The sequence below is a fragment of the Carassius auratus genome, unplaced genomic scaffold, assembly GCF_003368295.1.
Source record: "Carassius auratus strain Wakin unplaced genomic scaffold, ASM336829v1 scaf_tig00215406, whole genome shotgun sequence".
Taxonomy (NCBI): Eukaryota; Metazoa; Chordata; class Actinopteri; order Cypriniformes; family Cyprinidae; genus Carassius; species Carassius auratus.
Window position 1 is genome coordinate 518,716 of NW_020528072.1, and position 72,089 is coordinate 590,804.

Sequence of the window (72,089 nt, forward strand, 5' to 3'; positions counted from 1 at the left end):
TCTTGACAAGCTGACATCAGATAACAGTGTACAGAGATCATCTGTGTGTGTGCGTGTGTGTGTGTGTAGTGCTCAGGGATTTTTTGTTCTTGTTGTTGTGATCGGTTCCCAGGTTCTGGAGTCCTAAGGAACATGACATTGTAATCTGGGCTATGTTTTATTTATGGACTTTACCGAAGCAGATAACGGCTGTTTTAACAAACAAAGATGATTGCTTCAGGGGCCATTCGCTCATCCTGAGGTAATTAAGACAAAGTAGCTCCCTTGGCCAGGAGGCGGATCCATACAACCAGCTATTATTTCCCTTAAAAAAGTGTGTGAGCAAGAGAAAGAGAGAGAGAAAACACGTTTAAAAGAGAGAGGGGCTGTACTTAGAGTGGGTGAAAAGAGAGCATTTAATTCAAAGGGTCTTTTGTCATGTTTTATCTGTGCTTAAAACTGCTAGCCGTCCTTGTGCTATCAATGAGGCTAATGCAATACAAAACACAACTGTACAGTGGGATGCAAAAGTCTGAGACCATACTGAAAATCTAAGATATAAAATCTAAACTGAAACATGGTGCTCAACAAAGTAATAATTTACAGACGGTCACATGTTCTTATGCGGTGTTCCAGGCAACCAGGCAATGTTTTTTCAACCTTATACTAGTGAAAGTGCACTGGAAGGGCAGTCAAACCCGTGACTACCCACCCGTGAACTCGTCCTGGATCGATGTACTCCGAGTTCCGAGTTATGACGTCACACAGCACGCAAAACAACAATAGCAGCCCCTAATAATATTGCCTACGGATGCAGTGTTTATGCAAGTGGTACAGTTGAAAAAACGATTTTAGGTAACGTTGCAATAAAATGTATAATCTAGCTACAATTCCTTGCACTCGTGCAGGCGTGACTTGCCTGGGAGGGGTACAAAGTCGTTAGTCGTGGTTTGAAATCGTGACTTATGAGCTCAAAAACCTGCCTGGAATGCAGCATTGCTTCCATTGAACCACGATATGCTCTTTTGATGATCTTAAATCATGCAGGAAAACATGCTCAGATTTTTACACAAATTAAAGTGCATGTTAAGACCCCCCCACCCTCTTGCAATACATGCAATACATCTTTGACTATAAGTATTTCCCTTTGTAGGCAGGCAAAAAGCAAAGTTTTGATGTTCATTATGCTTCTTTTGATACAATGAGAGTGAGAAACAGAGATGATCAAGCTCCAAAATTCTGAAGAAATTATATAAACGTTTTCCACACAATTTATGCACTATTGTTAAAAAAGTGTAAAAAGCAGACTAAAATGTCAATATTTATTCACTTGAAAAATATTGTAGTTACCATTCACTTTCACTGAAAAATCATTTTGTAAAGTAATTTTGAAAGTAATTTTTATTGATTATTTTAAATGCATTATTACATCTCAGATTTGTAAGACTTTACTATTTAAGAAACCAAACTTACATATCCAAAGGAGAGAGGTGGCGGGAGTATGTGATAAAAATGATGTGCATGCCATCTAATGTATACACACAAAAGCAGGGAGGAGAGATTTTTGGTTGAATGCGTGCTTTAAAATGGAGTGGTTTTTGGAAACAGGGGCCTGGGCTTTCCCCGCAGCTTGTCAGGCACAATGAATGGGGCTATCTGTTTGTTGTAGGCCTCATCCCTAGCCATGTTTATTTGTAAACTGAGCAGACAATATGAAAAGCTGGGCTGTACAAAGACCCAAGACTGCCAGCTGGCTGACTGAGGGTATTCATGCCTTCCCTCAACCCCTTTCACAATGGCAAAACCCTCAACAGATGCCAGAATGCATACAAACACATGCACGCACATACATACACACAACCTTTCATAATAGCCCTGAGAACATCTTAAGGAAGTGTAGAGTCCTGCTTGTGTCCACTTAAACGAAGCACACATGTACATTAGAGAGCCTTGGGCTCTTGTCTACTGTAAAGCCGTCAACTTGCGATCCCAAGAATGAGGAAGACTGTTTTACCAAGCGTCTGCGGGTGCACACATAAGATTTACGAACTGGCCCCAAACCCCCCAGTGAGAAAACAAATTGGTCTCTTTTCCTGTTCACATCAATTGATGTTCTATTAAGACCAGATGGCCCTGATGGGCCTGAACCTGTCTTGCAGAACATACAAAAATGTTGATGCCTATTAATTTTCTGTCTGCTCTGTGAATATTTAGCCCTTGGCATGGTAGTGAGGAGTAAAACAGCACTTTTGACATCCATAAGGGATGTTTCAGACTCCCTCAACCTTCAGCTCACGCTCTTGTGGTTGAACTTATATTGATACAAAAGATAAGTCTGTCAATAGTAGCATGCTGAAAAATAGACAAACACTCTCGAGCAATAAATATATTATAACACGGCTCTGTGGAAAAGTTGATTCTGATTGGTCAGTCGTGACATTCCAAGGTATGTTATTTGTACGCTGTAATGGATTATAAGAGAACTAACAAACTGGTAAGATTTTAAAACATTTTTGGCTTAATTCTTTTATTGCTTTGTCGTGGCGTCTCACAGGGATAAGAATCACACAGGGAGACGGCAGTCTAAGTAAGGGATAACGTACATCCAGCCGATTGTTCTTGCAGACTAAACCCAGACAGGGTGATCAACCCAGACAAGGCAATAATTATTTCATTGCCTTATATTGGGAAGTTGTGGCCTATTGGTTAGAGAGTTTGACTCCTAACTCTAGGGTTGTGGGTTTGAGTCTCGGACTGGCAATACCACGACTGAAGTGCCCTTGAGCAAGGCACCGAATCCCCAACTGCTCCCTGGGAGCCGCAACACAAATGGCTGCCCACTGCTCTGGGCATGTGTGCACTTTGGATGGGTTAAATGCAGAGCACGAATTCTGAATAGTCACCGTACTTGGCTGTATGTCATGTCACTTTCACTTTTTTTTTTTTTGGTGAAATGTTATGTAATAAATGGTTTGACTAAACCGTTTCCCTTAAATGTATGTCTAGTTTGAACTTGCTGCTTGCTAGCAACTGCTGTCTTCACGGAAGCTTTGCTTTCAAATATTTCAACTCAAATCAATATTTTGCATCTAATTATTTACTTATGTGGCAAGTAGCTGTTTAATAAGTGGGATAATGTACATCCAGCCAGTTGTTCTCGCAGAATAATCCCTTACTTAGACTGCCGTCTAACTGTGTGATTCTGGTAAGATTCATGCACAGTTTGAGATGGCTATTTCTACATTATCTCCACTTTGAGTCTTGACATCTCTGTGTCACACACTTGGCTTTCTGTTGTGGATGGTGTGAATAGAAGCACATAACCTCTCTTCTACCACCATGAACCATTCAGGAAAAACATCTCATGAACTATTTTCAGTGCACTGCTGGCTGAAAGGTGTTTTATAAGGCATGGTATTATATATTGCACATGGAAGCACTGATTTAAGAACCACTCACCTCTTATAAACTCTAACCTTGAGTTTTTTAAAGAAACTGAAGAAAACCTACAATATCAGTTCCTGATAAACAGCTTACAGGCAGTATACAACATGTTTGAGGCTTCTTATAGAAAGACAAGCTATTTTTTATTCATTGTTTTGACCTCACACTCATCATCCCAATTAGATTATCTTACAGTGTGGCACAGCCACATGCTCAAAGTTCGAGCGAGCCAATACATGTCCCTGAGCAGCAATAACGCTTTTATTGACTTTTGTTCTAAATTGTCGGGTGATGACTTACTGACTGAAACCAAATATCGTTATTGATACCGTTCTCACCGCAATAAAAAACTCACTCTGAATCTGTGTGTGGCTCAGTTGTGATATACGCTCACGTTTTGTGTTTCATCAGATAGCGGACTTATGTCCACGTATGGAAAATGTAATTCCATGTTCTGTAGTTCCTGCAGCATGTTCTGATTAGTTCAGCTCTAATTTGTGGATGATTTAGTATTTGAAAACAAAATAATAATAATAAAAAAAAATCACTTAGAAAATTAGCTTTTATCACTCAAAAAAAAAAAAAAAATACCAGTAAGTTTTATAAGATAACTTATACAAAACTAAAATATAATTATTAAAATCATTTAAAGTTCAACTGAACAAAAACATTTGCAACAATTGTAATGTAAAACAGATTCCCTTTACGCCACACTTCAAGAATGTGAATAACAAAATATGTGTTGTTTAAACTGTGAGACAATATATATATATATATATATATATATATATATATATATATATATATATATATATATATATATATATATATATATATATAATAAAACTTTTGACTGAATTTTCTAGCTCCCAACTGCTCAGCATAGGATTAGACTGGGAAAGAAATGATGAAGTAAGGAGTTATTTTATGTTACTTTAGGCAATATACTGTATATATATATATATATATATATATATATATATATATATATATATATATATATATATATATATATATATTTTTTTTTTTTTTTTTTTTTTTTTTTTTTTGGGAGGCATTTCCTCCTCAAAATTCAGATATAAAATGTACTGTAAGTTGCTTGCTGAAAATATTTCACTCTTAAGGGCCGTTCACACCAAGCATGATAACTATAAAGATACCGATAAAGATATAGTTCTAAAAATCTTCTCGATATTAAATAATAGTAGAGTCCACACTACAACTTTAACGATAAAGACATAGAGAAACGGTATCATTGGTATCATTTTCAGAATGATTTTTTTCCAGCTGATGAATGATACAAACATTCACATCCAATCAGAATCCATCCTGCTATAACGAGCTTGAGGATTTAAAGCGGCAGACGCACGTGTGCTCAGAATAAACAGACGATATCGTTCGCTGGTGTGGACGCTAATATCGTTATCTTTATAGTTATCTTTATATTTATCATTTTTGGTGTGAATGGGGCTTAAGTCTTTATAATCTCTGTATTAATTTTATTGTCATATTATGCAATTATCCTGACAGTCCTTTAGGGGAGAAATGCTCAGATCTATCAATTGCCCTAACATGATAGACGATGAGACAGAGAGCCAGAGAAAGTGTCTTCTCTTGGCTCAGCTTTGCTTCAAAGTGTTCAGGCAGCTTTTAACAATGAATCCACAGTAAAGTCTTGTTAAAAATGAAGTCCTGTACATATAAAAACCACTGCTATCCTGTTCCACACTACAGCAGGCAGTCCGTGCACATCTTCCTCTGTAGTTTTGTATGTATCTGTTTTTCATTTATTTATTTATTTTTCTGTTGAACTGCCAAGGCCCGATTGGCTCTGTTCTCAATAACAAGTTACTAAACATTGTTTTTGTGGCCAGTCTATAATCAAAAGGCCACGAAATGAGAGATCTGGCAGCAGAAGCTAAAGAGCTGTGATAACTAAGCGCCCGTCCAAAACAGTGAGGGAGGAGGGGAGGAAATGAAAGAAAAAGAGAGAAATCAATCCAGGTACAGTTAAAGGCTGGGTTAACTCATGGAAACTGCTGCTACATAGTGTACAGCTCACAAAAAAAAAAAAAAAAAAAAAAAAAAAAAGAGAGAAACTATACATTACAAAAAAAAAATATGTATATGATGTGATTCTCTCCAAGGCTCCCTTTTGACAATACTGAAAGGCCCTTATCAAGGCTTTGTGTAATGAGATATGCATCTCTGTTACTTTTTTTGTAATACAAATAAATGTCACAATGCAGACATTCTTTAATTGTTCATTCTCTTTATGCAAAATGCAATTTCTGTTTCATTTACTCAGTTTTCTTCCCTGCCAACTTCAAGGTCAAGTGTCAAATGAGTCGCTTTCCACTTGGTTGCCAGTTCTTCACCTTTAAGGCCCATCAAGGACATCTAAGAGTCTCAGGGTGAGACAGTGAGGGGTTAAGAAACCACTCTGTGTCTGACTGCCCTGACCTGTTCCCATGGTTTACATACCTCTCAATAGCTGCCTGCTAGCCCTCAAGCCAGAGAAGGAGTGAAACCCTAGATCCAGCCCCTCCTCCTGTTTGAACTGAAAAAAGAGGAGTACTTTTTTCTCCTTAAATATTACGGTGGCTTCTATGAGGAGAGATGAGATGAAAGCTCTTTTTTAAAAACAAAGTGACCTGGCTTACTGTCTACATAGGCACCCTAAACTTCATATGTGAAAAATTTGGAACACTCTGCATAGACCAGGAGACATCTCACATAAATATCACTTTGTGTGATTCAATTTTAATTGATTAAAGTCACAATAAAACAGAAGTAGAGACAGATATTTTCTTCTGTATTGTGACATTCATCCCAGTGTAACAAATTATTGAAAGAACTGGGAATAAGTTCTTTGACATGAATCTAGAAAATAGATGAGTGGAAATTAAAAATTCACCCTAATAAGGATAAAACATAATTTTTATTTAACATAACATAATTTATAAAGTATATTTATAATCACCATTCGCTGAACACATCACATTGCATTCTGGGACTGCAGTTTCCATAAATGATACATGTGATGCTTTCTTCGAATTTTGTCTAAATTTAGTATTTAAGAAGGCAGCATAATTCAAAAATATAGTTTGTGGTACAGCCTGTGATGCCTTAACATAATACCTACATAGGCCGCTCATTAGGTTTTAGCACATAGCGAGAGAGAAGTGTACAAGTGTGTGTACAGGAAAGTGTGTACACCTCACTTCTTAACCTTTGCTGAGTTCACTTTAATAGTGTAAGGCTTTTCACCTGGGTTTTGCAAAACAGTTCTCTTTCGCCCTGTCCAATCCAAAGTCTCTCCTTCCTTGTATATATTTTATTTAATGATACAATCTTTTTATGTCTCTCGTTTTCATTGTCTGAGCAGTGAATTATCATTAAAAAAAAAATTTCACCCTCCAGTGCATGGATATATGCGTCTGAAAGATAAGTTGACCTTTCCGAAATCGCGGTCCAGCATCAGATTGAGCGGTTATTGCAATATTCCAATGTAGCGAGATTAAAAGAAAAAGGCCAGTTTTTGAATGCTCTGTGGTATTTGTACGTACTGTACATGCTATTGAACACAGAATCTCGCTGTGGTTCGCCCCCCAACATGCCGCATATCATTTTCTCTGGTTGCGACGGCATTCCTAGCGAACAAGACCAGGCAGTGGAGCTGTGATTTAACAGTCTTGTGTTCCTTAAGGGAGAAAATATTTTGTTGACAGGCTGGAGACTTTTCACATGTTGGTGTGTGCGAGGAAGCACCTCATAGCCAATGAGATGGGAAACTTTACACCAGTGAAAATGTTGATAATACACACCCACCGCATTGTTACGGAAAGCGTGAAATGTAAAGCTGTTTTGCTGGAAACAAACTTTGGCCTTTTAGCTCAAAAGAGAACTGGGAGTTGCGCTTACTCCTTCTATAAAGGGTCTTTATGAAAGGACGTAACACGCTTGGAGGCTGCAGGGTTAACGTTGAAATTGCCTTGCACGATATTGAGTTCTGAGAGGATGACCTGACCAGATCTTGGTATTATATTCAGAGCAGGACAGGAAGGGTCAAACAAGATGAGATATTGCAATGAGGGTTTGCTCAAGTGGACCATTAGTCTTTGTAATAAAATGCATCCTACGTCTGCAACCGCCAGGCCTATTAATATTCACTTTAGCTGTGCATTGCTGGTCCATTTTCCCTTAGTCAGACAGTCGGTGGGCAGCACAGCCCCAGACCTGCCTCAGATAATTAGAATGATAAATCGACATGCAGGGCCTCTTTTACTTGAAGGTTGAAAGCTTCCTCTGGATCAGTACCATGGACTTGAACAGAACCCTATTCATCTTTGTCCAGTGTTTCAGCAGTTATGTCATATAAAAATATACAATTAACACAACCAAGAGTATGCTCATGTCAGGTGTGGACATGTAAAACTCCTTTTCACTCTGTTTTCTGCAACCTCACTGCATCTTTGGCTGTCTTGGAGTGTGCAGAGTGATGATCGATATCCCACACATACAGATCTGATAGCACTGCACAGCACACAGCATTACTACTGGGGTACTGAATAATTTGCACTTAATATACACGTCAACACCACACTGAAAAAAGTCTAACATTGCTGTTATTCGTTTAATGTGTATTTTGTCATTGAAACAGGTTAAAATTATTGTTTTTTTCATTTAAACTAAACGTTTTAATTTATATTTATGGTTGAATCCATTTTTTTTACATGGATACAATTTGATTTGCAGCGGGACATTAAACTGAATTTATTCATTTGATTAAAGCAATTTTATTAAATTAAGCATGGTTTGCACATGCGCATTGCTGAGTTGGAGTTCCCGCTCTCTGACCACCTGACCTGTTTATTTAAAGAATTTAAAAAAAAAAACGTCCGTTACAGAACTGTGTGTTAAGTCAGTGGCGGCCGCGGTAACTTACACTTCAACAGACCCCTCCAGGCTGGCTGAAAGACACAGAAGAACTAGAGTACCACTGATACTAAGAAGGTAAAACAATCATCTTTGTATATACCCTTAATTTTTTTTTCTTTTTTTTCAATAGTTATACCTGATTGGCCTTGACTCTGGCCGTGATTTCAGCATTCACGCTTGATAGCATGTAACTATCACTAGGATATCACTAGTAGCGTTAACATTAACATTCTTCATTCAAACTATAACATCTGGTAGTGGGTGAGTAATGCTACCACAGGTTGCTAGCTAACTGGCCATTAAATGCAAGCTATTATTTCTAAATGCATAATTATTCTAGACTTTTTTTTTCCGCTGAATTTCTGACACTTGAAATGCAGTAGTAAATCCCCAGATTCAAGCTTCAAACTTCATGGATGCAAAGAGCGCGCTTTTCGACACCTCCCGCTTTTTTCGCGTCAGTCTGCATGACTTGTGTGAATCGTGCAGGTCTGAGAGGGTCTGATTATAATTTCACAAAGTCATCTGAAGTCATTCCATAGCTTAATCTGAGGGACAGAATTATATTTACATCATTAAATTAACAGTTTACGGAAACTCGTCTTCCCTCCTCTGCTGCTGTCAATCATTCTCCATTTTATATTCAAACCACGCGCGCGCCTCGTCCGTTACAGCAGGATCGAGCAGGATACACGGTAAAACTCACTCCAATATGATTTAACGTATTCACATTATGATGCTTGATATGTAGATAAAGGGCTGTGGATTTGCATAAAATGATTATTTTGTTGGAGTTTTTTGCTGTTTTTAAACGACTCGCTACCGTGTGTCTGTTAGATCACACATTACAAGAACTCTGAATTGGCATCAAACCAACGATAAATGGAATTTAAAACCGTGAAGAAACAAATGATCGATAAACTGTTGGAAAGATATGTTACACGAGGATTTCCTCGATTTGTGCCGTGAACGAATCGTTCGATTTAACCGGTTCTTCTTAGTGAACCATTTGAACTAACGTTAGTTCACCAAATTGAACTGAATCGTTTGAAACGGTTCACGTCTCCAATAAGCATTAATCCACAAATGACTTAAAATGTTAACTTTTTTAATGTGGCTGACACTCCCTCTGATTTCAAACACACCAATATCCTGGAGTAATTCATTTACTCAAACAGTACACTGACTGAACTGCTGTGAAGAGAGAACTGAAGATGAACACTGAGCAGAGTATAATAAACGTATACGCCCACTGCTGGAGCGGTTCTCTTTCTCGAGTCAAGAACCGGTTGCATCAGTTTTCCGATCAGCAGTACACTGAACCGAGAATCGTTTCTGTCGGACACGTCCGATTTGATAACCGATGAGCTGATGATACTGCATGCCTGATTCAGCATGAAGCAGACCGACACACAAAGCGTCTGAACCGAACTGGTTCTTTTGTTATTCATTCTGACCTGGCGAAATGTAAGTTTATTTAATAACAAATACATTGCAATGGATTATGTTTAGTAAGTGGATTATGATTTCTGCGCTGATGACACCTAATTGATTTACTTTATATCTTCAAGACTTAAATCCTCATGCACATTATTGCTGTTACTGTATTCTGTGTGTTGTTGCAAAACTTAATTGTAAACTTTTCATGATTATGAGGTTTTTAACTGACTAAAGATATGATTACGGACTTTATATATTTGAATGTTTGATAGACTTCTCCAATGACGTCATTACGTTGAGCGTATAAGAACAGATGGACTGTTTTTTTTTTTTTTTTACTTGGGTCTCTGCAGAGCAGAACACCTTGTGAGTGTTTTCAAACTTCTGGGTGATTCTAATTCATGCAATTAAAATGATCCCCCTTACCCAACCCCACCCCTAAACCTAACATCACTATGACATCAGACAATCAGGTATCATGGTGTAAAAACACCCTGATTTGGTAACTCCCATAACATTCCTGCAGAGACCTATACTGTTTTTTTTTTTTAACCGGTTTATTGAATCGAACTGCCCAAAAGAACAGGTTCGCAGGAAAGAACTGAAATTCCCATCACTAGTGCCATGGCGTGAACTTTTAACTGTTGACTCGGACTCCGTGTTGCTTTAAGCTTAGATTTATTAGAAACCTATTTTCTTTATACCTAGCCTGCACAATACATTTAAAATATGCATACTTGGATTGTATATTATTTCTGTGTAGTGTAGGCTATACAAATATATACATTTAGGAATTTTTGAAATGTATAAATATAAAATTGTGAAATGTAATGCCTGATTAATTTTTATAAGAGTACTAATAGTAATTTGTTTTTACTAACATTTATAGATTTTATAAAATTACTGTGCAGATTTTTTCAATAATTTCTTTTTGCTGCTGATTTATACACTCACTAAGTTTAAATTTTTGTAATATTTAAAGGTGTTAACTGTAATCCTACACTGCAAAATGATAACTTACAAAGGTTTAAATCCATCATAATTATATAAGTATCTGGATATTTGCCGCGGGACGAGGGCTTCGATAACCTCTTTTTTTTTTACTACATTTTACATGTGTTTGCATCCCTGAAACTTGACTAATGGTTACTTATGCTATCAATACCTAAAGGTCCTTTTTTTACACTCTTAATTATCTTGTGTTCAGTATTTATCAGCCATAATATTAAAGGGCGCAGCTATTTCTATCTGGTAATGTTAGTTTGCTACACTATTAACAGCATTTACATGTGGTAGAAATTTACCAAAATGTTAGCCAGCTTTCCTAAAATCATAAAATAAAGTATATATCTATTAATGTTAAATGTTGGGTATTCTTAATTTGTGTATGATGTTAGTAGTTAACACACTTTAATGGCTAAAACTTAATCATGTTTTCTCTTTCAGCTTCAGGGAAGCTAGTCAGTTGTTCCTGCTGTGCAAATTATTTGGAAGCTCCTGCCAGTGATCATTGCTCGTGGTAAGTTATTTCCAATGTCATGAGGGCATTTGTGATAATTAGGCGTCCTAAAGTGTAACATTTTCTCTCATCTGGGAAGTTTTCTACCAGATCTACTAAGTAAAACTAGATGTGGTCTGCTCAGTAGCCTAAAGGTATATTTGTATCTCATGTTTCTTCAGTTATCTGTACATGTGGAAATGTAAAGACTGTGACCATTCATATTCAAGAAGATCTGAACTTTTGAAACACTATAAACTTGATCATCGGCATTATGGACGGGGCCGAGCTTACCCCTGTACTTACAAGAATTGCCCATGCACATGCAAGACATGGAAAGCTCTGCTGACCCATCTAAGCAAATACCATCCTGCACAACAATCCTCACAGAAAGATAGCTTTTCACAATTCTTCAAGTGCCACATTTGCGACAACAATCTACTTTCTACTGAGACGGACTATTTTCGACACATTGGGAAACATTTGAAAAATCATGAATCTGTCAGTTGTATGTTTGCTGATTGCTCATACAAAACCAATCTATATGGAGCTTTCAATACTCACAAATGGAGAAAACACACCCCCCATACAATTAATGATTTAAAGCCTGGAATTGTTGATGGACCTGTTGATAGTCCTGCTGTTGTAGAATCATTTGCAATAAGCAGTACAGAGTTGTCAGATGCTGATTTACTATCTGAAGAACTTCCTGATGAAGAATCAACAGATTTGACAAATGTTATTGAATTAAAATTAGCCTCAGTCTTACTTAAGTTAGAAAATGCTTTTCTGGTGCCAAGTGCAGCTGTGAATGAACTACTTGAAGAGTTGCAATATTTAATTGGTAATGTCTCTGTGCCGGTCACCCAAAAGACTATAATCCACTTCTTAAAGGATCACAATTGCCAGATTGATGAATCAGTTGTGAAAGAGTTGGCCACTGTACTTTGCACTTCAAATCCCATTCAAGCTGCAATTGGAAACCATGGTCCCCTGTCAACCACTTGGAAACGGAAGACATACTATAGAAAAAACTTCAGTGTTGTGAAACCAGTTGAATATGTATTAGACCGAAAGAATGGAAAGTCTTTTCAGTATGTCCCTATACTAAAATCTTTGCAGCAACTTCTAAATTGTGAACCTATACTAAATAAGGCTACAAATTTGAAAGAAAAACATCAACCAGGGGATGGTGATAGACAGGTATACACATCATTTTGGGATGGACTTTTCTTTAAAAGAAATGCTATTCTCTCAAAAGAGTGTGCAATTTCATTGATTTTGTACGTTGACGATTTTGAAATATGCAATCCCCTTGGTACATCACGTAAAAAACACAAAATATGTGCCTTGTATTGGATTTTAGGCAATCTGCCACCTGGTTTTCAGTCATTGTTGTCCTCTATCCATTTGGCTGCATTGATAAATAGCAATGATGTCAAGGTTTATGGTTATGACAAAGTTTTAGAGCCTTTAACTAGTGATCTCATAACATTAGAACAAAATGGGATTTTTGTGAGTAAGTTGGGGAAAACTTTGAAGGGCACAGTGCAGTGTGTGGTTGCCGATAACCTTGGAGCACACAGTATTGCTGGTTTTGTAGAAAGTTTTTCTGGCAGATATGTTTGCAGATTTTGTACTGCAGACAGGTTCGATTTTCAGACCAAGGACGTTGGAGCTGGAGGTTTCTCGCCGAGAACTGAAGAAATTCACACAAGTCATCTTAAAACCCTTGAGGAAAATTCTTTGTCCAACTGTTATGGTGTTACGAGGAAATGTGTTTTGTCAGAAAAACTTTCCCATTTCAATGTTACTACTGGTTTTCCTCCAGACATTGCCCATGATTTATTTGAGGGAATAGTTCCCGTTGAAATATCTCTTTGTCTGACTGTATTCATTTCCAAAAACTATTTTACTTTGGCCACTCTGAACAAGGCAATAGAAGATTTTCCCTTTAAATGGACTGATAAAACAAATCGCCCACATCCTGTTCCTCTGACCTATTCATCCAGGAGAACAATTGGTGGAAACGCACACGAAAACTGGAGTTTAATAAGATTTCTTCCACTACTACTTGGACAGAAAGTTCCCACTGATGAACCAGCCTGGCATCTCCTTGCTGATTTAAAAGACATTGTGGAGCTTGTTGTTTCTCCAGTTCAAACTAAAGAATCAATTGGATATTTGAACTTTAAGATTTCTGAGCACAGAGTTAGATTTAAAGAGCTTTTCCCAGAGACAAATCTTCTGCCTAAACACCATTTCCTGGAGCATTATCCTCAGTTAATCTGTGAGTTTGGACCGTTAGTTGCACTATGGACCATGCGTTTCGAAGCGAAGCACAGCTTCTTCAAAAGAGTTGTGCGCCATACAACGTGCTTCAAAAATGTGCTCATGTCCTTAGCAGAAAGACATCAGTTTCTCATGGCACATCACCTTTACATGTGCAACTTTCCTAAATCCCCCCTGGAAGTAGCAAATGTTTCAACTCTTCCCATAGACGTTTTGAAAGACGACATTGCATTTGCTATTAAACGGAGGCACCCAGACTTGGATTGTGTGTGCTTGGCTAAAAATGCAACGTATAGTGGCCTTAACTACAGGAATGGAATGATACTTGCACATGGCTCATTGGCAGGGATGCCGGAATTTACTGAAATAATCCAGATGATTGTTGTCAAGGATAAGCTGCTTTTTATTGTCAGAAAGCTGAGTGCGTGGTACAGGGAACATTACAGAGCATATGAACTGAAAATGTGTCCTACGAAGGAGGTGGAACTTCTTGACCGAAACGAACTGACAGATCCATATCCATTGGCTGACTACACAGTTGGGGGGATGCGGCTGATTACTCTCAAAAGATACATACATGTTTAAGGTCAGAATTTAGTGAGTGGTTGTATGACTTTTGCATGTAATAGTCCTAACCCTTGTGTCTAACCAGTGATTTTTTTTCTTCTTTAATATTTAAATATTAAGTTATATAGTGATATATCACTTATATATAGTTATTATCAAGTGTAAAGCTGCATCACTCATTCCTTTTTACCATGTCTCTGTCTCTCTTACTCAGGGCACCATGGCAGATATTGCAACTGTTCGATTGCTGATCATCTTGAACGAAGACAACAGTGTAAGAATGGAGCTACGCAATGGGATTCCCAACTCAGTGGAGGAACTTATCGAAGAGGTCAAGAATGCATGTGGATTAGGAGGACACATAAGGCTACAGTACAAGGACACTGATTTTGGGAACTTATTTGTGAATCTGACCTCTACAACTGTAATTAAGGATCTCTCAGTTATCAAAGTTGTCCAATTAGACCCTGATACCACAACTATTGTCTTGTACCCAGTTGATCCCACAATAAGTAGCATCCCTTCAGGTGGACAGGACAGCGAAGATTCCTCCCCAGGATCTGCACATATAGATGACACCATAATTCTTAGCAGCTGTTCCTCAGAATCATTAAGAACACAGCAGTGGCCAAAAGTGTTCCCAATTCCACTCTTCTCCTATGACACAGAATGTCAACTACAGAGGGGAAATGAGGAGTACACAAGAAGCAAATCTAGGTTGACACCTTGCTCAAAAATGCTGTCTGACATACTGGAGAAAGTGGCTGAAAAAGTCTACACATACAAAGCATACCCTACAGATGCTGACTTCAGCGATGTTGCTGAGGCACTGACAAGGAAACACCCCTGCCTGAGAGAATCAGGGTCTTTCAATGAGAGCTATGGATGGAAACAAAGGCTCAAGGTAAAAATGTCCAACTACCGGACTCTACTTAGGGCACATGGAACAGCTGCAGAGCTCACTGTGAATTCTTTGAAATCCAAGTCTCCAGGGGAGGCCTACCCAGCTAAGAATTTGAAGAGACCTAGACGGGCTGAGGTCAACCATTTTCCACCCTTGCCAAGTGGTGAGACTCCAGAAAGCCTTGAACAAGAAAGGATTTCCCTTCTGGCAGAACTACAACAAAGAAACAACAGACAAGCAATAAAAGAAAAGATGGCAAAGACGTTTGGTTACCGGAGACAAGAAATTGTGCATAAGAAGCCGAGCATTGAAGACGTCTTTGAGAGATGGCCTGCACTTTTTCAGATGGAAGAGGTAGGTTTTTAGATGCAAAGCACCTCAGATGCATTATTCACCCATTTATTTACTAACTTAATTGTTTCCCTGTAATGGAGTTTCACAGGCATGACACTTTGTCTAAGACCAGTTAAATCCATGTGAGCAAATGTCTTATGAATTACAGTTGAACATTTTTAGACCTAACTGTTGAGTCACTTATGAGTTGTTGTTCTTGTTGTAGGCGATAATTTACTAAGGTTGTGCTGGTGATGCTGTTTTGTGTTCACCATCATAAAAACTTCTAAACTTATTTCTGTTTCCTTTTTAGATCAATGCAGAGTTCATACGAATCACTACAGTTCCCTTGGAGACAAAGTTCTTGGCGCAGTTGGATAAGCACTCCACCAAATTGTTGGAGGTCATCAGGAGCAAGGGAGGAGTTGTTAAAGAGAAGACCTCCAGGACCTTGCAAGTTTTAGATGAGGTATCTATAAATAAGTTGTGTGTCAGTGGGATCCATGGCTGAATAGTGTTGTTGTTGTTGTTATTGTAAATGTTTCATTTTAATTCATAGTAACTGTTCTTACTTAGCCTGTGGACATCAGCATCAGAAGAGAATGCATCCTCAAATCTCTGATGATCTACCTTGGTGAACCTGTTGAGCACCTTTTCAAAGAATACCAGGTAAGGGCATCTCTCTCACTTGCTCACACAGTTAACACCTACAGACTAACATGGTCCTAGTCTAGGTTTTCCTAGCCATATTTAACAAATAGGGGTGTGATGAGAAACTAAGCTCACAAGACAAGATTTTAACACTTTATAAGAAATCTTTGATGCTGATTGTTGAGCAGTAAACACTTAGATCACATCCAGACGTACCAAAACCATCTTATTTTTTTTTATTTTTTTCTGTCTTCCCTGGAAGTGTTAAAAAAAAGTGTGTCCAAACGAATCCATTTGCAAATGCAGACCTGCCAACATGTACGCATTTTTCGTACTCTGCATGCATTTTGACCCATAAGTACGCTTGTACGATTCGCTGCTCTCTGGGTACGCATTTTGTTGCGTCTCGCATTTCGCCGATTTCATTTTCCATGCAATCTATGATTCTGCCGCTGATCCACAGCGTGTGAATGGAGTGAAAAACTTTCGGCCAATCAGAGCGCTGCATGTTAACCCACCGCCCACCTGCCCCTCCTATCCACAAGCTTAGTTTGCAGTTAGAATTAGAAAAGTGGTGGAATGGCTTGAAATCTAGAAGGTTTGAGACAGGCCAGGTGCTGATTAACGTAAGATAAAGGTAACAGTTAGGCTATGTTTAGCATAATTGAATTTATGAACATTAAAAGTGTCCTTGACATCATAACAAGCAGTCCAGCTGTGACGAGCTCAGTTCAGTTCACGCGTTCATGTAGGCTAACATGTAAGTGGCGCTGCCAATAACGCACCTAAAAGCTGTCACAAAGAACCGGCAAAAGTAATGATTATGGATATTTGAATAATATAATTATTAATAAACAAGTGTTTTCTGTATCAATGTCGTGTCAACTGCAAAGATAAAGTTGACGATGCTGTCTCGCAATCTTCGCAGTAGTGAACGCGCCAGAGAAATGCACATTTCATACGGATTAACGTTACATAAGCAGAGAGCAGTCTGTTTTCTTTCGTTTTGAATTGTTCTGTTCAACCCTCTGGAGTCTATTGACGCGTATACGCGTTATGAGTCATTTTCTCCTGATAACTCCTAAAATAACTTAAATTACACTTTCAGTTTTGATCGTACAGATAAGAGCAAAATTTAATCTGTAAAGGCTCTACTTTTATTTGTATACAGACATAATAACAACAAAACTTTGTGCACTTATAAAATAAAGATAACAAACATGGTGCGTGTCTGCAGCCTGTCTGCGCTGATCTTCATTTACAAACACGTCATTAAAATGAACTGTAACTCCATGAATACTCAACGAAGAGACATGAGAGAGATATCTATAGAAAGCTTGACGTGTCTACTTTTAAACTAAACAAGTGCTGCCGAAAACAGATATTCTGTGATAAAGTAATCCATATCAAAACAATGCCGTTTTTCACATCTCCCTTCATTATATTCGACCACGCCCCCGCGCTGAACGCTCTATTTAGATTCTAATGTTAAATAAAGTTTTTATTTTTATTTTACTGTTTGCTTCGCGATGAGAGGAATAAGATATAATTCACCCCCAAATGTGATTTGAGTATTTGAGATTTGGATTTCCTCAGAAAAAAGAATGAAGCACTTTATTCAGCAGAGATCATAAACATGAGTAAGTCTCTTTTTATTTATTTATATACCTGTACTAGTTTTCACATAACGTGTAAACATTTTACTAGTTAGACTTTTTCCAAAGACTTTCTCCAAACTATAATTCCTGACTAAATGTATAATATAAGTGAAACATTATGAAGTTTCAATAACAATATGCAATACTATACCATTCAAAAGCTTGATGTAAATAATATAAATGTAACTGTAACAAATGTAACAAACAATGCTGTTCTTTCAATTTATTCCCCTGAAAAAAAACGGAAAAAGAAAAATTCTCCGCTCTTTTCAATATTATTAATAATCTATTAATATGAGCACAGACATGTTTAGTTCTCTGGTGACAAGAAAAGTCATGATTGCCTCCAAAGGCAGCATTTGTTACAAAGAGATGCACTACTTAAAAAAAGCCAAATCTGCAATCTTTAACAAGTTAAACAATGCAAAAGTTTAAACACTATACATGGAATATTATAATAAAAAAAATTGTAGTTTGTTTTTTAGCAAACTGATTTGATATTGATAACTGCTGGTTTTGCACATTTATTTAATGTTTTGATTTATTTATTTAGAAAGAATGTCTTCAGTTTACTTGTCAGGTGGAAGAAGTTTCCTTGGCTGTGCATCCTGTACAAAATGTTCGGAGTGATTGCAGTAATTGTATAACATTTATGGTCTACTTGTATATGTTATGGAGTAACTAATAAATCTAAAATGGTGAAAGGATATTATGTGTATAATATGTATTATAGTGTTAGGTATCTCATAGGTTTCACACAGGTGTGAGTGCAACGGTGGAGCATACATTGGCGGTGGGCTGCGTGCGCACGGAGGGGGGGGGTTGTAGTACTCATAAAATTTCTTCAAGGTTGGCAGGTATGCAAATGACTTAAGACCTATATGTCCTTGCTACTTCATATTCCAGGCCTATATGTGGCATTCTTTCTGCTACAGAAATTAACCAAAAATGGAGAAGAGCACAGTCTTCAGTCACTTTCACTTCTGTTGATAACATGACTAGACTTATCACCACTGCTCATTTTATAAAGGCCGCCACAAAAAACAAGTTTTTGTTTACATTGTTTAGTTTGCTTGTTGGATTGTTTTTATTTTGCAATTCTGTCTGCCATAGGACATGATTGCAGCGCAGTATACTAGCGTGCTAACGTTAACTCTGCTAGCTAACATCAGCAGTCAAAATAACATTAATGATCCAATGTCTTTTTGAAAATCTAGTTAGCTATATGTTTTTCTTGCGGTAGCGTTTTTACAATAAGCCATGTAAAAATGTACTATAATCCATTCAAGGAGTTGATAAGCAGACAGATTAGCTATCTAGTTAAGTTGTCTACTTCCACTTTATAAACCGCTAACATTAACTCTAGTCCAGGGTAAGCATTCGGGTAAGAGGATGAGGGGTGTCGCAATGAAATCAGCGATACACACAAATGTGGCTTCGCCGTCCAAACCACCCTGGCAGTGTCATGCACAGGGGCAGGGGCAAATTGGCATTACGAGGGCACAATGGTCTTTGGGTGGGATTTGGTTTGTTCGGGTGAGCGATATGGCAAAAATTTTAATTTTCCTTTTTTAGAAATACCATGATTTTATCATGAAAACTGTTGGTTTTTCTATTTTGCAAGCTGTTTGAGCATTACAGCCAAACTAATATCACTATAATAAAGACAAAGCTTGTTACATTAAGGTAACAAAATATGAAAAAGTATGGATATTTAGGCCACTAGCTATTTACCCACTCAAAAGTTGTTTTAAACCTGAATGAGTTTTCTTCTTCCACTAAACATAAACTCTTTTTTGGAAAGAAGGTGGAAAACCAAACAGTTGCTGGTTCACAGTAGGTGTTTCTCAATGTCAAGGATACTTCCTTGGTAGGACTGGTCCTTCCAAGTCACTTCCTTCAGAGGCTAGGCGAGACTACTCTTTAGCATTCGAACACAAAAAATGGAACATGCAAGCAAGTGCACGTAATTGCGTCATTACATCAGTGAATAGGTCCGTTTGAATAACGCTATGAATGGTATCGTTAAATTACTTTGGACAACTTAACTAGTTATAAAAGAAATGCCGGTGATGCAACCAAGCTAACACTTGTTAAATGACAGGTCCGGTTCAGTTAACCATTTGTATTTGTATAATTTACAATATCAATATGGTAGTAATTTGTACTGGCATTTAAATGTTAAACTTTACTTATATTTACTACAGTTATAACAAATGTTTGGTAATGTAAATAAAAACCGTTAACGCTCCGACTCCACTAACGTTCGACATTTTTGCATTTTTTAACAATATAGCAAAGCTGCACGCATAGGATTGTGGGTGATTTGAGAGCGCGAAGGCTACACATATGCATCCTTCCTCGACATTAGAGGTAGCATCCTCGAAATTCTGGCTTCCGAGGATCCTTCCTTGACATTGAGAAACGCCTAGTGACTTCCAGAGTATTTACCCCCCTACTAACAAAGTCATTGTGGACCGGCAACTGTTGGGTTATCCAGATTCTTCAATCTTCAAGAAATAAATTAATGTATTGTAAGTTTGGGACAACATGTGAGTGAATCAACAATGACAGAAATAACATTTTAGGATGAACTATCCATTACTGCACACATCTAATATACAGACATGCATCTGTTTCTTTCATTTAAGACATAACCAACTACAATACTGTAGCAATACAGTATTTTTGACAGTTTTAACACACAACCTAATTTAGTTCAGTAATCGGGAATTTTGGAAATGACACAAAATAAATTTTACTTCAATAAAAATAAGGATCAGTTTTAAAAGGTGGCTGTTTTTTTCGCTTAGGTCTGATTTTATTACCATAAAAATATTATCTGAATAGGTCTACTTTGTTAATTATTATTTGAAGTATTTTGAAGCATCAAAGCCATGGATAATTTGTAGTTAGTATTGCTTCAAGAACCATGTTTTTTTTTTAGTTTTTTTTTTTTTTTAGTAAAATTATGGTTCATTTTCGGAAGGGAACGTAAAAACTCAGAGAATATTAAGGCAGATGCGGTGGTCATATTATCACCGACATTATAACACGTTATTGACTTAATGTTATCAAAATCCCAAAAAGTTAAACCGTATTAAGAAAGTACCTAAAAGTGATGCCACAGGCCTCATCTGCCCCCCAACATTTGTCTTCATGCACTGTGTTTACAGAATTTACAGGTGTTTACAGTGTTCTCTGACATGTCAAGAAAAAAGTTAGAATATAACGAGGATAATCTCATCAGTGTTGGGCATGTTACTCAGAAATCGTAATAAATTACTAGTCACTTATTACTTCTTAAAAAAATCTCATCGCTTTTAATCTAGTCATACCCCTTGCAATGAACATTTGATTATTTTGATTTGTTAATCAAATGTTTTGTTTTGAAAGTTTAGATTGTATAAGAGCTTGGCACATTATGATCTAACATGAAATCGGGAGATTTTCTCAAATTTATAGCATATTTTCTTTCTTTTTTTGTGCAGGATAATGAGGTTGAAGAACTGGAGCAGACAACCATGGCCATCTTTATCACTGGGAAAGAGGATCCTCTCCATCCACCTAAAGACATTAAAATTGTTGTAGAAGGAAAAGAGGTCCTCAACGAGTTGCCATCGGTTGCAACCGCTTTTGCCATGGTTTTTGGGCTCATATATACACTAAACCTAAAATATCCAAAAAGGCTACAGTTCACCTTTGAATTTGTACAAAAGGTCCTGATGGAGCTTGACGGAAAAAAGATGACCCCAAAAGTCACTAGACTGACCACCCAGCTGTACAAGAATTAATTGTATAATTGCATAATTGTTAAATTTTATTGTGTTTTTACAGCCAAGACTTTAGAACCTTTTAATAAAAAGGTTGCACTAACAAGGCTGCATTTTCACTGCAGCATTTACAAATGTGGCTGCCCAAGTTCGATGGCTACCAGGTACAAAGGTTAAAGTAGGCCAAGTGTTACAAGTATTTCTGCTGTCAATCTTCATACATTTGAAGCAAATGTTCAATGTTGTGAGTTTATAGAACAATAAATGTGTTCTAATGGAAAAGTGTTCTGAGTAGTCATTGATCAAAATGTATTGAAATCATTTTTTTTTATTATTGATTGATTATAGATCTCAAATAATGCCAACACTATATTTTTTTAATTTGAGACAATCTAAAATAATTAATTTTATTCAGACCTATAAATATTAGTTTGTTCCAAACTAAAATAATTAATTTAATTTAACCTATACATATTAGTTTAGTTGGTTTGTTCTAATTTAAAATAATTAGTTTGTTCGAACCTAAAATAATTAATTTAATTTAACCTATACATATTAGTTTAGTTTGTTTGTTCTAATTTAAAATAATTAGTTTGATCCAACCTAAAATAATTAAATTGATCAACCTTTAAAAAGTGGTTTGCATGGATTTAAAATTTTCAAGTTAAACTAAATTAAATTATTTACATTGAGTCAATGTCAAAAGTTTCGTGTGATTGATTACTTCAATTTTTTAAGTTGATCCAAGGTTTTTATTTTTTCAGTGCACTGGAGAGACGTACGGTCCAGACTTAAAGAAGTAGTTCAGCTAAAAATGAAAATTCTGTCATTGCTGAAATACCTATGTCATTCCAAACCTATTAGATATTATTATTATTTTTTTTTTAATGCAATTTATGCAACATGAATCTTTAAAGCTTTTCGAAAGCTAGATACAAGTGCCAGTGAAGTACTACCCCAACTTTTCAATGCTGTGTAAAAGCATTATGCACCTCATTAAAGAAGATAAAGATAGTTTGGATTTATTTAACAATTTGGGTATCTTAATAATTGCAACCTTCAGTCCTATTTCAGTTCATTCATTATTTTGGAATAAATTTTACTTTTAGATTTTCTTTAAGTTCAGCGTCAGTTCAGTTTGGTAATTTATTTATAATTAATTCATTTTCATCAATTATTCATATAATTCACCATTAGATATGATGTTAGTTATTTTAGTATGTCAAGTTAAAAAGATGAAAATAATCACTCAGAAATTGCTATTAAATCTCACAAATAATTACAAAGTAATGGAAAATAACACATTAAATTAAAAATTACAGTTTGAAGAAGAAAGACTGAAATAGTGCTTTCTTGTAAAACTCACTCCAATAATCTTTGTTTTATTTACAATTGTAAAAAAAATAAATAAAATACAGTGTAGTTGATATTTAATAGTTTTGATGAAGAGCTATAGACTATAGAATATTACTCTACAATTTGCAAAAGTTGGACATTTTTAAATAGTGGTATATTTCTAAATTAAAACTACAATGTGAAAATGTGCCAGCAGATTCGTTCGTCATCTTGAGTGACAGAACATCATCACTACATGACAATAACAGACAGTGTTTTTTTAAATATAAACATCCTTGATTAGCTAATTGACCCATGTTCTTTCAGCCTCTCATGCTACTGTTATATTGGCATTAGTTTGAATATCCATGAACTCTTTGGACATATGTAAATATGTCACTTTTACTAGGTGAAAACCAGTATAAACAAATGTAGTTCAAAGAGAAAACCTAGAACTTAAAGGCTTAAAATTTACTGCATCTAATAATAGTATCTTATTACATCTAATTGCTGAGTTCTATTTAAATAGTAAACTGCCAGAGCTGTTGTGGCTGCTAAGAAATTGCAAATTTGTATTTAGATCCCGTTTGATAAGTGTAATGGCTGTAGACATTTGAATGGGCACATGGCCAATGAAACGACAAAAAGCAGGTCAATTGAATATCACTGATTCTGCCTGACGGCATACTGTCATGGGTTTTAATGGCTTAAGTAAATATACTGCGTGGAGAACTTGGATTAATTCAGTGCAACAACAATCATTCCCCAGACATTCTGCCGCACTGTTCACAGTCATTACAGTATTTAATGATCACGTACACTTAGCTTCAAATGTATAATCTCTTCACGATTGTATGTGGCTACCCCCCCTCATGTTCACAATTTTGTAATACTGTTGGTCTTAATTAAGAGCATGTTAATAATGTTGGTTTTGTTGGAAAGGTTAATTATCTCTCACCTATGTGAGGTGTCTCTAAACTTCTGCCAAGGGAAAGTCATGTTGCTCAAGGTAAAGTTATTGTACCATTGTGCAAAATGAAGAAAAGAGAAATAGTTGTTGAGATAGCAACCTTTCATCCAACCTTCATTAAAGCAGGCATTGAAACACTGAATGTAAAATGAAGAATGGCCAATCAGAGAAGCATTCAGTGCTTCATTAATAAACACTGGATTTCTTGCTTGCATGTATAGGATTTTTATTTTTTTAGATTATATTCTGTCCACTGCACCTGCCTACAAACATCCAGCTGTACAGATATATGTTCTTATGAATAAATACTCCTTTGCAACTACAGTTTGGCCGAATACATCAAATGTACAATAATCAACATTTGAATTGGATCAAAAAAGTTAATCATAGTTGTCCTGAGACAAGAAACTTTTTGGTTTTAGGTTTTAGGACAACTTTGATGAAAGGTTTTGATCCACTTCAAATGTCAACTACTGTATAGAGTAAATTCCGTTATTTTTATAAAATACCACAGTCAAAACTCATGATGTGTATCTTTAACAATACTACTTTGGTTCAGTTCCATCCAGTGCACGTGTAAAAACTGTTAATAGAACATCATGAAAATCATAATTTGTTCTCTTTATAAAACTTTTTTTATAAATTATTTTTTTTCTGTGATTCTATATAACATTTATTTACTTATGTATAATTTTTTTTATTGTTTTGTATTGTGTTTTGTATTTTTTTCATTTTTGTGTAAATTGTCTTTAAATTAAATTATGTCTTGTCTATGACTTTTTGAAATCTTTTTCAATTAAAAGTTATTATAAATTCTAAGAGATGTTAATAATCATGAACATAATCATTGCATGGATATAATCATTCTTGAATATATTTAATATAGTCAAGTAGTAGCGTATCCAGGTATTCTGTACATAGAGAAATTTAACATTCTGTGGAAAACACTACTGTATGTTTCTTAAAGGAAAGGCATTGAGAGGCTTTGCCCATAAGGATCCCCATATGGGCCTGTGAGGATAGACCTCCTTCATCATCCTTTCACCTGTGCTCTGACAGATGGACGGAGAGGGGACCACTCGGCCGTTAATTGCCCTTTTCCCTGCTTTTGTAGTGGCGTGGTTCTCAGGTTCACTGGGACCTCTCTAATTAAAGAGCTTTGAGAGTGGGAGCGAGGCATCTGGTCACTGCCATTTCCATTCCTACTCACTAAACAGAGCCAGCCAGACAATGATAGCCAATTATCTCGTTTATTAAAAAAGAGGAGGCCTTGGCGGTTAATGATTAGTGCAGATAGGGGTGCGTCAGCCTGGTCTCATGCACATCAAGGGTGGCTTGCTGGAATTTGGAGGCTGAGATCCAGCTGAGGCATTTTGTGGGAAACAGCTGAGCAGTTCATTATACATTCAAGTGTGTCAATCAAGACAGAGAGTGTTGACCTCTTAAAAGATGGTTAGTAATTTGCAAAATAAAGAGGAAAAAGGAACTTATTTCAGTAATCATCATGACAAGATAAGGGTATCTTTGGGGAAGACAGAAACTCTCGCATGTGACTCGTATAATTGGCTGAAATCAACATCTTTATGAATCCTGAGACCTCACATTTCTTTTTGCAAAACTATTTTCATTGCATACTTCCAATAGTATGAAAAATTACGTTTATAAATATTGCAGGCCGCATCAGAGTTTACACAATTGGTAGGAAATCATTTAAAGTAATATTAAATCAGCCATAAATCAGTCTAGTTATCATCTATACATAATAATAAAGTTTATTTTATTTTATATATATTTTCTTTATTCAATATTTCTGTATTTATAGTCAATTACTTTTTTGTTACTTGAATAAAAAAACAAAAACAAACAAACAACAACATCAACAACAAAAAACATTAACTTAAATGCCATGGGCCAAGACAACATTTTTAATTTTAATTTACTTTAACTTGATGTCATTTTCTAAAATAACAATAATAATAATAATAATAATAAAAAAATACAGTATAGTTCTAGTTTTTATATGGACATATAAAAAAAAAATACAAAAGCACACAACTAAATTACTAGAACTTTAGTGGAAATATAAAATTATTTAAAATATTACAAAAATATTTAAAAATAAAAAGTGATAATACTTAAGACTATGTCGTTTTCCAGCATCAACCTAAAAATGCTGTGGCTGTAGATCTAGGTTTGTATTTGTTCTGATAATCTTCAAGGCCTTTGTGTACCTAATATACAAGCAATGTAAATCTGATTTAGAAATGCCCTCTCCTCTGTCCTGGTTTGGATAACAGCATTAAAGTAGACGCTGTTGTGGGTTTAGATACACCACACACATTAACATACATTTACACACACCCACACATGTTCACACACAAAAAATTACACAGTCTTTGCTGTATATTTTTGTCTTAGCATGGGCATATAGGCTTAGTTAGCATTAAAAGAAAAAGAGAGGCATTTCAAGTAGTTTACACACAATTGTCCTCATTAAATATACGGTATGGTACAGTATTGTAGGCTTACTTTTTTTTACTCCCATAAATGTGTCTTGAAGGCCTTTTGCAAATGCCCCTGACCTCTGGTGTAGTTTGACTAGCCACTAACTAACTAAATATCACAGTTTACTTTTGCAATTTAATCTCCCCAGCATCCAAAACCACTTTTTGGTGAAGCTAGGTACAATAACACCTACCTGAATTCTCATTATTTTTCTTCTACTAATGCAAACAAGTATTATACAGCTGCTTTTTGTCTATAGCCAGCATGTGGTCTTAATCTGATTACCTCCAATCTTCCTGCTCTTTTCCTCAGATACACGTAGCCAAAGCAATACTGAATTATACTATTCCCATGCTTTACAAACACATACACAATCAAATAGGAAATCATCCCATGTGCTGCTATGCCAGCATGCCTATACAAACCCTCCACTGTTAAGATTCCGATATTGGTACATTGCTTTTTTTCCCATCCCACTTCCTTCCTGCTGTTCTTAGTGAGAACAAGAGCTACAAGCACTTAATCAATGAATTAGCAGTGCAAGATATGCAGAGTGGGCCGGCGGGTCAAAAGGAGATGAGCAGACCCTTTGAATTATGTGATGAACAATGCACAGAGTGCAATAACTGACCAGCCAGTAATTTGCTTAATAGCCTGTCGAATCCAAACTGCAGAGCTCAAGAATCAGACAACACTTTGAAGAGATGAGAGACAGTGACCTCTCCGTGATGAATTGAATCCCTGTCTGGTGAGTTAGGGAGAGAGGGGGATCTTGGACATGCCAAGTCGCTGGCTAGCAATTGGACTAATGGACACGGGAGGCTGGACTGGTTTCTGTGTTTTGACCCTCCTGCGAGTCAGCTGGGCACAAGGCCAAGGTCATCCGAGTGAGGTGTGGTGTGTGTGGACTTCAAATGCTTGCATGATGTCTGCTTCTCATTTGATAAATTTTTGTAATCTGGTAAATACTTAATGGATTATGTTTTCATCCATTTAAACAACAAAGTCAACAACTGCATTACAAAGATTATTGGTTACTATTGATCAAGGCTTTGACAATCATCTTAAAGGGTTAGTTCACACAAAAATACAAATTCTGTCATTTACTCACCTTCGTAATGTGAGGTGTAGAACAGTGACACACATGGTGATGGTAAAAAAACGAGAGAGAGAAAAAAAATCAAACAAACAAAAAACATGGTGATTGTACAAAAAAGAAATGGGGAAATTATATTAGTTTTGTGAGAAAATTCCACTTTCTGGGAATACAATTATTTTGCCAGAGAACGCAAAAATATTGTAATATAATATTTCTTCCCATCTCATATTTTTTCTCCACCACTCTCACAAACTGATCTGAAACACAAGAGTGTACCACAGGATGACAGAAACTACATGTTGTTGGGACGTGACTTTTGGATATTGAGGATCTAGTTTAGATGGAACTTTCAGGATAGTCAGTGGGTTGTATTTTAGCTACAATTTCATGCAGGCTTTATCTGTTTGCCAATACGTAGGAGATCCACTGGATGTTTTTTATGCAGGATAAAAAAAGAAATCAGCCTGGATTTAAAGTATGCAACATTTAAAATGGATTGCATGGTGTTAATAATTTCATGGTTGCTTAATTTGAGATAATAATACAAGATTTCCCACAGTTGATCTTTTCATACAATTTATTTTATATACAATTTATGCAGGGGTTACAAGTCGATGAAGGGGCTTTTCCACCGCATAACTTAAATTTAGAAGTTATACATTTCTGTTTATATCTTATGATGTATTACAGTTCTTTAATGCTGCAACTGTGTAAAGCACAGAATTAGCTTTTGTTTAGGGATCAGGGATATTTTATAAATGTTAAATTTTTTTAAAAATAAAAATAACTTAATAAATAAATAAATTTGCTAAATTAGGCAACCTGCACACAAGCAATTTGTTGTGCCAGCATTGTTTGATTAGGCAAGGGCATAATCAAAGTGCAGACTGCAATTGTTTAGAATGAATAAACAGATAAATAGTTAAATTATAAAATTATGAATAAATAACACCACAAAAAGCTGATTGATGTCCGTACATCCAGGACTCCCTAATGGAATGGAACTGACAGTGATTGCAAAGGCCCATTTAGCAGTTGATGTGTTATTATGATTGGACACGTCAGTCTTTCTCCACTGATTAAAAAGAAGCAAATACCCCCAAAACCGTTCCTAGTGTTCACAGTTCTTTTTTTTTGCGTCTGCAAAATGATGAGTGCATATTATTCTGTCAATCCTGAGAAACCGGTGGCATTCAAAGTGAAGTCAAAGATGAGAAAGAAAGGCGTTCTCATGAAGAACTTTACCCCCCACCCCCAAAGAAATGAAAATAAAGCAACAAGAAAGGAGAAAAGAATATTTACAGAGATGACAGTCAAAAATCAAAGAAGTGACCACATTTTTCTAGGGCTCGTATAGAATAGTATACTTGAAGCATATTTCTGTGACATTCTCAGGGGCTGACTGACAGCTGATCAGACCCTGCCCACACCTCTTGGGGTCCACTGGTTTGTTAAGAAATACAGACACATGTCTTCGCTGCAGACATGCATTGTCTTGGAACTGAGCTGACGGCAGGAGTCCACTTGTCCTTGTTATCTGGTGTTTTTTGCTCTGACTGCTGAAGTTTCCTGTTATAGTGTGTATATGTGTTTGTGCTGTGCACAGATGCAGTTTTTGGACCCCTGGGCACACTGTTGACAGTAGAGATCTAAAAAGTTTAACAGCTCTGGTTCCAATTCCTGTCCTTCTTAATGATTCTGTTTCCTTAATGGCCAATTAACAATTTTTTGATGAAGAAATATTTGGATAAATTAAATGCTGGTTCATATTGCATATACTGCTCTCAGCAGTCTGTTGCCAAATTATGAGATCATTTTAGATTTCTACAAAAAAAATAAAAAAAATAATAATAGCCTACAGTTCTTGCAAAAGTGTTGCACAAACTTTAAATGACTTTTCACAGACTTTTCAGAGTAAGCAAATGCAGTCCAATGACCTGAAAAATAGCTAAATTAAAAATAGCATAGCCTATAGTTAGGCTTTTATGTTTCATTCAATTAATATTGTTATTAATATGAGCTCTTTTATAAAATACTGCTTATTACAACAGAGCTCATCTTATCATGTATCAGATTCTGCACACATGAGCTTTTTTTTAAAAAAAAAAAAAAATTCATTTGGAGTGGGATCTAGTGAAAATGTTTAATTTGTTGCTCATAATGGTTCGTTTAGGAATAGGACTACACTGGTGCGCTGTATGTTTTGACCATAGACTGTAAAAAAATAGTGTCCGTGACGTCAGCCATAGATTCCTCAATAGCGGTTTTGAAGCCTAAAGTGTGCAGAGCGGGCCGTCGCCATCTTGGCAGCGCGTCACCGCGCGACTCTCCCGCATAATCGAAAATGGGCAGAAAGGCGGGAGCTGATTGTTGAAGCCACGCCCACCTAGCGCGACGGCATTGTCAGCAGCGGCAATCCACCTGTCACTCAAGTGGCCACGCCTTTAATTATGCGGAACTTTAAGGCTTAATACAATTTAAATGGATGAGTTATAAAAAAATTCACCCCCCTCACAGTTGTCATGAAGGGCAAAATTAGCAATATAGACCAAAATAATTTTTTGAACCAGGCTGTAAACGTGTTTTTTTCTGCTGTAAAGTTGGGCATTTTAATATGGGGAGTCTATGGGACTGACTCGCTTAATTCTGCAGCCAGCCTCAAGCGGCCAGTCGATGAATTGCAGCTTTAGTCACTTCCTTATTGGCATCACGAGAAAGAGCGGGAGGTTGCCGCTTGGTTTTGACTCACAAAAAAAGAGAACAGACTCATAAGACTCATTCTTTCAGGAATCCAAATGGCCGCGTTATATGCTTTTCTGAAAATAACCAATTCATATGAGTTATTTGTTCGAAACACACTACATTGTTTCTGATTCACTTAAAAGTAGGCCTACAATCCATATTTATAATTTTTTTTATTTTTTCACTAAAATCGGACTGCGCTGATCGCGGTGCAGATTCAGTAGCGACGTATAGTACAAGTACAGTGTAGCCCGATGAGACTTAAAAGAGGCTAAATTATGGTTTGATTCTAATATGTTTATTTACATTTATAATGTGTATTTTATTTTTATACTGTTTCCTTATAGTGTTTTCATGTATATGCATATAGTTATAAATTTATATATATTTTTATATTATGTTTATTGGTTTATTTTACGTGCTCACGTATCACGTGAGAGGGAGGAAAAGTAGGAAGGACAACGGGGAGCCGAGAGAAATTGCGTATGTAGTTATTCGGAAATAAAAGGACACGATAATCACGATAATCCTGTATATTTAGAGTGAATCCTTCATCAGTGATTTGTATTTTGCTAATAAGAACTTTATTTAGCAAGTATTTGTGACATTTTACCCCCGATTACACTCGCTGATAGCACGTTCATTCCATGTGCTCGTGGCGTTATTAGCACGAGTTGGATTGACATTCAACACCGAGAGTTTCGAAAAAGCCCGGAGTTCCTCTGTTGCTGCGTGGGAGAGCCGGAGCCTACTGAGGCTGTAAAAATCGCAACGTTTCATCATACCGCGGGACCCCTCGCGTTCTTGGAGAAACCTCAGGCCTGCAACGTAGGGTGTGTGAGTGAGTGAGTGAGTGAGATCGTGAATGTGGGCCCACTTAAGTGAGTTTTGTTACTGAATGTAATGATTATTTCAGTGGGTAAATCTTAAAGTGTAAGGCCTGGTTATTGAGTTGAACATAGTACATTTGTACATTTTTCCAAGTTAATTCCCTAAAGTGTGTTTAATACTTTTGAAAATAGAAGTTCATTACACATTGTCACTTATTATGAAGCATTTGATTTGACATTGCAAAAGTTTGTTTACATAGTTTATTTTTTTATTTTTATTTTTTCCCTTTATTGCTTTACCAAATTCATTGGGGTATTTAAATATAAACAAAGCCTCGTAAAACCAGTATTGGATTTTAGAGTCTTTATTGCTGCTGAAACAAACGGAAACAGATTATAATTGACAATGGAAGTTAAATATAGCATTGAAATAAATACTCACCCAGGCCCCAGCTTTAACATAGCAGGTAGTGTTACTGGGGTTACAACAGTATTTGCTTTAGGTGTCCTGACATGTTTCCTACCTGTCAGATTTTCTTACCAGGGTTTACTGCACATGCACACATCAATATTGCGTCTATTTTCTCATTCTAAACAACAATATTTAATGTATCTGCATTACTGTAAGAGTAAGTTTAGGCTTAGGATATGTGTAGACATTAATAAAACACAATCTTAATAGGTAGATTTTTTTTTAGCTGTATCCCTTCTAGCTACGACCAGGAATATAACACATAATTACTGCATTTGCATTACTGTAAAGGTAGGTTTAGGGTTGTGGTAGGTTTACATGTTAACAAACCATAATTTCTTTCATTTTTCGCTGTCGCATTGTACTACCCATTGTTTTAATGCAGACCTAAATTCTACAAAAATGTATTTTGTTTTACACACAAGTTGTAGTGTGACACAGTTTTTGCCCTTATTTGCTGATTTATCGGTGCATCCCTGTAGTTCAAACTAGCAGTTAAAGTACAACATGTCCATCCCAAGCAAAAAAAAATAGTATAAAGTAAAAATGTACAAATAAAAAATAAAAATCTATATACACTCGACCTCACAAACAACTGACTGATCGAATGTTTTGAGCCATCCCTGAATGATATCCTCTTATGTGCCTAAAGAGTAATGCACTCAGCCCATACTGTACACCACACTCCTGTTCTTCTGGTGTACACCCGAGAAACAATGACACATTTGAAATAGAATAAATGACTCAATTATGAAGACAGAGCACAGCAGTACTGCGATGTGGAGGCAGGAGCGGTGTATGCGATCAGAGGCGTTAACTCAGCAGGGTGTTAATGCAAAATGGGCCAAACTCCTCAGCAGGGGCAGCAGCTGAAAGACAACCACCTAACTCTGCTGACGGCCCCGATCAGCCTTGTGCTGTCCAGGCAGGAGGCCACTGACACCACGGGAGTCACACGCAGCTGCCATAGCACCAGGACAGGTATTCAGATCCCTCACACAACAGATTCTCTCCCTCACTCAGTGTCCTGCTGAATAGTGTGAACTGTGAACACAACAAGTACAAAAATCATGACAAAATATTCTCGATCACCAAACACAGGGACAAAAAACTCTACAAAGGTGAAGATGTAGTATAGTAATGTGACAAATATGACTCTAGATATACAACAAGCCACAGCGTTCATGTGAAAAAGTTTGGGTTACACTTTATTTCAATAGTCCACTTTAGACATTCTCCTGACTGTAAGTAACTTTGTAACTACATGTCAACTACATATCAACTAAATCTCAGAAATTTGCAACTACATGCCTACCATCTCTCAGAGTAGACGGTTAGGGTAGGTTTAGGGTTACTGTTAGGGGTAGGTTTGGGCTTAGTATAAGTTGACAATAAGTTTACAAAGAAAGTGTTAGAAGATATTAAGCAGACAGTCTACTAATACTCTGCTAACTGCTAGTTGACATGTAGTTGCACATTTACTTACTGCTAGTAGAGTGTCTAAAGTGGACTATCAAAATAAAGTGTTACCAAAGTTTGATCTGGAATGGAGTCTGAGACAATAGTTGCCTGAATATTTCCTGTCATCTGATTGCTTTCTCGGTCGTTAAAACTGCCAAAAACATTTATTTTAGCAATTTGTCCTTACCAGTGGCTGATGACCAAAATAAAATCTAATTTATCTAATAAATTAAACAATGAATTTAGGCCATGAAAGTAGTCCATGTGACATCAGAGGGTGAGTTAGAAGTTTTTGAAGCATCGAAAATACATTTTGGTCCAAAAATAACAAAAACTATGACTTTATTCAGCATCGTCTTCTCTTCCGGGTCTGTTGTTAGTGCATTCACTGCAGTTTAGTGATATCCAGCTCGCGAACGAATCACTCAATGTAACCAGATCTTCTTTAACCAGTTCACCAAACTCTGAATATACATATTAATTATTTGTTAGGATAAGTGATTTTTTTTTCTATTCTTTTTTTATTTATTTTTTAATGAAATGGTTATACCATTCAACCGTGTCAGAAAATTCAGTGCTTTTTCCTCTCTCTCCATCTCTTTCTTCAGTTTTTCCCATTCCAGGGAACACTTTTTCCTCTGGAGGCAATCACTCACAACCCCTCCTCTGTGTGGTTCTCCACTCGAGACCTGAGCAGCTTTTCAACTTTATCTTGTCAATACAGGGATAAGGAGTCAGCCTGAAAGTTCATTAATTCCTGAGTAACCTATGCTTCAGTTTTGCTAATACCCAGTTCTATTGATGTTTTTTTTTTTTCCCATAGAGTGAGCCAGGTTAACCCCCTACAACCCACCCCAGCTCCCTCCATGAAACAGCCCATTCTCAAGCCCGGCATCACACCACAGAGATGTACAAGGGGCATAAATAGGGCATCATAATGGTACAACCCATTCCAAGAGAATGCTGGGATGGTTGCGTACCCAGACCCACCTTCCCTGAAAGACGCTATGCTCAGCCCCTCACCTTACACAGCAGGATATATAGGCCCTGACCCCTGAGGTCATGTTCCATGTGCAAATTCAAAAGCTTGACATCTGTTGCCTGGCTGTTTGATCACACAGTGAAAGAAAAGTTCAGACTGCTTGTCAGCTAAACACTTGTCCTACATGAAATAATATCCATGCAAGCCACCTAAGCCATAAATAAGGTTTTTTTTTTTGTTTGTTTTTTTTTTGTTTTTTTTTTAGACCAATGAAAAGATAATTGAAAGTAGGATAGGTTTAGTTTTGCTGGGAAATGAGTCCGCTCTTGTTTTAAGGGACAATGTCCAATCGCCAGCGCATATGCATGAATGCCAACCTTGGGTGGCAACCTTACTAACCAATAGAGTGAGCGCACCTCCATTCTCCCCAGTCAGCACTGCTCGAGCCAACTGTGTAAACGGCCACCATAAAAAAAAAAAAATGTAAAGTGGAAAGTGGAAAGTGGAAGAGATAGCCTATAGGGCTAAATACAAGTGTAAATTCAGTCTGCTTTGCTTATTTCACTTGGATGAAATGAAACATTCAGCACATTTTCCACTTGGTCTTAAAATCCCAAATACTTAAAAATGGATAAATCAGACTATGTAACCTAATACTTTGATAATTTACTACAGTAATACAGTTCTTTATTTACACAAAATAAACTAATATTTCCTGTGAAATGTAGTAATTAAGTAATTTCTGTAAAAGTAGTAATACCATTATAACATTGCCTGCTGAAAAAAAAAAAAAAAAAAAAAAAAATAGAGGGCATCTCCCCCTAGAAAATGTAATGGATTTAAGGGTTATAATGGGAATTATATTGACTGTAATGTAAACTATAAAGGTGTCTAGACTCTATACTCACATTTGATGGATTCTATTGGTGGGATGTAATTTGGCAGTAATTTTCCTCAGGCATGATAATGCTTTCAAATCCACAATATCCATTTTACAAGACATCGAACTGTTTCAAACATTAAATTGGTCTGAAACTCTTAAATGTATTTGAATGCCTTTTCACATGAAATGCAGCATATTCAGATGTTAAACAAACGAGTTGCTTTTGAATACTGTTTCTCACATTTTCATTTAAAACCCATCAGAATGTGAGAGAGACCATATGTATGAAAATTTGTTTTGGATCCTAGCTACCTCCCTCTCTTAAAAATAAAATAAAAAAATAAATAATAATAATAATAATAAATTGTCCTGTACGCAGAGGAACTTTCCCAAGGGATGACAGGCTTATCCTGTTTTGGGTGCGATAGACGTGCATTGTGGCTTTTAGAAGGTGCCCATTTTTTTGATGCGGAGCTGTTTAATAGTTTCCTGGCACAGTTGGCATGGTTACCAGTGGAGAAAAGCAGCGACTTAAACCTTGTGACTGAATCTCCCTGAACCTGCGATAATCTTCGGCCAATCTCCGTATTAACACCCAACTTCTACTCGATCTGCCTTCATGCCCCCATCCCAGCCTCCCTGCACACGCTTCCTTCCCAGCGCATCACAAAGACTTTTGTATCGGGATAAATGGTGTAAAAACTGGCGTTCATGAAATCATTTCCCTTCAAAGCCCTTTTAATGCCAGACATGTGGCATTTGTCTTTTTAATTTAAAAAAGAAAATATCATGCAGTCTGTGTTGACTGCCGAGAACATGCCGTGGTTGTTCAGCATGATGCGAATGATGAAAATATAGATGAGGGGTTTAGCGTTCTTCCGCGGCCAGCTTACTGGCCCAGAAACTGTTCGAAGGGTGAGAATGCGAGCCAAAGCCTTTAACATCCCCTGCCATGATTAAAACACTATATTAAAATGACATGGGTGGTGGAAACACATTCTTGCCCTCAGCTCCTGAACCAAAGTCTGCGTTATTTATTACCGTGGCCTCTATTGACCGGGTTACATTAGCCATTTTCATTTCTGTACGTTATATATATACGATGATTGCTTCAGGCTGACAGACAGTTTAAATGATTTCACTTTCAAAGTGCAACAGCTAAGTGTGTTTGGGCATATGCATGGTCACATTTAAAGAGAATGTGCATGATTTATATCGTCTTCAAATAAATCTGGTCATATTCAAAGTAGTTTGTAAGTTGGCACTTAGGTACTCAGTTCTGGTGCTTGCTGTCATTTGGCGGGAGTGTGATAACTCGTAACCCGACGACTCCATCAGCGGTGTCAAGACGAGATAAACAACATTTCCCTTGTGGATAATATAGTGTAGGCTGTTTTTCTTACCGTTTCTGGATTGTGCTTCACTTTCTTCATTTGGTGACAAAGAGCAAAACTAACAATGTCACGCTGTCTGGTCTCTGTTTCCCTGGGTGTCCACTAGTGGTCTCACTTCCCGATAGGCACCTTACCGCAGGCACTACAATTCCCACAAAGCCTTGTCCCTTCATCACGGTAATTGCACACCTGTTAATTGCACTCAGGTGTCTTCACTTTCATAGTCATTATCCTGCCTATTTAAACCGTTCTGTTTCTGTTTTTGTCATGGAGTCCTTACTTTCTGTCACCTAGTTTCCTCGTCTTTGAGTCCTGTCCCTGTCCCTGTCCCTGTCCCTGTCCCTGTCCCTGTCCCTGTCCCTGTCCCTGTCCCTGTCCCTGTCCCTGTCCCTGTCCCTGTCCCTGTCCCTGTTCGGATTGATGTTGGTTACGACCCCGGCTTGTTTTTGACTCTGGTTTGGATTACCCTTAATAAACCACACTGCACTTGGATCTTCCGTCTCCTGTGTTCCCGTACGTGACAAACAATTGTTTCAGATCTGTACGATATTTAGAAAAATGCTGTCAGAATTTGCTACCTCCCATTAACACAATCAAATTTTTTAAAGAATGGTTACTCATAGGGTCAAATGGAACCCATGTTAATGGATATTTCAAGCTAGGGTTGCCAGGTCTACAGTTGTTCTCTTCACCAAACTTGATTTTTTTGTGTGCCTTCCATCCAATGATCGCGAATAAATTTTTGCTTTGAGTTTTTAAAGTTAATCTTAATTTTTTTTTTTTTTTTTACAAAATTAAATGTGATATTTAGCGAATCTCTAAATATCATAAATACATTTTCATACTTTTTTATTTTGTGCGTGATTTTATATATATATATATATATATATATATATATATATATATATATATATATATATATATATATATAAAGAATTTTCACAATTAGTCTCAGGGGCCAAATCAAGGCCAATTGTACAGTGTGCATCAGGCTTAAAAGTACAGTACAGTACAGCAGAGGTGGAGGAAGACTTTTGGTTGGCCTGATGGGGGTTGGGGTGGAGGGGATTGCACATGCCTCAGGGGACATAAGCCTCACACTCCACTATCAGTGCAGCAAGGTGAAAGAGATGTCCAGCTAATTATACAACCAGCGCTGAGGCATTCTGCTTGAGTGGCTTTACCCTGATGAGCTGACAAGGAAAAGCAGAGGATGCCGTTTGAACAAAAGGAAGGAAAAAAAGGCAGGAAAAATTGAGAAAAAAGACAGATGAATGTCTTTGGTCATGAAGTGTAATCCCACGCTTGCTTTTATCAGCCTTTCTCTGCTGCACCTGAAATGTTGCCCGCTGCTCGTGCACTAAGCCTTAGCATGGCAAAGAGTAGACTGCAAAATTTTAGCTTCCGTAGTTTTTTTTCCCCTTTCGCCTGCCTACCTTTGTTGTGTGACTACGATGCAGAATTATTCAAATCCCTGCATTGTTTTCTTTTTTTCTTTTTGTGGTGGTGGGTGCAAATGAAAGCAGCCTTGGCGCGGATGCCCTGGGGACCAGCGGGGCGTGAGAAGAGCGCTGATTCAGACTACATAGTGCCACCTTGAAGCCGTACTGTTTGTCCTATCCTGGAACTAGACTGTTCGCTCAACTCGGGGCGGAAAGCAAAAGATTAGCCCTTTAATATGACCCTGCAAATGTGCTTCTATTTCTGCATATGAAATAAACCTGTGTTCACACATCTTACTTTTAATTCAGTGGCTGAGAAATGCCTAATGTTTGACAGATTATGTTAATGAGAGGTACTGTAATATGAAAATGTTTTCATTTCTCTCTCCCTTAAACATTGAGTGTATCAGTAGGACTTCCATGACGAGCAAAGACCAAACCACAACCAAATATGTAAAGGAATGGTTTATTGTTCAGAATGATTAGTTGGAAGAGAATGAAAAGGTAAAGGGGATAGGATGATTTTCAGCCTGACCTGGACATCTTGAATGAATGGCCCGCAGAGACTCAGGATGAGGGGAATCATCTCGCTTTTATATTTAGATCAGACTATTAGGCCCCCCTCCAATGAAACCTGAAAAGAATAAGGATAGCTGATTTGATTAAAGGGGAGTGAAGGGTTCGAGAGAAAGAGACAAACAGTGACCCGATATATGAAGGACTCGGGTAGTGAGGTGATTGGCCTCGCTTCCGAAACTCAGTTAACTAGTTTACTCCCTTTAATTTAGATTTGTTTACACCTGGTGTTAAAGGAATAGTTCACTTTAAAATTTTGATTCACTTACTCACCTTCCTGTTGTTCCACAGCTATATGGCTTTCTTTTGGTGAGACTCAAAAGAATAATATTATATATATATATATATATATATATATATATATATATATATATATATATATATAAACTTTTGAGCAAAAGTGTATGTTCTTGTGCGTTTTGTAACATTATGAGGGTGAGTAAATGATCACAGAAGTATTTTTTTAAACAATGAACTAAACCTTTAGGCCCCATCTCTTTTGATTAAATCAAAAGAGATAAGCAGAGAACATTACCCGACCGATCGCAAAAGTTTTGGACCACATTCATATCTGAATTTAGCTCTGTCCACATGTGATCAGATCACCCGAAATGGATCTTAATAGCAGGTGTAAATGGGTGTTTGCCGTGCCCTATGAGCCTGATAATCACTTGGGCTTGCTCAGCACGCACTAGCAGTCAGATTGCATCTTGGCCCCTTTGTCTCGCCGTATCAGGAAACAGAGCGTGAACGTGCTTGGACAGCCAGGACCAGATGATCAGGTCAAAAGGGCCCTAGATCACCAGATTGGAAGCTTCTGGGCCAATGTGAACCCTTCGTTCTACGAACACCTTGAACTTCTCCAACCCAGCTGTCATGACAATGACTACTACATCCCACCAGCACCATACTACCTCAGCCAGGCTGAAAAACAATAGGGCTGCCCATTGCCGGAGGCTGGGAGGGGGTTCGATATCTCTAAGGTTATCTCCCAGTCTCATCGGCCCCTCAGTGTAATTATGCATAATTGTCCTGCCACATGGAGTGCAAATGTAGCGGATGTGAAAATGCCCAATGAAAAGATATACACATTTATGGTAAAAGTCTGTGTCTTCTTAAAAGAATCGCCTTTGACTTTGACTTGAGTATGCTCGATGCAGTCATTAAAGGCCAATGACATTTGATGAGGCTTGCCGTGGCAATGGGTCATTAAATGCAAGAGAGTTCTCTCTTGTCAGCCCTCTAGCTACTGGCTGAGCTGCATATGGCCATGTCAGAGACCTTTCTCTGAAGATCTGGCCTGGACAGGGGCCAGTCTTAATGGCCGTGTAAAGGAGCAGCAAATAGCAGGAGTTGACAGTGGAAAGCCTTGGGAGGGGGAACTGAAAGGAAGAAAGAGTGTGAGAAGTGGCCTGAAGTAGAACGTGCGTAATGGCAAAAGACTGTCCTTTCGGCCAGACATAGTGCTCTCCAGTAATTAGACAGGAAGCCGATGTCATCCGCCACCTCTTGTGTGGTGGAGACGAAAGAAGGGGGCCAGGGTTGCTGCTCTTTTCTCTTGTATCAACCGAAGAGGACAAAAGCGACGGCTACCTCATTTACATTTGAGGGCACTGAATACTTCATAAGGCACAGTGTTTCTTCTACAAGCCCTGCTTGTAAGTCAGTCAGTGGCACATATAGGGCCTTATGAAATCTGTTTTATTTTTTCCTAAATTCCCAAATTCATTTGTTTCTGTTTTAATTATTCTGGATTCAGTTTGTTTTTGTTTACATTTTTCCAGACTACTTTTTAATAATTACATTAAATTGTTTTAATCAAAAAGTATGTCTAATTATTTAAAATCATGAAACATACATTTTCACATAAATTTATTAAAAGTTTAACAAAAACTTAATGTTTAAGGACCTATTAAATGAAGGCATAATACATGAATTTAATTTATCTTTTAATTATAAAAAAAATAAGCAATTTTTTTTTTGACAAAGGGGATTTACTATTAAAACTAAAACATGGAAGAAATGTTGTGTGTTTGTTCCTTTAAAAAAATATGTTTCATTGTAGTATTAGTAGTAGTATGCTATTTACATTCTACTGAAAAATAGTAATAGGCACAATGTCTTCAAATCAAACCACTTTTATTTTGACAGGTGCAATGAATACCTTTACAGTTCTATATTTGATATGACACTAGTTTTAGTCAAATGGTCAAATGCTCATGAAGAAACTCTCAGAGCAGTTCTGGCAAGGTTGTTCATGTGTTTACATCCTCATTTTGTGAGACAACAGAGGCTGAAATCATCGCAAGCATCAGGCGTGCTTCAGTGTGTGTATAGCAAATGAAACCGCGCGTCTGCGCCATTCATTAATAGAGACACACAGAACATGAGGGATTCATATTTAAATCAACTTTTGAGGATTAAAGGGGTCACATGATGTGATTTCAAGTTTTCCTTTCTCTTTGTAGCGTTACATGCTATTTGTGAATAGATAAGATCCCTACAGTTGCAAGGACTAAAGTCTCAAACCCAAAGAGATATTCTTTATGAAAATTAAGACTTGTCCACGGCCAAAATGGCTTGTTTAAACACCCCCACATGTCTTAGCCACGATGTGGGAAGATTTCCACAATGCCACTCAAATGTTCATGCAAAGAAAGAAAGCGTAACTTTGATTCTCACTGTTAGCACCGGCGCCATGTTGTAGAGGCGCTGTTTCATTGTGAAAGCGAAAATATTTTTTTTGGTCTTCCAAAAGAGGATACAACTAGTAATCAGCACCAGTTGTTTTTACAACACTGTTCCAGAACAGTTCAACCCAAATATTTAGATGTGTGCAATGCATTTTATGGAGGACTGTTTCCTGATCCTGGGAAGAAGACTACAATGCTGGCTGTTCTGAATCACAGTCTGTAAGTATGTTTACATGTGTAAAGGATTTTCCACTGATGATTCAAATGTCAGTTTAGAGCAGTGTAGAGCAACGGTTCTCAATTCCAGTCCTCACGCCCCCTTGCTCTGCACATTTTGTATGTTACTCTTTTGGCTTCAGACGTTTGTTCTATTCGAACGTAAGTGCTCTGCGAAGTGGACATAACAGGATGTTCCTCCATAATTTCATTTCGTAAGGAACTTATAGATTCAATTCAAAGTGTAAATTGTATTTTTTTACTGAGTTATATGATGACACACTTGCCCGTGTGTAAAGATGTTGCACAGCACAAATCCGAGAATTAATGTTATGAAGTGAGGTGATCTTCAACAGATTTCCCTGCTCAGGGAGTAGGGAGCAATGAACACTTTGTAGGGAGCATTTCAATGGAAACACAGTTCCAGAATGGAGCTCACTTCTAATGAACTGATTATCTGAATCAGGTGTGTTAACAAAGAGAGACATGCAAAATATGCAGAGCTGGGGAGCGCGAGGACTGGAATTGAGAACAACTGGTGCAGAGTAGCGTTTTTTTTGTGTCATTTCTCCGATCACAAATGCAGACATGGTTTTATGTTTCCTTGGCGTGATGCAACACAACACGTAGAAACACAGAATAAGTAAATATAATAAGTAATTAAGTCACAAATTGATGCAACAAATGGCTCGTTTATAATGGGTTTTATTGTTTTTGTCTTGTCTCGCCGGTGTTCTGACTGGGACACGCATCTCAGTCTGACAAGGGGAGTAACATTTCTGGCGCACGCTTGAGGCATTCGGCAAATCAAAAAGCACTATATAGCTGGCCAATCAGAGCACACCTCGCTTTTCAGACCAATGAGATTTGTAAAAAACTACATGTTTCAGAAAGGTGGGGCATAGAGGAGAAACAATAAAGTACCGCATGTGGAAAATAATGAGTTTTTTTTTTTTACCTTAAACTGCATAAACACATTTCATTACACCAAATACACAAAATGATTTTCTTTTTAGCAACATCAAACGACTCCTTTAATATTTACAGATACTAGTCCATATTCGTGATTTGATTTAAGTGTAATGACCTACTTTTGATTAATTCATTAGAAATTTGACAAATTCCGTGACATTCCACGTTAAACTGTGAATTCCATTTTTATGACTGGATTCCGCTATTCCGTCCATGTTTTCCAATTCATGGAAATCATAGGGCCCTACAAAAAAGTGTAATAATGTGTTCATTAATTCATTCTTTCAATGTTAAGGTATCAACAAACACACATAGATACTCACCTTTGTATGCTTTTACTTGAGAAACTATGTGAGATATTTTTTTTTATATTTAATGAAATAAAAGAGATGGTTTCTTAAATGCCTTATCTTCAAGGCTGCATTTATTTGATCAAATATGCAATAAAACAGGTATGTTGTAACTGTTTTCTATTTTAATTTATTTAAAAATGTATTTTTAATTTATTTTTTTTTATTTTTTTTTAGCAGCTATTACTCCAATCCACAGTATATGTATAGAGGTCAACAGTAATTCCGCCCACTTTTCCAGATAGTCTCCCTCCATTGGCTTCTTGGTGCCTATCCTCACCCTGCAAGTTACTGGTCCTCACTGTCACTCTCTTTGCATGTCAGGGGCTTATATCCATTCTCCACTCATGCTCTTACTCTCTCCTCCAGGCCTCTCCGAGACACAATTGCCAGAATTAAGGCGCAATTAATGTCAGCGCTGATGGCAGTGGTTATGTTAAACTGACTTCTGTCTTCAGAATTTAAGCACATTCACTCCATTATTCATTAACTGTAAGGGTTGAAATTACTGTCAGATGAAGAAATCAGTGTCAGGTAGAAATGGTGGGGCTGTCCGGATAGTGACTCAGGCAGTTCTGAATTTCCCAGACTGCCCTTATCGGGTCCTCGCAGTGGCCATTAATGCCTCTTGTGGCACGAATTGTGGGTATTTGAATAAATAACTTGGAACTACAATACAAAATATGAGAAAGCACTTTTTTATACCCTGTGTTTTAAAATGGTTAGCTAGCAACAAAAAAATGAATAATATATAATGCAAAGAAGTTTTAGATTCTTAAAACTTAAATTATAATGCAATTAATGTCAGAATTTTGTACTAAATGTATGTGCGGTGTCATATTATAAGCTTTAAGATTATTTGGGTGTAATGAAATGGACGCTGCGTGGTCTGGGAAAGATTACAAGGCAAGGACGTGCTCTCAAATCCCGGCTCAGAGCTCATTCCGAAACATTCCATTACAAAATGGTTTGGATGTCAGCAGCTCAAAGTCCTTTGGGTATAGTTTGGCTGCAGTTGCGTCCACCATGTGCACAATTATGTGGCCAAATTTTTCAAGTGTTGGTTTTACAGAAAAATGGAAGAAAGGAAAGGGGAAAATGGATTTAATTACTTTCAGATAAAACAAAGCACCAAAACCATTTTGGTTTTTCGTTTTATTCTCTCTTATTTCAATACCCCTTTTTTCCCTCCCTCCCCTCCCTGCCTTTCTTTTTCTGTGGCATGACTGGGGAGAATGTTGGTCTCACACGTTTTTGCGGCTGACCAAGGCCAAGCTGGTAATATAGAGAGTGTGAGGCACGAGCCAACAGTTTCAGGCAAATCATAAAAGCAATACATTAGAAAAAAAAAAAAAAACGAGAAGACTATTGAGTGAAGTGGAGCTGGAAGCCACTCATTAAGGTGAAATGTGCCAAGGTCTGCACTCACAAAGGACTCTAATGCGCCCATCGCCAGATCCTTTTCGTGTGAGCGTGATGTCATTCATTGTGATGCAGAACCCAAAGAGAGCGCCACACACAAGTGACAAGCCCTATATGAGTTTTATATCCTTATAAAAATCGTGCTCCCTCTCTCTCCTGCTCTCTCGCTTTGTCTCTTTGCCTGTCTCTTTGTCTCTATCTCACTCACACAAATTGTACACACACTTTCACACACCCTTCTCACTCCTCTCGATGTAATTCTTCCAGATTACTACAGCAGGGGGCAGTCTGGCATCCGCACGGATCCCTGGCACTGGCACTGGCTCATTGGCTTCCTGAGATGCCTTTCAGTATCCCTGTGTTTGTGTTTTTCTGTTCTCGCTACTGTACAAGTGTTTCTGAGCGAAGGGCAGTGAGACGCCGCCCCAGCCATACTTCCATAATCCATACTTTCACATACTTCACCTACACACCTTTCCAAGAAAACCCTGTAGGTAGTCTAAGTGTTCTTATAAAGTGGGTTTAAATCTGCATATTCAATCTAATGCATTCATTTACTGTAAATCTGTGCAAAATAGTGGAGTGAATAGTGAAAAAGTGAAGGCCTTTCCTACCATTGGAGCAGTTTTAGCTTGAAGTACTGCATTTAGGTTTTTGTGAGTTAGTGTAAGACACCCGATACTATAGTATATGTACTGTAGTGTATTATTATTATTTTATTAACTATTGACATATTATTATTCATTTTAATTTAGCTATTATTTATGTTTATTTGATTATTATATTATATTATATTATATTATATTATATTATATTATATTATATTATATTATATTATATTATATTATATTATATTATATTATATTATATTATATTATATTATCATTAAAACCAAAACTTAAATTCTGCGGGTTAGGTTCCAAGTTTTATCATTTTCTCTTTACATCTCAGTGGATAAGAAAAGGTAATAAATTACAAATCTCATCTTCTGCTGAAACGTCACTTGCTGTATAGTTGTTTTAAATGGTGGGGGTATCTGGCATTCTTTCACCTGTAATAACCTCTTCAACAAAGCTTTTTTTTTCTTGCACTATGACTAATATCATGAGAAGCAATAGATGATGTTAATATACTAATCAGCCGTAGTTCACCTGTCGTGGGTTATATTCAGTGCTGACAGCGGTTTAATGCAGACAACACACACACACACACATATAGATGTAGATCTGGTGGGAGGCAGCGTGTGTGCTCTAAGTAACTGTGTCAGTGGAACTCACAGCAGTCAAAGGCCAGATAAAATACTGTAACCTCATCATTACAAACCATATTCTCTTTAAAAGTCCTCCTTTTTTATATCACATCATGAATATTTCATGCTGTGATATCTGGGCCAATTAGGTGTCATATTCTTTGTCTGAGAGTTCTTTATCTTTTTCTATTTTCTTCTCATCTCTGCCTGCCGGTAGCTGTATTTAAGAGGCAAGTGTCTCACTCAGTATGTAAAACCATAAAATGAGCAGAAAATAACACAAAGTGCTCTGTATAGAGGCTGTTTTAAAGGTGTGATTTTGGGGTGTCATTATGGTAGAAAAATATGAACTGGGAAAAGAGCTCCCACCTAGAAAATTCAAGCTGCTTAAGTGGCATCACAAGGTGGAAGTTGGGTATCAGGTCACAAAAACACATTTATTAATGTTACACAGTAGCATCACGCAGGCTTCCCTCATCCCAGTTCCGCTTCTGCACTCCTTCCCTTCCATTTGCACTTAATTCTATCCTTCTGTCTTTCCCTCTGCACTTCTGCATGCATTTTTATGTATTAATTTTTTTTTTTTTTTTTTTGTTGCTAATATTGTTTTTGCTTATGTTTATATTCTAATACTATATCATGCATTAGCATTTGTTTGCTGCCATTTTCCTTGTTATATAGTAATAGTAAGGCTGGCTTAGGATTTTTTTTGTTTTTTGTTGGCTTTTGTAGAATCTAGATTCAGTGTTGAGTGTATGCTTTATCAAACAAAATAAAACAAGCTCTGATTTGAGACAAAAGATGAATGATGCTGTGAATGAACATTTTTATATAATTTTGAAAGTTTGATATTTCCCAGTGTTTCTTCAAGCTTATGATTTGAAAAGTGCTTTTAAAAGTCAATGTTGTGCTTAAGTTTGTTAACATTATACTAGTGTAATGGTCCTGCATTTAAATATGTGAGACACACTGTGAGAAATGTACACTTTTGTAAGAAAAACACCTATATATATATATATATATATATATATACACGTCTTGACGTGTTTTAAGGAAGAAAGTGCAGAAAATGTAACTGCTGTGGTGTTAATCAGCTTTCTTTACATGCTGTAACAGTAGCTCATTAAGCTGGTAGCATTGATATGTATTAACAGATCAAAACAAATTATTCAGTGTTGCGTCTATGGAAGTTCTTTCCTCTGGTGGGAAATTTAAGCCAGGGAGTCACTTGACATTATTTAGAAGCAATTATTATAGAGAGCTGCATAAATACCTCTAATTTACTGGTTAAGGAGGTGTATTTTTATTGTAAACACACTCCTTATGATCTCTTTTAGATTGTGCCAGTGACAGTCTTTAAACATTTGCAAAGTCTAAAAAGACCGAAACAGCCTTATGACGTAAGGTAAAAGGGCCATAACTCTCAAACTAAGTCAAAGACACAAGTTTTGTTTACAAATGAATGATGAGTGATTTTTGAAAAGAGTCTGTGGTCAGACAAAGCCCTTGGAGACTTTATAATGTATTTCCAGAGTGTAACATTTTTCTTCATGATTGGAATACAGTATACATTAGGGATGTTATGATTCACTCAGCTCACGATTCGATTCCATTTATTATTATTATTGCTCTTTTGTTGGTTTTGATAGCTTCTGTTGTCCTCATTTGTAAGTCACTTTGGATAAAAGCGTCTGCTAAAAAACTACATTTAAATATAATGTATATGTAAATAACAAAACTAAATTGAAATTTTAAAACAAGTCCCAAATCAAATAAATAACACAAATAAAAGAAATCTCTTCACATAAACAAAATAAGGCTTTTTTTCCCCCTGCAAAAGCAGGCAAACACTGCATTTTAATCATGATCCAAACAAAGATGCTGCATACATGCAACATGAGCAGTTTTTAATATAAATTAGAATGTATAACTTCGAAATTTGAAGCCAAATCAGAATAGTTTTGAAACTATTCTTAAATATCTGCATGACAAGAAACAGCAGAGGAGGTGAATGAGACACAGATTCTCTCTCTAACAGCAGGTGGCACTTAAAGCGTTTCCTTGGTTTCCAATGTAAACAAAGCAGCGCTGAACTTATGAACTTTAAAATGCATTATACAGAGGCACGATGAAAATAAAAAATATCATCTTAACTTTTCTAAAAACAGCAAGTTCCTCTTAGAAATACATTAATATAAATTGCAACCCCTAATTGAATCACAAATTGTTTAGCATCTCAACCAATTTGAATTGTCACACTCGCGGTTAATCATTATATCCACATAGATTAAATATGTACACTATATTTATAAATATTTATTTTTACACAGTAATGAAAGTATCATGAAAGTCTAAATGCGTTAAAATATGACTGTAGGGTGTGAAATATTATGCATGCTTTTTAGATATATAGATAGATGATTTACTTCTACACTCATATGCATTTATATCTTAAAAACTGAGCACAGACACACACACACACACATATACAGTGTATATATATATATATATAGCTTTCCGGATGTTAACAGTCATTGACAGAGGTGGTAGATCTGGGTACTAGACTCAGTGCACAGCTCCACAGCGAACGCCCCACCGCCCAGCCACAGTCTGGAAACTGGATCAGGGGAAAGTGTCGCGTTTAATTATGTTCTTTGCTTCAGCTCAGCATGGAACCATCTGCCACTGCGAAATATGACTTTAATAAAGAGAATTTTCCAGTGCATAACTTAGTGGTAATGGCCGGACAGTTATGTTACTGTCATACATTAATGCTTGTGAAATGCACGCTGAGTTGGAGGCAGAGGGGTTTGGAAGGGGTTTTGGTGATGTACTATGACATCTCACAAACACTGAGATTGACTACATCCTTTTGTTTGTGATCAGGCTCCTTGGTTGTGTTACTCACTGCATTTGAGAGTTCTGTGGCAATTTTTGCATGTCTGTTTTTTTACCCACTATTATTGGCAATGAAAAGTGGTCTATTTGATTTATCCAATATTTTGTCTTCTGACACCATACAATAGTTTTGTGCAAGACACAAAAAATGTTCACTTCCATTACAGATTCCAGATCAAATTTGGTGTCATTAACGTCACTTTTGTTGTCACTGATGTCCAGCTGACACCATAGTCACCATATTTGATTTATTTTCAGGAGTTTGTCACACAAGGGCATTCTACACATTTAAAAGGCTTGGAATGTTGCGCACAAGTTATATTGAATATTTTTTGTGTTTCTTTGTGGAGATCACTATGAACCTTGAATAGAGATAAAAAAATAAATAAAAAAATAAACGAAAAAAACTTAAAAACTAAACTAAAACAAGTAAATGTAAAAGCAAGTAAATAATGACCAAATTTTTCTTTTCTGGGTGAATTTTCTGAATTTCCTAAACTGTGCTTTAGAAATGGCATGAGAGGTTATACCTGTTAAAAAAAAAATACAAAAATTAAGACTCAACAATGTGTCTGATTAGAGCTTGTACCTTTTGACAATCTGAAGAGATGAATACATTTAGTTTCTTCAGTCATGTTTTTCATTTATAACAGACAGTTCCTGGACCAAATTTGGTTTATTTAAACCGCACATGAATAGCACTGATTCCTCAATCAGAACCCTTGCTCTCGACGACTTTCTCAATGCTGAAAAAAAAAGAAGCCCAAAAGCCACCCCTGTCTCTGAGCTCCTGTGCCACACCAATGCCTTTACATATTTCATATATCCCTTTTATTGCAAATTATTGAGGTTTTTTATTGCTATTCATAAAAAAGCATATTTCCCTTTATCTGCAATTTACGGTGAAGCTTTTGGCGCAATTTCCGATACTCAAGTTTTATTTCCTGACATTAGCGTCCTATTTTGTAGGAATGAAGGAATTTTTTATTTTTTTTGCTTGCTATTCACTTGACTGCAGGGACCTTTCAGCTGATGTCGGGGGCGGAGGGACACGCACACAAAGACCAACAGCTGCAGCCACTCCGCGCTCCCGGTACCCCCTTGTCAGATTTGGGGCCTCGGAGCATCGGTAGCCCGGCTCGCTGAAAAGCATTTTTTCATGCAGTGCAGTCATTCACAGACGAATAATGCTCCTTATTAGTGCCTCTTCGTCACAGTTCCTCTTCAGGAACTTGAGCTGCGTTGACTGACGCTTTGGGGAACGCCTCCAGTGTGACGTCTCTGAATAACGTGTAATCAGTCCAATGGATGGGCGACACGTCATAGGCGGGTGACGTCAGAGACCAGGAGACATAAAAGCACGAGGGGCGAAGCCAGCAGTCAGCCTTCTGTTTTCAGCAAGCGCTCTGTGTGTGTCAGTCGCTATCTGTTTGTGAGTCTTATTAAGTGTTGTTTGTCCACTGATAAACTCCATTGTCAAAGCTTCAATCAAGAGAAGTTTTTGGCGAGAGCAGGCAGCGTTTAGGCTGTGTGTTTTACCTGCCAAAATGAAAAAAAAAGGTAGGGACATACGCAGCTCGTTTGTTGTCTGCTTGAGAGTGAAGCATGCAGTGTCAGCTCTCGAGGGAGTTGACGGCTGCGATGCGAGCCGTTAAGTGCTCCGCTTTCGCCGGGCACGCTCTGAGGAGTGTGTCCTTGCATGCAATCTTGCTGTTGCGGTCTCGCTGCTGCTGAGGCACAGCGGTGACCACGATAGCGGGAACCGCACATGATCTGGCGCCGCATTACATGGTGCCCATCTCTCCTCAGTGCCCTCAGGAGATCGACCGTAGTCAGTGGGTCCTGTACAATGTAGTGAGGGGCCACAGAATCCAGTTCTGGTGGGCCCCAAGCAGGCTATGGTAATGGAACAGAAGTAGACTCTCTCTGAGGATGGAGGCCATCGAGGTGGTCCCTCCTTGGGTTGCAGAGTCCAGGTCCTACAGCCGGTACTTCACTGTTCCGAGGAAGGATGAGGTGTTGTGTCCTTTTTTAGATCTGTGCTTTCTGAACCACTCAGTCAGGGGACTGAAGTTCAGAACGCTTGCACAGGCCAAGTCCGAGGACTAGTGTGTCACGAATTATCAAAAGATGCACTTATCTCGATTCTTCTTCATCGGAAGTTCCTGAGGTTTGGTTTTGGGGGCAAAAGCCTACCTAAATGGATCTTCCACTTGCCTTGCACTCTCACCCCACACTTTCATGACTCAACCACATTGACGATTGGTTGATATTAGCTCAATCAGAGCAGATGACGAGGTGTCGTTCTTGCTCACATGAAAGAGCTGGGGTTAAGACTTAATGCCAAGAAAAGTGTGCTTTCTCCAGTACAGAGAACCACTTATCTGGGCGTGGTGTGGGATTCAACCACGATGCAGGGGACGTATGTCACCTGCTCGGATCGAGTTGATCCTCACTGCAGTCGCGAGAGTGAGAGAAGGCCGGTCACTCACTGTCAAGCAGTCTCAAAGATTGCTAGGTCTGATGGCAGCTGCGTGAATACTATTGGCCTGCTGTACACGAGACCTCTTACAGTGGTGGCTCAAGACCAAGGGGTTCTTCCTGAGGGGAAACTCACTTTGCATGCTAAAGGTCATGCGGTGGTGCCTACGTGCCTTAGACATGTGGACAAAACCTTGGTTATTGTCTCAGGGCCCAGTGTTGGGAGCTCCTTGTCACTCTGTAATGCTAGCGACAGACGCAGACTCGGGTGGATCTGTTTGCGATGCGAGAGACATCGCACTGTCCTCTCTGGCTTCCTCTGGCTCATCCAGCTCCACTGGGGCTGGACGCCATACAGACCATGGTGCGCTGAGGCTGAGACCTCCGGCCAGAAGAAGCTTATGCTAAGCAGTGATCAGGATGCTATCCTGAGCCTCGAGTCCTCTGAACTCCCCTCTCCTGGGGGTCAAGACTCCTTCTGAAGTTTGGCCATTGGACGGGTTGTCCCCGATTACTGTCAGGCTCCTGTCTCCTTCTCTTGCTTTAGCTGTGCTCTTCCACACTAGGCAGGGATTTGAAAGTCTGGCGGCATGGGCATTCTCATTCCCCAAAGTGTCAGTTGACACAGCTCGAGTTCCTGAAGAGGAATGTAACGTATATAACCCTGGTTCCTCGAAGGAACGAGATGCTGCGTCGCAGTGCCAAACTTCCGGCATCTCTGGCTGGTGCTTGCTTCATCCTTTAAGGCTGACTGCCGGTTTCACCGCTCATGCTTTTATGCTTCCTGGTCTCTGACGTCACCCGCCTATGACGTCTCGCCCATCCATTGGACTGATTACACACATTATTCAGAGACGTCACACTGGAGGTGTTTCCCTAAAGCATCAGTTGACGCAGCGTCTCGTTCCTTCAAGGAACCAGGGTTACATACGTAACCTTAGATGTTTTGCCACCACCATGAGGATGTAGCAAAATTGTTGTTTGTCAGGATTGCGGTTGTGCTTGTCTTGTGTGTTTTCATTGTGAATTTACATATAAATGAAACCATACACTAATGTATGCATGTAGACATGATCTGTGTATAAAAGCATGCTAGCACATACATGGGATCAGGATGTGTCACAAACAGGAAGACAACACATTGTCATTGAAGGTGTAAAAGCATGTGAGAAACAATGTGTCATGTGATCCCATTTTCAGACTTAACAATGTCTCCTTTTGTTTGGGAACACACTTTCGGTGGTTCACACATCAAGTTTCAAAAGCAAAAAACCTTCTTGTAAGGTTTTTAGCGACAAAATCAATCTTGTAAGGTTTCCCAGTTCAAAATGATTTTTACCCCTTCTCAAAAAAAAAAAAAAAAAAAAAGACAACAGTTATATTAATTACTACAGTACTGAAAATAAAGTTATTGTAAGTGAGCTACTCGACAGTATGTTTATTGTACATTTGATATTTTTAGGAGGGGATTTTTCTACTTTTTATTCACAGAGAGAAAAAATGCATCAGTATCTGCAGTTTGATAACATCACAAAGACTGAATGAGGCTCTTTTTACCATTTTGATTTCTAGATAAAACATAAAAAAAACTGCTATGGCAGTGAAATATTTGGGTATTTTGTGAGATTTTCTGTCTGACTGGGGTGGCAGTTCAATAGATAAAGCTGAAAAGCAGTTTGATATGGTTTTGTAGTATCGTTAATCATTCATTCAATATAGTCAATGGTAGATCAATATTCATGATGAATGTTTGACATTATTTTCGTATCGGACTATTTTGACCCATATTGACTGAACACACATTTTCTGAGAAAAAATGCACGGATGCATCCGAACACAAGTGAATAATGTGTTGAACAAATACATTTTGTATAATTACTTGCATTTAAAAAAAATAATAATTATAGCCAATTTTGCGCAATCACACAGGACTCGGTGTCATACTAGTTTATGCTTACATGAAGTGCTTTTAAAATATTATAGGTAATCAAAGATACCATCAGACATTGGTCTTGGTGAACTGTAATTATCAATGCATGCACCTCACCTCATGATATGCCAACAGCTTTCCTTATGATTCACTTTAAGTCACTGATCTACTCTAGCCTGTCCTGTGGGCATGTTCAAACAGGGGTTCTCAAATCTCTATCAATGTGGGGTTGGCTCATTCTCTCCTTGCCCCTCTGCCCTTTAGCCAGCAGCCCTGTAGCATCAGGGAAAATATCACTTTAGCTTAACTGATAAAAGCAGTGCCCCCATCTCATAGCATTAACTTGTTTATCTTTAGCACAAGCCAAAAAAAAAAAAAAAAAAAAAAAACTTTCAAGCTCCATTGCTCATTCTGTGCGAGAGAGATAGACGAAGAGACATGCGAAAACAAAAGAGAGCCACTGAAATTTGCATGGTGCTCAATTATACATTAGCGAACATCACTTGGCAATCTGTTCATATCAATTTAATTGGATTTTAATACTGCCTCTGATCTTGTTTTCTAATTAACAGCAGCGGCTGGCAATAAAGCAGAACCATGCACCCAGCAACACCTTTGATCCTGGCCATATGGAGTTCCTTAGAGCTCAATGGAGAAAAAAAAAAAAAAAAAAAAAAAAAAAAAACATCAGTCACCTAAATATGAGCCCATGACAAGCCCGGTGGAAAGTGGGTGGGGGCTGATCAGGGCAAGAGCGGTTGCATGGGAGTGAGGCGGCATGTATGCTGAAGGCGAGATAAGTGTGACCCCCAGATGGCCAGATATCACTCCTGCTAATGCTTTCATTGATTAATTTTTCTCCTGATTGTTTGTGATTACTGATAAATAAAACATGATCTCAGAATCAGATGCAAATCAGCTCCTGAGCTTTAGGGAAATGTTGATTGCTTTTTCAAATCTGTTTATTTCCACCCTTGTTGCCCTTAACTTTGTATTTGACGTGGGACTTTGAGAGTGTTTTCATCTCTAGCTTTCATGCTGGAAGAGCAGGGATTTAAGGCCTCAAAGACAGCGAAGATAGCGGCAGAAATGTTCAATGTTTTGACCATCAGTTCTGGGGGATATCAAACATTTTGGCCACTAGAGGAATGTCTGCTACATTGTAAACAAGGGCGGCTAATGCTTGATGTTTCATAATGCGCAACAACATGTGCATGAGTTATCAAATCATTTCTGTTGTAACATAATTAATGGTATGAAAAGATTTGGGGTTTTTTCTCATATGTTTGTGTTGTTAATTATTATTTGGTTACTTATTTATGTTTATTCGTCTACTCACGACCGCATTTGATGGCCCTGAAAACTTTTAAATAATGCATAAACTAAACAGATTAAAAACATTTTAAGTCTCTAAAACCGATTTCCTGCTAAAGTGTAATTTACACAGCCAGACAGTATTATTCCAACTTCCATTATAAGCCACACAGCAACTCTGACGATCCCGTGTTCTAATGATACAATTCTTCATTTTAACATGCTATCAGAATTAATTTACTGCATTGCATCCAAAACAATTTGACAGGCATAATCTAGATTTCTGCTGTATTCCGAGCAGCGCCACCTAACGACTGCCAATATTCCCTGATGAAGAGAGACAGGGGGAAACGGTTAGGCTCCACCTCACCATTTAGATTCCTAATTGTTATTAATGCTCCAGAACAAAACACACTGATCCAGCAGTGTGTGTGTGTGTGTGTGTGTGTGTGTGTGTGTGTGATGCAAAAAAGGATGCCAATGTTATGGTCTCATTTTTTCCGCCCTCCTCTCTGAAGGAGACAACTGAGAGGAAAATGACAGAACAAGAAGAAGAAGAAGAAGAAGAAGGTGGAGAGAGAAATCTGCTGTGTGTCAGACAGTCCATGGAGGAATTAGAGAGCATGGCTGATTCACCATCCCCTGGAAGCGGGGGTGTTAATTTGGAAATCTAGGACTGGTATGTGGAGAATGCTAATTTGTAATTAGGAAGATTAACTAAATCTGGGGAATAGAGAAGATTATTGATTTATATAATAAAATCAACAATGCCGCCCTGGTTAAATAATCATCGCCTAAAATCACACGATGCGCTGGGCAGGTTACGCAGTGTGCCAGCATGGGAGCTTTGATCCGTACTATCCAAAAATAACAGCGTTAAGATCACTGGGGATAATATATCCATCAGACCAGGCCTGCTAATATCGCTAAGTAGATAGCTTGTGATTGGAATGTTGTTATAATTATTGGTGTTAAAATCCACTCCTTAGTGTACGACTTGAAATTTCGATCATAACAATGAGATGATGGGTGTCCAACTGTTTAGGCAAATTAATAAACTTGTGCATGTAAAGTAGGAATACTGAAAATGATTGTAAATTGCATGCATAAAAATATAAAAAAAAATTGCATTTTGGTATTGGAACTGGGGGAAAAAAAAGTTCATGCTATATATGACCTGTATAAAGAGCCACTTCTGGCATTTTACGTTTGACCTTTCAGAATATTATGTAGATATAATCATTATTATTGTTATTAAAAATAAAGTTCCATTCACTTGACAAACTGCAGAATAATACATAAAGTATGTAAAATACAATTGAAATGACACAGAAAACATCTTTTGCCAGTTTTGTCCCAACATTCTTAAATGTTTTATTATTAAATTATTTTTATTTTGACTCATGGCTTTGATTCAATTGAATAATAATGTATTGCATATTATTATAGCAGTCTGTTTGACTTTTAATACGTGCATTACATATTTTATTGCTATTATTCTTATTAAAACTAAAATGGTCAATCTAAGATACTGTAATCTTAGGTACCGTAATCAAGATATACAGTATATAGTTCACAGGTTGGTGAATTTTTATGACAATAAGAGGGTTAAGATTTAAACAAAAGATTAAAATCCTAGTTAACAGTTTACAAAAAAATCCTTCAGTTAAGTTTTGACAGGGGAAATATGTTTGTTTGATGAAAGTTTGTTTACACTTTCTCAGTTGCTTCCCTCCAGTGTTCCATTTTAATCATTTTGTAGTTAGAAATCTTACAGACATTGTTTAAAATCAAAATTCCTCCTCAAATAACCTTTATGCAAAGGTGTCTGGCAAATACTGCCTCAGGATAACATGATACATACAGTGAGATCACGATCAGCGCAAACAACTGTGCTGCAACTGGCAGCTCATTTTTAAGTCAATGCATAAATCTGCATTCAAATCTCAAATTCCTCTTCAAATTATTGGACACACAGGTATTGGCGACAGAAGCGAGAAATTGAGTATTTTACATGAGATGAAGAAAAAAATAATCTTTCTTTCTTTCAAAAAAAAAAAAAACACTTGGCAAGTGGGAAGATGATTACTTAATATGAGATGTGTAAACGTGCACAGTAGAAAATATATTCCAGTATGTGTGTTTAAGATGTATGTCTGATGTAGTGTTAAACTTTACATTAAGAAAGCGATGGCTTATTTGTCACAGACTTCTTCCCATTAATAATCTGTGATTTATTCATAAAGAAACAACAAACTGCCAATGTAAAACCATATGCATACATTGGAATTGTCTTGCAACCTGTCAAACACTTAAACACGTCAATTAGAGCCGGAATACATGAAATGAAAGCCAGTTAAATTACAGTCTCTGCTGTATCTGTTTAGCATGTTATTAAAAAGCTTCAGTTTTCATTTATTTTTAATCAGAGCAAGTTTTATTTTTTTTTATTTTTTTTTTCACAAAACTTTAGTGTAATATTATATGGAAAACAGGGTCAGAAAGAACATGATAATAAGCAATAATGTAACAAATGAGCAGGAATTTATGTTTATATTGTAAATTTGAAAATGTTTGATGAAGGAGGACATGTCTGTGTTAGCCAAATACATGCTCAGGTTATTGACAAATGAATTAATGCTGCTTAAGACAACACTACGGACATGAACAATGTCTCCAATAGTGTGACTAGTATTTTTCTACGTGATTGTAATTGTGATTTTTATTTTGCAGACCATTAAATGGATGAAAAAATCCCATAGTCTTCCACTGAAGGAGGAGCCCAAACCATATCAAAGGAAAAAATATTATATACACTTCAGGATGGACTCTAATGACACTCAAATCACTTCAGATAACGCACAGAAACAGTGCAGAAGTGTGGATAATCACTTATTTTACATGTCCCTAGATTTGTTTATATGAATCAGTGTTTAATGCATTACAGCCATTCAGTGGATTTCATTGACGAGCTGTTGGATCTGAGGGTCAGCTTTGATTGGTGTCGAGATTTCAGCTCATAACCTGCAAATACATGACAGGTCACGTGGCGACCATCCGGCGTCAGCTGTTGGAGCAGGTTTGGGATACTTTGCCCTCACCCCATTCCCCAGCCCGCCACAGTACACCTTCTGACAGCTCAGTCAGCTGACGCCCGATGTATTTCTCATTAAGCTCTCATCCCCTAATCCTCCAGGCCTATTTGAAAAGCCATCCACAACTCCTCCGTCCAAGACACAGCAAGCCTGTTTGTTAGATGATGCAGCTGCCTCCTTTTCTCCTTCACTCGCCACTCATTTTCTCTCGCTTTTCATAATTGAATATGCCACTCTTGACACAAAAGTCTTAACATCAAATGAGCTTGGGAATCTACTTCCACAGTTTAACTGCCCATTCCAGAAGCTTTGTTTTCAAAGGCAAGGAAGTGGAATTCACAGGCAAAAAGTTCTCTTTGTTCTTCTGCCCTCTGGCCCTCCGAGCCCATGCAGACGCTACCACTGGGAGAAGCCCAGATCAAAAAATTCACCCTGCAAAAGAGCTATTACCTGGCCCCTGATGATGCCCCCTTGGCATTCACAATTATATCAGTCAGGCTGGAAATTTCCTTGTAACATCAATCAAAATTATTTTCTCTGGCATGGTCTCTTTCTTAAAGGCACACTGCTGTTAGTCTAGGGAGGCTGTCCACTTAATTCAAAGCTCTTTATTTGAATCAGGCTAAAGAGGAAGAGTTGGCAGTGAGGGTCATATCCTTCAGCATGCAGTTGTCTCCAAAAAATAATGTGGCTCGGAAAACTAAAAAGCATCAAGAGAGGGACTATTTGAATAATATGCTGGACATATTCTGGTCCGCGAAACATCAGAGGATTAGTTTAATTCCAGGAAAGACAGCTCACTGCCCTTAGTGGCCTGTTCGGTTCTTGGAACGCCACTTAATAAGATTGTTGAAGTTTGTATTTATTGACCAGGAGTGTGAGTGGTGGCATCAAAAAGACTTTCTGCACACACAACTAATGAGATGTCACCATCTTTATTATTTAGCCAGGGATAAAAAAGGGATCATTAATGACAGATCGAATATATAAATCGATGGCAGATAAGTGATATAAAATAGCTTTTTTTCTTCACTTACCATTTTAATGAGTCACGGTGACCATCGAAAAGGAAAGTGCGATATTAAGCAGTTAAGTTATTTAGCGCGACAACCCCCCTTAAAGCTTAAAAAACCTAAACAATCCCCTCTGTGTACTTACTGATGGGCCACCGCTATTGGTCTGTTATCTTTGCTTCTGGAGGTATAAATCATGGCTTGTCATTCTCCGGTTTTCATTTTCTACTTCAGCTGAGTCTTAGGAACGAGAAACACGGTTTTCCTAACGCTTTGTGTTTTAGAAGGCTCTGCATTGTTACCTGATGTAGACAAAGGTGGTTTGTCATGTTTTCAGTTACATTTTCTTTTTCCTTTGTGTACTGGTACCATTAAAAGTGTGCGTGTGGTTGACTGTGCAAGTGTGTTTGAGTGATAGTGTGCGGTTATGTGCACATTGTTTTTATGTGCACACGTAAATGTGCCAGTGAATGTGGAGTGTGGAGTGAAAAATGTGTGACGATGTGTGTTTGTGTGATCTTAGAATTATTTTGTTTCTTGTTATCCAGGAAAAAAAATATCTTCATCCTTAAAATAAGATAATTTAGCTTGAAAGCAAATATGTGTAAGATAAAACTTCAGAGAACATATCCGAGGATTTAGATTACATATACCTGTATAGATTTACTGTACATAACATATTATTTCAAAGAGAAGATCCTGTAGACCCAAATTAATGTGTATCTACTGTGTATCTATATATTTATAGATTTAACACCATAGACCATGACATACTCCTACATAGATTACAAAATTATACAGGTATTCAAGTGCAGGCTCTAAGATGGTTTAGATCCTACCTGTCTGATCGCTACAAATTTGTTTATTTAAATGGGGAGTCATCTTATTTATCACAAGTAAAATATGGAGTGAACCGGACTTCCCATCATTAATACGCTCTAGTGAATTAACACAGTGCAGCAGTTTGAACTTTTAACCGAGCTGATAAACGATCAATGTGGCACGATTCAAATCAGTCACGCTGGTTCGTTCCGCTTTTGGCGTATAAACATTATATTGAACATTTAGCAACCTCTTAATATTGTTTTATTGAGGAAATTATATCGTGATTATTATCATTATCAAATTATCACCTAGCCATATTAGAAATGCTAGAAACTTCAAGACAGGTTTGTTTGAGGCAAGTTGGAGCTAAAACTCTGCAGGACATCAGCTCTCCGGGGCGGAGTCTGGACGCCCCTGTGCTATGCTTGAGAATTTTTCTTACACAAACACATTGCATTGCTTCAGAAGGAATTTATTAACCTCCCAGAGCTGTGTGGAGCACTTTTTATGATGGATGGATGCACTTTTTTGGGGCTTCAAAATGTTGACCTCCATTCACTGCCATTATAAAACTTAGAAGATCCAGGACAATTTTGAAGATAACTCAGATTGTATTTGTCTGAAAGAAGAAAGTCAAGCCTAGGATGGCTTTATGGTGAGTAAATCATAAAGCAATTTGAATTTCGGTGTGTACTTGTGGACTTAATTCCAAAATAAACAAGAAAGACTCTTGTTTTTTTTTTTTTTTTTTTTTATTCAAGAGTGATTAATTACTAACATATAACACAATGAGCCTTTGCCTGTATTCAAGCTACTTTTATGTAGCACATATTTAAATGTATAACTGACCCAAGAAGTTTCACAAAAAACTTGACCAGTGACAGCAATGAGGCATTTGTGGCCCGATTTGAACGTCTTTGTGAAAGCAAACCGGTTTCCATCATTTATCATAGCAGAATTTCGACTTAGACATCAACTGTAAACTAGGCCTTTGATCTAGGCCTCATGCGCTTTCCACAAGATTAAGTAATGTTTTTAATCACTTTGTTCGTTGTATCCAAATGTAAAGTTATTGTAAACTAGGCCTTTGATCTAGGCCTCATGCGCTTTCCACAAGATTAAGTAATGTTTTAATGTTAATGTTGTTTTTAATGTTGTATCCAAATGTAAAGTTAACAAGGTGCTTCCAAGTGAAAAAACATTAAAACATTCTCAAAATTACTTTGGTAACTTTATAATTTAAGTCACAAAATTGTTTTTTTATGTAATTTAATGTTAAGTCATTTAATGCTGTCATATTTATTTAATGGCAAAGAAAGTTGCCTTGTGACCTTCTTTTGCGAAATAATAATCTGTGAAGTTTTGTTGGAAAAGTCCAATTGTGCACAGATGCACTAATGTTGCACCAAGCAGAATGATACAAAGCATCAAAAAAGTGTTATTTTCATTGCCAAGCGTTCCTCATTTCATCAGGAAACTTCCCGAATTGGCATTGAGAATATAAGGGAAGAGGGAAACATCGCTTTGTGGGAGCCCTTCGGTCAGAATTAGAGGCAAGAGCAACTGTTAGGCAGATCGTAACCCTCCTTTTTATTTTGTGCATAGATAATAAATAATTTACATATATTTTACTTTTCCCTACAGTACAGAAATCATCATAAAACCATTTAAGGCTCCATGTTGCGCGGATCACAATTCCAACTGTAGGCCATTTTCTTAGTTCTGTGGGCATCACATTACCAGTAATAACATTTCTGGTGTAATCATGCATATATAGTTTTTTTTTTTTCCTGAGATGGGATGGAGTTGTTGGAGCTAATATATTCAGAGTCAGACCAACTGCCGTTCGCAAAGGGAAAAAAAGAGACTTGGTTGAGTAACTGTAATAATTGGGAAATTATTTTGATAGCCTGAAACAATCTAATATATTACGCAATTTTATTAAAATAATATCAAATCAAATTAACTGCTATTCCATAATGAATTAGGTAACAAGGTAGGCAGATATTAATCGTCCTTCCCTCCCCGGGGCCAAGAGAGGAACGAGGAAGAGGGGGTGCGGTTACCAAGCCGGCTTTTGCGGCCTGTTAGAAGTCGGCAGAAAGCAGTTGGGAAACTCCTTCAGGAGAAACAGGTTTGAAATGCACTCTTTCTTCATCAGTTAGTAGGGACTTGGTTTTCTGGAGGGCCTGCTGTGAAGCTCCGCACATCAATGGCTGACTGTTGCTCCACCCACACTCACGTAATCTTAAAAATGATTGGCTGATGTAGTAGTAGTAAGGGCCATTCATAGGGCTATACTGTGTATTAAACTTCGCTTCATCCTCTGGTCCTTCTTTTTTCGGACTATCCATCTGGACTCTTGATTTTAATCAACAACAGGTCTCTGCTTTGAAATTGTAATCAGATGCTTTACTTGGCTATGCCAGACTCATTTAATGTATCAGCCCCATGACAGGTCTGTTCTTAGCCTTGCAAGGCTCCTGAAGTTTCAGCATGTCAATCAATTATAGCACATGCATGGTGCTCTTCCAGCAGAAAAACAAGTTGCTGCACATAGCACTATAATCTGGTTTTGCAGAACCTCTTATGGGGTTTAACAGACCTGATTGATTAGGGTGGGGGACTCCTCAACCCCTGCGTTAGAAGGCAGTGAGGAACCACGGCCATGGTGTCAAGCTATTTTAATGGAAGTGAAAAATAAGACAGCAGAGCCAATAAGCGCCATTTGCTTGTAATTACTTATACTCAGAAGTCTTGAGTCGGCATGTGCTCTGTTCCAAAACCTAGCAGCCCGCCTTCAGAAGCAGCATTTTAAAGTATCCTGACTCCAAAGGCTGTTCCAAAATGATGCTGCCTGCTGAGATACTCATTTTGCTTAAATTCTAGGGCATTGCATGTATCCTCTTCATGGAAGGAAACCCTGTGATGCATTGCAGCACACTTGCAGAGTGACCATATCAATTAAAGATGGTGAACAAGGTGACGTATTTATGTTTCATTCATTACTGACAAGTATTTATGAACAAGCACAGTGTAATTAAAAATATTATATATATATATATATATATATATATATATATATATATATATATATATATATATATTATTATTATTATTTTTTATTTTTATTTTATTTTTTTTTACCTGGTATTTGTGTTTGCTGGGTTGGATATCATCAGTCTTCCTCTTATTTAAACTGTAGAGTATGACACTGGCAACACCGAGGTCATGGGTTCAAGGCAAAGCAGGAATTCCCAGGCAAAACTTGTATACCTTGAAAACAAGTCACTTTGGGTAAGTGTCCGCCAAATGGGTAAATCTAAATCATACGGTTAACTTTACATGCTACTGGCAGGGGTGGATTTGGGGGCCCTAAGCAAATTTCAAGTACTGTATGGGGCCCCTAACACAATAACTAGTTCGTACACCTAACCCTTTTTTTGCTCTCTCTCTCTCTCTCATAGTTGATAGTTTATTTACCCCTTCACAACTTAGGTGAATAATTAGTCAAACCTGATTTCTAAAGCCATATTAGGGTAGATGTTTCAGATCACAAAAGAAGAAAAAATGCTTGCTCTTGTGAATTTAATGAATTGTAACCTTCTTCAATCGTTTTACAAAATGGTTTAAAATGTCAAAACAATTTTCCATTGATATCGTTCCATATTCCAAGTGTTCTTAAGGCATACTATCCGGTTTTTCAAGAAACACAATGAAAATGTAATGTATTATTAAGCAAAAATCTCCAGTCATCGCATTTATAGGAGTGCGCAGCAGTTTGCGCCGGTACGCTTAGGAAAAGCACACTAGTCATTTTGAAACATCAAAACTAATAAAATCATGACATGAACCACGGTACTTTCTTTTCTGGGGTAAATATATCCATTCTGATAGAATCAGACAGGATTTATAAAGCCTCGAAAGTGTGGAAAGTGCGCTCCCTCTATAATAACTCAAATCTGTCACTCACTTCAGTTCATCGCAATCTCACAACGTTCTGTTAATCAATGAAGCTGTATGCACTACACAATCAATCTCTTATTTACATTGTATCAACACGTTATAATGAGAGGATTAGTGAGCTTCCAGAACTCAGCATTTGACAAATACTCTGTGTTTTGAGCAGTGAGTGAACAATTGATGCTCTCCAGAACACAAATACACATTGGAGCTTTTGCCAATTATGTTTCGCCAATATCTGATGGGGCCTCCTGATTCCCCGGGGACCTAAGCAGCCACTTACCTCACTTACTGGTTAAGTTCACCCCTGGCTACTGGCAAACTATTTAGAAATTGTTAGATGTATTACCAGAGCAGTTTGCTGCCTTTTAGAACATTCCAAATCTATCACTTGTAAAGTTCAATGGATCTGATGCTGCCTTAGATGTAGGTAGTCAGCAATGGGGCAGCCAATTAGGTTTTGAAACCAAACCGTGGTCTGAAAGTATTGTTGGTATAAAATCAGTTTAACTGGATTTCAGTAGTGGCCTGACAGGGTTTTTTGGCCAACGAGACTGCAGATGTAGATGCTGTGACTACTAGATACTACTATCTGGTTCTAAAAAGCACATTTCACCATTGATGGCCTTCTAAATGTAGCTGTATATTCTGTATTTCATATTTATCATATTTATCATTGCTGTATTCTGCAATCTATATTCCATATTTTGAATATAAATATTCAGTTTTGATTATTTATTATACATATGGGAATCCCAGGGTACCTCATGTTACGATACACAATAAATGGCTCACGATCCTGATAAAATCACGATACAGCAATTCTGTGATAATTGATATATTGCTAGACAATCATGATACATGATCATTATATCTGTCTTTTTTCATAGTTCTTTGAACTATTAAAAAAATGTGTCTGTGAAAAGGTTAAGCGCAGGTTCTCTCTCTTAATTCCAAACTGCTGAAGTTCTGCAAAAATTAAAATTCTTTCATAATTTACTCACTCTCAAGTTGTTTTAAATCTGAAAGAGTTTGTTTCTTCTGTTGAGCATTAAGGTTATTTTAAAGAATGTCGGTAACCAAACAGTTGCTGGTCCTTTTTTTTTTTTTCTTCTATCAAAGTTAATGGGCACCAGCAAATATATTATTTTGCATTCAGCAAAAAAAAAATTAATTTAACAGCTTTGGGACAACATGATATTGAGTAAATAATGACAGAATTAACATTTTTGGGTGATCTAACCCTTTAAGGACAAGTGGCAGCATGTTTACTACAGTTAGTCTGCGGTCGTTTTAAGACAGAAACTAGTTTACAGGCACGTATCAGTTTTTCTCTCAACTGTTTACTTTCGGTTTAGTCATAACCAGTTTTGTTTATATATAATAACGTGTGCTTTTGACAGTATTGGAGCAATCAGCAGTGAAAGATAACTTAGACCAGTAATCAGACGCTGTTTGACAGGCTTTTTTAGCATGCGCACACACTTCAGGTATATGTGCTCAGAAAAAGCGTATGTCAGAACAGCACGCGAAGGAAATGTTTAACCAGCAAGGCTTTAAAGCAAATGCAAATAATACAGTTCTTGCATATTGTGTACTCTTTGTCAATTTTGTTTGTCCCATTAATGTTCCATCCCAATAAAATCGAGGTAGGTGCAGACTTTAGACCTAAATGTGGGTGGGGTATTTATCATTTTATTCACACTGCAATCCGCCATCCCATTGAAAAACTGTTTTTCTTTGGCTAGTTGACTTATGTTTGTTTTCCTCATTCATATGTTGAGCATCACCTCAAGGAGACATAAAGGAGCGATGCTTGGAGCAAGAAAATCTATTTAGAGCACCTTGTTTTATTAATTAAAATATCAATATAATATCAGCGTATCACTTCTCATATTGCATGGAGAAGGACAACAATATATTGCCATATGAGTATTTTGTTCCACCCCCTACTATAGGAAGCTTACACACAAACCTGATGAGGCCAAAGTACTTCCTGTCTGTGTCACTTTGGCACATCTGCGCATTTCACTACTGTAAAAAAAAAAAAAAAAAATTAAATTCATGCTAAATTCCTAGTGCAGGACTTCTCAAAACTGCATGCGTGATTCATGATTGATATGTCTCCACAGTGGGCAAATGTATCCCTGTGTGAATGAAGAAGTGAATCGAAAAGAAAGTATGTTTTTTTTTTTTTTGGAACAGAAATCAGCACCCTTGACACCTATGTGGGTCTCCCTACCTGACTTGAAAATGAAAGGGAAAATATTTTTTATTTTTAATCACTAATTATTTTGAGGGTTTTATGGCTTTATTTTGCCTGTCATAGTCAGAAGGGAGAGAGGGATTAGGGTCCTTAGGGGGGAAGAGGAAGGAGATGAGAAGCAAGCAGAGGAGGACAGTTAATTTTTGATCCAAGGGGTGCTTTGCAGGCCAGGGGGTGACAGCTGCACTGTCTTTAGCCCAGATTTGAATTTGAATTCTATCTTACGATGCAGCGATGCACGGACTTGGCAGGGCAGTCTGGTAATCTTCTTGACACAAATGCCTGGGCTATTCTTGTATGCCCTCACAGAGATTTGAGTAATTAAAGTTAAATTGAAGGAATAAAAAATATCCTACTTGTACTGAGGCTGTCTTGCTAATGCCAAGTGTGAATAGTCAGGGTTGTCCTTAGAACTATAATCCCAAATGCTATTTCTCCTGTAATGTCGAACAGCCATATTTTTTATTTTATTTTTATTTTTTTGGTGAGCCCCAAAAGGCAGAGATAAGGGAGTCCGCAGCACTTTCATCTTACAGGCATCTTTTGGAGTGGTGGGAAAGCAACAAGAAAAATGAAAGTTGAACATGTTAGTGGTCATGAAATATTGCTCATACCTGGTGGGATTATGCCTTAACCCAAAGACAACAACTCTGGTGATGAAGCTTTAATGTTTCCTTGGATTTGTAGATTCTTGTAGACCTTTTTAATTAGTTACTTGGGTACTTTAATGTTTAATTTATACTTGACTGATATATATCAGCTGAGTAATTCAACAGTTGTTATACAGTATAAACCACAGTTTTAAATGAATGAGACTCTCTTTTTCTTAATAATAAATAAATTAAAAACCAACGCTAAATAGAAAATCAACATTAGCAGATGAAGTCTAGATTTTAGGATCTGTTTGGGTGATGCAGATTTCATGCAAAGCTGCACAGATCAATTAAACTTTATTAACTTCATATTATTTTGTTAAACTAATATTTACACAATGTGTGGAGGCAGGGCCTGTGAGACAGGAAGTGCTGAACCATTCAAAGGCGAGAGAGAGAGAGAGAGAGAGAGAGAGAGAGAGAGAGAGAGAGAGAGAGTACTTTAACACACCCACATCACCCAAAATATTTTAATGCATTCTCCACACTCTTTCTGAGCGCTTTTACATGTATATCATATACCAAGAACACTATAACCATTTGCCTCAATTTTTTTTTTTTTTTTGCACACATAAAATACTGTAATTAAAAAAAAAAAAAAAAAAAAAAAAAAAAAACAGGCACTCATATATCACATTCTGGGGATTAATAACTGCTCCACATAGTCTACAAACCTTTAATGGTCACCGGATGCCAGGAATATTTTAACACACACCTTACTTAAACAGCAGACCAGGACTAGTCACTCGACTACTGTATATGTTGTGGTTTCAAACCTAGATAAAAAAAAATAAAAAGAGACATTTTTTTTATTTATTAATAATAGGTTGGAGGAAGTTGTCACCTTTTATTGTGTTTTATTATTATGTTAATATTATAATAATATTACATTTTATGATAAGTTTAAATGTATTTTATTATTGTCAGTTATTTCACTTTAATATAATAATGTATTTATATTTTTATTTGTATTAATTGTGACAATTTACCACTTATAGTTTCACAACATGCCTTGCTATCAAAGGTCAGCATTCACTTAGCTTTTTGCTAGTCAGTAATGGTGAATTTTTTTTTTTCATTTATTTTTTTTTTAATGCCAAGTCTTTAAGTAATGTGCTCAAACAGAAATAAATTTTTAAAAATGAAACTTACATATTTACCAGAGTAAAATGCGTGACAACTAGCGTGACAACTACTGTGTGGGCTTCACGTTCACACCTTATTGTTCAGTTACACAAAGGCTGTAGTTTCCGTCCTGTTACTACAGCCTGAGACAGTCATTTCATTTGGCACTGTGCTTGTAGTAAATGCAGATGTGTGCATTAATTATGCACTTATGTAAGCCTAATGCATAAAGACCTGGTTTGCAAATCCAGAGGTCACACTCTCAATTGCATATGTGCCCCAGTAAGTATGTGCTTTCACAATCATTTTAATCACAGGTTTAAACAAGCCTTTAACTACTGTTTCGATGTGCTGTATTTGCAATAAACATACAAGTATGAGTCAATGAGACATTGTGTTGAGCCAAATGTGAAGAACCAGTGCAAACGAGAACTTTTAATTGGAAATCTGGCACTAGGTTAATCACTTTTAGTAGAAGCATTTACCGGGGCTCAGGCATTGTAGTTAAAATACAATTGACTTTGAAATATGAAGCTCTAATCAAACACCAAATAAATGTTTCAGTTTTGTTAACTACAAATGATAAGTTACCAGCAGTTAAACTGTGCATGGATGGGTGTGTGAAAAGTTTATATTTGTGGCTTGTAAATTTTGAAGAGGTGCAAGCTCAGTCCCATGCAAATAAGACCCAAAACTTGAAATGACTGTGCATGTGCTAAAGGAGGGTTTATGTAGAGGTAGTGTCATTCTGAAGTTTCAGGTATGCATACATAAAGGTTACAGGTGAAAAACCTGGAGTTAGTTAAGTGAAGGAAAATGATCACCGTTACAATGAGAATGGCATATGGCACAGGTTAAAGCTTGGGAATAGGATGACAATGTTAACAGTGAGGTACTGTGATTACAAGTTTAGGTATATTGTTTGTTTCTACTACAAAAAAATAAAAAATGCAAAAAAATAAATAAAAGTGTTTCTTTCTTATTTGAAAATTGTCATCATTTACTCACCCTCCAGAAGGAGACATTGGGCCTCATTCATGAAACTTGCATAAATATAAGAGTAATTTCTGAGTACTTTGTGCGTAAAACAGACTTTCCCGAAAACTCTCCTTCGGATTCACAAACTCTTCATAAACATCCGATTTGTTAGTTAAAACGTGTATTTTAATGAATTACAATCATTCGTAAGTAGGGCGCTCGTGCACGCCCGTTCACAATTAGCATAATCCACACCTAAGAAAAATCACATATCCAGGAACGCATTGGAATATTCTGGTCTAATATCTCAGGTTTGACTCCAGTATATTGCCTAAATGCAAAAAAGACCATATGCCATATGCCTAACAATAAATATTTAATAATGCGTGACCACCGAAGTTTTTTTAGCCAGCTGAACAAATTTCAGGCGCTCTTCTTAGATCGACCAGCTAGTGACGCTTGAGAACGCTTTGGTGGTACAGCGTTTTTCCAGCTGAGATGCTTTAGTTGCTATGGTAGGGAATATTAACGGTGGAAACATATTAGCCTACTATCTCATTTTAAAGAATCTTATACTAAATATAATACAGCAGTAACCAGTAATATTGACTTCTCAATCATTGTAGGCAGTTGTTGTACTAGTACTGTACCTTGTAAATACTATATCAGTGCATCAAAATTCAGTGCTATCAGTTTGCAAAAAAAAAAAAAAAAATGGAAAGTTTTATGCACCATTTACACGTGACAGGGAGCAGGTGTACATTTCTTTTGTATCAACCACCATTTTAAAAATACGAACATTTTCACAAACTCGAAAGTTTACGTCAGAATGGATTTATGAAGTTTTTACACAAAAATGTGGTCTGCTCGTGTTTCATGAACAAGGCCCATTGTCTTCCTTCATTGGCAGATGATTTTTCCTGTTTTAGGCAAAATAAATAATTTAATTTCTAATTTTCTAAAGGCCATTTTGATAGTATAGAGCGTCATAATGAATGAGTTACTCTACTACGACTCCAGTTCTGACCTATTATTATGTTCAGTATTTGAAGTAACTACAAGAATGAGTGAGTGTGTGTGTTCATGCACATTCCAGGCCGCCCACAGCATATGCTGCACATGCACACCGCAATCACGGTCTCTCATGCATGATGTTTCCGAGCAATGTGGTGCAAACGGACACCTCAACTACAGAGCGTGTTCGTTTTCATAACAGCTCTGCTCATGCTCTGTAAATATAAGAAGAATTAAGTGCTATCTGCCAGCTACTATCTGGGTTATCATAATAGAATAAAGATCGGCAAGAAATTAACCTGTGTCTGAAAAGCGGACATGTTGACACGCTTCAAGTGGAGTAGCTGTGCTCCGATTTGAGGAAGAGAGACGCAAAGAAGAATATGTCATAATGGAAATCACGCAGCCTTAAACCTGATTCTTACCTGAGACACCCTTTTCCCTTTAAGTTTATAGGGGCCTGTTGCCTGGGGCATAATACTTCTGAAATTACTGCATAGCTGTCTTCTCAGTAACCACAGAATGTGGGAGGCAGGGCAACAAGACGTGCATTGTAACCCCTTCAATAGCTCAGCACCTCCTGTGTCACAGCGTACAAAAAAAAGGACAGTGGTATGAGTGTGTGTGTCTGTGGAAAGAGGCCCAAGGTTTACCTGGTCTGCGGCTGTAGACACCATGGCAGCCAAGAAGCATCAGGAGGCAACGGAGCATGACAGGCCCCACATCAAAGCGCAAATACCACACCTTGATCCAGACCCCCAACCCCATGCCCCACACCTCCTCCCGTCAGGACACACCTGACAGAGGGGCCACCCCGCACCTTCAAAGAGAGACTGAGAGACACGAGACACAAATAAACGTCTAGACACTTTCTCTTACAGTGACCTAATGGTGTGGAATTTTTGCTCCCTTTGCACCTTATCTCTGTCGAGAGGGTAGAAACAACGTGATTGATTTGGGAAGTGTCAGAAGACTCTGGGATTCCCCCCTCCCCCTGCCCCTGCCCTATGAGAAGAAAAATTGAATTGGTAATGCGCTAGAGGGGTGAAATGGTGTGTGGGTAATTTGAGTAAGAAACTTAGGTGTTCAAATATATATAGGGGTGTTTATATATATAGTTTTTTTTCAGGAAAATCACAATTTTATCATGATTATTTGTCATGTTAGTTTGACTATTTTGCAAGTTATCTGAGCAGTCCAGCCAGACTAATTTACCCTAAAAAAAAAAAAGCTAACACTTACAAGGTAACAAAATACAAAATAAAAAAAAAAATAATGGCAGATATTTATGCCTAAGTGGGCAAAGATAAATATATTTATTATTATCATTATTTTATCTTTGTTATTGAATGAGAACAAACATACACATTACAAATACACATAATATACAAATAAACCAAAAAGTGCTTTATTTTTAAGCATAGTTGGTGTATTTAGCAGCAGCATTCAATAAATTGAATGAACAAATATAAAAATAAGTAACTTTTTTTTTTAAGTTTTTCAGTTAATAGCATTCAGTGATTTTTCTTTTTGTGTTTTGTTGTTTTATTAACATTAAAGAGATAGTTCACCTAAAAATGAAAATTTGTAATTTACTCACTCTAAAGTTGTTTTAAACCTGAATTTTTTTTTCAGTTGAACATAAAAGTTATTTTGAAGAAATATGCAAAGCATATTCCATTTTTTTTTTTTCTACCTAGTCAATGGGGACCAACAACTGTTTGGTTACCCAAATTTTTTTCCAAATATATTTTGTGTTCAGCCCAAGAAAGAAATTAATACAGGTTTGGGACAACATGAAAGTGAGTAAATAACGACAAAATTATCATTTTTGGGTGAACTATCCCTTTAATGACAATCTGCAGCATGCTTAGTGCTATTAGACTGCTGTCATTTTAAGACCTGCTTGTATGTTATTCTAATTATGTACTTTTGTGATTGCGATGTGCAGTGTCCAGTGAGTGTAACTGTACCACTGAGTTAACATTTGATGTGAATTTGTTACGTTGTACAGTATATTGAGACAGAGGCGCCATAACTGCAGTTGATATAATGTGTGCAGTAGCGCGATACTATGATATTTCTTGAAAAGCGAGGTTATGTGGAGACGGAGTGGAATAAAGACGTTTTAATCATCCACAGCCAAAATTCATGATATTGCACACCTCTAATATACACAGATATCTGTTAAATTATGTAATTTTAGTTTAATAAAGGTTGAGCTTATGTGGTAAAATAACAAAGAAAAAAAATGCTGACAAAACCTATCAACTTCAATGTGACCATGTCAAATTTTTAATTGAGAAAACTCGCAGGAACCATATCGCTAACACATGACTTGCAGTTTATTTACCCAAAGAGACAGTTGAGACAGCTTTACAGCTCAAATAATTAACTGTTATAATTCACTTCTATGGTTTTAAACCTCTGGAACAGTTACTTTATTTGTGAATGTATTACTGTAACCACTTAGTTTTGCTTAAAAAAAAAATAGAAATAAAATAATATACTGAGGGACAAATCTAAATAATCCTGGTAATTAGCCTTCTGAATCTGGAATATTTCTTTAATGACACCTAAATCCATCCATCAGTCTTATAAATTTGGTTTAATGGTTTTCTTTCCTCCTACACTCAAGAAACTTCAAGAAACATTTGGCTAAATTTCCTGTCTTTCCTGTAGCTTATTTGCATATATCCACTGATCTCAATGGCTCACAGGCTTGGATCAGAATGTTTTCAATACATACCTGTCTGGAGTAATTAATTACGTTTGTTAAAGCTTTCAGCCAAAAGTTTTTTTTTTCTTTCTTTTTTTCAGACGTTTGCTTGTCTTAGCACCTCCTGCCACCCAGTGTTAGGAGACAGATTTAATTGCCACATGAAAGCCACAAAAAAGAGAACTTGGTCTCCTCATAAACAGAAACCACACCTAACAGGGGAATAGTTTCACCTTTGAAAAAAGCTGTCCACACTGTAATTAAAGAGAAAGGGTTCCACAGAGTAATCTGCTTCATACTGCTGACGGCTGATGGAATGATGCTAATAAGTCATTCCTGGCCAAAATAATGAGGATATAGTTATTTGCTAGATCCCCCATGATTAAATATGAAAACCTTTCATTTCTCTTCATACACCAAACACTGTTTGAGTTGTTGAAGAGCCATTGTGGGTGATGTGGACAATCTTAAAGTTATTTATTTATTATATATAGTTTCTGTAGTATAATTGGTAGGGCATTGTGCTATATATATATATATATAAAAATAATAAAGATAATTCTTTATGATTGTTTTTGTCTTGTTTTCCAGTTAAAATATCTAAAAATACTTTAAACAAGGTAAATGTATAGTTTCAAGTAAATTGACTATTTTTTTAAAACATATTTTAATGAGAAAACGAGTCAAAAAGACAAAAAACGTCTCAGGTTACAAATGTAACCATGGTTCCCTGAGAGGGAAC

General features: G+C 37.2%; 1 protein-coding gene and 1 long non-coding RNA gene across 3 annotated transcripts in view; both read left to right on the forward strand.

The window, feature by feature from the left end:
- Positions 1-8,031: 8,031 nt before the first annotated feature.
- Positions 8,032-21,762, forward strand: LOC113094532 (uncharacterized). 2 transcript variants are annotated; one of them, XM_026260109.1, is made up of 7 exons: positions 8,032-8,439; positions 11,251-11,323; positions 11,485-14,180; positions 14,376-15,419; positions 15,712-15,867; positions 15,975-16,067; positions 21,199-21,762. In XM_026260109.1, the coding sequence occupies exons 3-7, from the start codon at positions 14,172-14,174 to the stop codon at positions 21,499-21,501; spliced, it is 1,605 nt and encodes a 534-aa protein (XP_026115894.1). In that variant the 5' UTR covers positions 8,032-8,439; positions 11,251-11,323; positions 11,485-14,171; the 3' UTR covers positions 21,502-21,762. The 2 variants fall into 2 exon arrangements, with proteins under 2 accessions (XP_026115894.1, XP_026115895.1); XM_026260110.1 differs by lacking the exon at positions 11,485-14,180.
- Positions 21,763-61,864: 40,102 nt separating this feature from the next.
- LOC113094540 (uncharacterized) overlaps positions 61,865-72,089 on the forward strand; it is a 50,381-nt gene continuing 40,156 nt past the window's right edge. The window contains exon 1 of the long non-coding RNA XR_003288120.1: positions 61,865-61,926. This is a non-coding gene — a long non-coding RNA (uncharacterized LOC113094540). The remainder of the gene's footprint in view (positions 61,927-72,089) is intronic.

Coding starts and splice junctions, on each gene's coding strand:
- LOC113094532 (XM_026260109.1), top strand. Junction 15,868..15,974: donor CCTTGCAAGTTTTAGATGAG/GTATCTATAAAT, acceptor GTTCTTACTTAG/CCTGTGGACATCAGCATCAG. Junction 16,068..21,198: donor ACCTTTTCAAAGAATACCAG/GTAAGGGCATCT, acceptor TTTTTTGTGCAG/GATAATGAGGTTGAAGAACT.